General features: G+C 35.0%; 3 protein-coding genes and 1 long non-coding RNA gene across 4 annotated transcripts; 1 reads left to right on the plus strand and 3 right to left on the minus strand.

Annotated features, from left to right (window-relative positions):
- Positions 1-3,860: 3,860 nt before the first annotated feature.
- LOC111506889 (uncharacterized) lies at positions 3,861-12,466 on the minus strand. The gene is made up of 4 exons (XM_023162112.2): positions 12,307-12,466; positions 8,888-9,119; positions 5,438-5,679; positions 3,861-4,119 (listed from the first exon to the last, which is right to left on the minus strand). The coding sequence occupies exons 1-4, from the start codon at positions 12,355-12,357 to the stop codon at positions 3,925-3,927; spliced, it is 720 nt and encodes a 239-aa protein (XP_023017880.2). The 5' UTR covers positions 12,358-12,466; the 3' UTR covers positions 3,861-3,924.
- A 19,418-nt stretch (positions 12,467-31,884) lies between these two features.
- LOC111506888 (uncharacterized) lies at positions 31,885-39,137 on the minus strand. Its single transcript, XM_023162111.2, has 4 exons — positions 38,979-39,137; positions 36,867-37,098; positions 34,210-34,460; positions 31,885-32,130 (listed from the first exon to the last, which is right to left on the minus strand). The coding sequence occupies exons 1-4, from the start codon at positions 39,027-39,029 to the stop codon at positions 31,939-31,941; spliced, it is 726 nt and encodes a 241-aa protein (XP_023017879.2). The 5' UTR covers positions 39,030-39,137; the 3' UTR covers positions 31,885-31,938.
- A 17,589-nt stretch (positions 39,138-56,726) lies between these two features.
- On the plus strand, positions 56,727-60,530 carry LOC141481248 (uncharacterized). The gene is made up of 2 exons (XR_012464826.1): positions 56,727-56,950; positions 57,052-60,530. It is a non-coding gene; the product is annotated as an uncharacterized lncRNA (long non-coding RNA).
- LOC111506887 (uncharacterized) lies at positions 60,399-72,032 on the minus strand. Its single transcript, XM_023162108.2, has 4 exons — positions 71,874-72,032; positions 65,586-65,817; positions 63,067-63,314; positions 60,399-60,637 (listed from the first exon to the last, which is right to left on the minus strand). Exons 1-4 carry the CDS (start codon positions 71,973-71,975, stop codon positions 60,446-60,448), a joined length of 774 nt encoding a protein of 257 aa, XP_023017876.2. The 5' UTR covers positions 71,976-72,032; the 3' UTR covers positions 60,399-60,445.
- Positions 72,033-72,089: the final 57 nt, after the last annotated feature.

Below are 72,089 nucleotides of genomic sequence, written 5' to 3' on the forward strand. Positions count from 1 at the left end.
CAAAGAGGAGGCGTGTGGTAGTTCAGTCGTTAGTGTTTTCAATTCTCAAACCTCAATATCAGCTTTTTTATTTTCATTTTATCATCCCAAAATATTTCAATATTTTCGTCACTAACTGCACAAAAGATCATGAAACAAATGTGTAAACTGGAAGCCTCCTGCTTAATGACAATAAAGAAATTTCTGGAATTCGATTTTTTTCAATGATATCAATTTTTCAGCTGATAATGAATTCATGAGATTTTTGGTAACCAGAAGTGAATAACAAATTGGCAAAACTGAATCACTACATAATATATAACAAAGTCGCGTCCCGTTGTCTGTCCTTATGTATGCTTAAATCTTTAAAACTACGTAACGGATTTTGATGCGGGTTTTCTTAATAGACAGAGTGATTCAAAAAAAAGGTTTATATGTATATAATATGCATAATATAGTAGAAAAACACAGATAATTTTAGAGGATTTTAATGTGATGTCATAAATAGACACCTTAAAAAGATCTACAAAAATGTCCGCGATGGTATATGTCTATCTCTTAGGGATAACCCACAATGAACATTTCTCATCTTTTGCCTTGTTACGAAGCGATTTTGAGTAATACAGCATCAATCCTTATCCAATTAAGTACCTCGAAAATATCGTACATTCAATATAGATTTTTTATTCAGTTGAAAAGTATAATGTGATATAAAAAAAATATGTATGGATTTCACACGTTGGTATGGTAAAAATCTTCATACTACGTTGCAGCAGAAGAATTATCATCAGTCTCACGTATATTGGACGAGTTTAACGATGAGTTGTCATATGGCATAATATTCGATATATAAGATGGAGCAGTGGAATTGTTTGAAAAACGGTCGACGGTCGATTTTCCGTCTGAGTTTCCGCTCCTTGAGCCAATTCTTCTTCCATTATGATTTTGACGATTTTATATTTCACTATTGTTTGGCGTCGATTAGACAGTTTTTTAACGCTTGCAGCATATCCTCGAAAAGTTAAATCTATGCTGTCGCAGTTATTTTTAACATCCGAGTGCCTTTTATTCAAAAAGTGAATAATTTTGTCAACATTAGATGAATTGTTCGAAGCCGAATTTTCTACCTCTTTTCTGTTCTGACCTGAATTATGAATATATGAGATTTGTGCCGATCTTTCTTGTACAGTAGTCCCAGTACTGGCTTCGTTAACGTTTTCTGAACTCTCTGTAGCTTCTTTTTGTGTATTGCTTGCTTCAACTCCTTCATCTACTACTTCAGGACTTTCTGCTATGTCATTAGTAGTAGCAATGTTGGACTCTATTTGCGCAAATTGCAAAAAATGTCTAAAAGCTTCCATGTGCTGTGCCCTTGTCCAGGATTTATAGCGACAAATGGATTTAGCCCCTTGCCCAGTTCTGGTTTTCTCGGAACGTGAGTGCTTTGAGAAACGAACTCTTAAGTTCTTCCAGCATTTTTTTAAGTCCTCGCCTGCAAATAAAACTTTTCCCAATCAACATGTGCCTATTCCCACTTAAAGTGTTTACGATAAATACGTTTGATCGCAGTCGCGATCGCGGTCGCAATCGCGTATATGTGGTCTCCGCTTTATATCGCATGATCATTCGAATATGAGAAACATCTGTTCAAAGTGCGTGCCGCGCGAGCTCATTGTTAACCAAAAACAAGAAGGTCTTGATGATTCTGAGGAGTGTTTGGCCATGTTTGAATATAGGAAACCGGAATTTTGCGTCGATATGTGACAATGAACGAAACATGGATCCATCACTTCACTTCGGAATGGAAATGATTGTAATCTGAGTGGAGAGCAACTGGTGAAATTCATCCAAAGCACCCGAAAGCACGACAGAAGGTGAATACCATAAACAGTGAATATAATGTAATGAATCTGAAGCCGGCCCTGACCGGTTCCCAGTCAGTCAACGCATGACGCATACCGCGAAAACTCCGGATGGGTCCCGAAATCCGCAGAGGGATCCGGAACGTTCGTTGACAATATAAAAACGTCGCTCTTCATCCCGAAGAGTAGTCTGTACCAAGAAAGCGATTCGAGCGGTTAACAAACGGTAAAGATAAATTAAGCGTTAGTTACTGAGTGGTGTAAATAGATTAGTTGTGATAGTGAAGTATTGTTAGAATAAATTTGTTTAAGACAGTTAATCCTTTAATTCGTTACAATAATATACCGTTATTTGAACGTTTGAAGGCCGAAATTGCAAACAATTACCGCATATTGCAAAGAAAAAAAAATGTCTTCCATCAAGACAACGCACCGTGTCACCGGCAAAAAAACTCCGCTCGAATGGAGAGGTTATTGCTGAAACTGAGGCCTATTTTGAAGCAAAAGATGAACCGTTCTACAAAAGTGGTATCTGGTATCTGTAGAGAGAGTGAGTGTAGGCTCACAGCACTTAGGCCACATGTGACCCATTGTACATCCTCCCGAGGAGTTGTCCTCCTAGGTTATCGTCCATCCTGTCCGTTCCAGGAAGGTGAACAGATTACTAGGAGATATCTCCTTAATATTGGCAAGTATAGGCCAAAACTCGCCGAACACACACTCTCTTTGGAAACACGAGGTGTCTCACGATGGCATCCGTGAAGGTTTTGGAAGTTACAGCGATATTCCTGTCGTTGTGCGGCTTCTTCAACCTTCTTGGGGTTCCCAAGAAGATTGAAGTGAGGGAGCTTTCCTGCAGTGACAGCTGGTTTCTTTTCTTTATTCAAGGCGGAGCTCTTGGCGCCTGCCGCAGGAAGTGCCATTGCTGTTGGAAGTGATCTACTATGTCCAGCCTCATTCCAAGCGGTAGATTGGGGTGGTCATTTCTGTTCATCTCCAGCCACCGCCTTAGATTGAGGTGAGCACTTCTGTCTAGCCTCGGGATTGGTTTTTTGTTTTTGTTGTTTCTGTTTTTGTGTTTTTTCTTCATGTGTGTTCCCACGAGTAACACGCGAAGAGTTGGTCACCTCTGGCAGAGCCCCGCATTACATAGGTAGGCTGATTACAATGAGGTTTCACCCAGTTTCTCAAGAGGATCGTTCGTGACCGCATATCACCTGCGGCCATTCAGCTGTCGGCACATTTCCTCACACCTTAGCTTGGGTAGGCTGGTCCACGGTGGCATGTTTTGCAAAGACTTTTGGGGGGTTTTCGTCCCCCTCACCCTAGTTATTTCTGCCACTGACCAGGAGTCCGGCGACCCCGTCCGTAAAGCCACATTGGCTTCCCGGACAGGGCCTCCAGTCCCCTGGTCATTCCCCTATCCGCCACCTGTGGACGCGTCCGATAAGTAGCCCAATCCACGGGCTACAAAAGTGGTATTAAAACATTAGAGCGGCGCTGGAATGATTGTAAGGCACTTCATTGAGATTACGTTGATGAATAAATCCAATTTTAAACAAAAAACGCGTTTTCTTTATTAGGCCTGGGACTTTTCAGCCAACGTAGTACAATGTTATGTAGAATTTCTGTGTGATTCTTGTTTCATTTCATTTAGGACATACGAAAGTGTTCATAATTGATATGCAGTTATTTTGCATAGATTTTTTGCATGTGTCGTATATTTTCCAAAGCGAGGTTTTCCAGTTTCTATTTCTATTGATGGGCTAGTAGGAGTACACAATAAGACAATACATAAATCAATGGTTAAACTGCGACCTCTGGCTGAATCGAAAACAAATACTCTTCTCGAATACCAGAACTGCAACACTCTTCTCGACCAATGAAGTAATCTCATCTTCTGAAAACGCCAACACCAGTTCTGGTATTAGGGGGAAAGTGCTTGTTTCTGAATACAATACTGTTCAAGAAGGTGCATTTTCATCACAACATACGATGGGTTCTCTGAATGAAAAAGGGTTAGTTTGAAAATGGGTCTTTATTGTCATCAATTCATTGGGTATTCATTAAACAGAGTGGATTCTTAGGAAACAATGCAGGCAGAGACACTATTGAGTACTTCGTAACCTTGTTGTACATGCTGTGCCAGGTTGGGAGTGACGCATTTTGGAACAAAATCTTTGGCCACTTTGACAGCGTCTTTAATCGTTTCAACAATTTTCAAAAGGATATCAGCATGGACATTATCGGAGATGACTTTAATCACGTTACCGGCAACCTGTAAAAAAATCAAAAGTGAGTGGGAAGTGAATTGACCAATCATGTATTACGAGTACTGAGAAGATATGTAAAAGTTCATACGATTCTTAAAATGGTCAATAAATCATAATTAGATGATTATAACTTCCTTATACCAGAAAATGTTCTGTCGGGAAGTTTTGTATTGAATGAAATAATATCAACACAAAAAGTCAATCCACCAAAATGCCTATTTTTAACATTAACACGCTTTTATTAGCTTCACCTGTATGTATGTATGTATGTTTGTTTGTTTGTAACTCTGAAGCTCAGAATCTGTGTTTGACAGAATGCTTGATCTATTCGCGGGCAGATGGCGCTGTACGTAACTTCTTTGAAATATCTACATTATTGCTTGATCTATTCGCGGGCAGATGGCTCTGTACATTACCTCCTTGATATAATTCTAACTCGCTTCACATGTACTTCTTCACTTGAAAAAAGTATTTTTTTATTAACACGCGCGCCTGCTGCTTTTTTTTGTAACGCTCCTTTGCGCGCCTTGGGCTTGGTAGAAGATTTTCAGGCTCCCTTTCCGAAATCGGAAAATTTCAATGGTCATTTTTCTAAACAATATACGGCTGATTGATCTCAAAGTTTAGATAAAATAAATATACTTAGTTCAGAAGGACTAAAAAACACGCTTTTATAGCATACGAAACTAAGAAATAAAAAATAAATTCACTCCAGAAAACTTTTAAAGAACATAGAACTAAAAAGTTAAAAATATTGGTTTGATAAGCTTAAAACAATAACGAACGAAAAATGGTAGTATTATTGTGTAAAAGCGTGGGTGCTTCGTGCATTTTTTTTTGTAATTCAACCGCCCGTCGCTTTTTTCACATTAATAATAGTATTTTTCGTCCGTTATTGTTTTGAGCTTATTTAAAACAAATATTTTTAACTTTTCACTTCGATGTTTCAAAAGGGTATTTTTTAGTTTATTAAACTATATTTATTTCAACTTGATACAACTGGCGCCCAAGAATTGGGAGTGCCATAGCGCGAATCTTTTTCTAAAATCAGCAGAAAAAGGTCATACGATGAAAAATCAAAATAAAATTATGGTATTCAAAAATAGAGATCTTGGTCAATAGATTTTTCAGTGTTGATGAGTATTTCATGAAAAGGTGTTTATTTCATTCATATAATTGTTGTGAATATACGTTTTTGAATTATTTGTGACGTTTCATGTATTCATATTCGGATTTGATACTTTTCAATGCTTCTTCTCAACCTATTATTCTATTCTCATATGAATGAACTAAACATGGAAACGAACTGAGAAAATAGCTTACATCCAATGCGCATTCGACTTCTTTTTCTCCAGAACACTTCTGAATTTCATTTGCAGCGGCGAAAACTTTTTCTTTGATGTCATTTATATTAATTTCCAAACCTGATAAATCTTTCAGTACTTGGTTTGCCAATGACAGGTCGCATTTTGTAATTGTATCAATGAAAACAAGTGCAACTTCCTTAGATTGGCTTCTGCTGGCTTCAATGCAGTTGATAACCTTGGCGGTGTTCTGGTCTCCTCCTGAAAAAACATTTGAAAGGATACAATGTAGTACAAAGCATCACGGAATATTTGTTTTACTGTCAAGAGAAAAATTGATTGATAGTTGCTTTTGGGATAGAAGTGTTTCAGAACCTGAGAGAGTGTTCTGTAAAGTTTCCGACCAAACAAAGATACAAGACATTTTTCAGAGTTTTTTCATTTTTTGCTCTGCAAATAATTGTTCAAGAAGGTGGTTTTCTTTTCATTTGACGAAAATCTCTGTCCTCCGAGCGCAATTTTCAGATGAAGGAACAGAAAGAAGTCGCTTGGGACTAGATCTGGTCAGTAAGGCGAATTGCCAAGCAGCTCAAATCGTAATTTGTGGATTTTTGTAATAGCATTCGCTGAGGTGTGAGACGGTACGTTGTCTTGGTGAAACAGGATTTGGTGAACTTTGGCGATGTTTTCGTCGGTAGTTGCAGCTTTTAGACATTTCGAACGTTAAGGTCATGTTTAAATTCAGCTACCCAAAATTTCACTGTCTAAATAAATGACGATGCAGAGTCCCCATACACAGAATCCATCTCATCTTTGATTTGAGTAGGTGTATTGCCTTTCAAAACGGATATTTACTGACAGCTCGATACTCAATTTTGTCCATTTTCATGAAAACACCCACATCGAGTCACTCAAACGACTATTACGTAACAACTGCGCGTCCAGAATGGCTGAAACTTTGGTGAGTAACTGTCGACAGATGAACAGTGAAATGCACTAGTTTTTATTTACAAGTGCTGCTGAAATCATGTTGAGGTCAAGATGTGCTTTTCAATAGAAAAAAGTTTTTAAATTATAAATTATACAGCATAAAGAATACTTAAAATATTGAATAACGAACAAACTACGTCTCTGAAATATCTTCATAATCGAGTTTTCAAGGAGAAACTAGATCACATTATTTTCATCATTTTCCTGAATCACTCATAAATTCTATACTCACTGAAAAGCTTCAAATATCGACAGCTTTATATGCATATTTATTTATGAAACTAGCTGTGCTATTAAAAAAATATTCATTGTTTTCATTTTCAAATCACCGCTTTTATCTAATGGTGTCAGTGTTTTTGAAACAGTCCAAATTGACATTTTCTCGGAAACTCATCTGAAACAAACTTCTGTGCACAATCTTCAAAAATTTCTAAAAATGTGGATTCCGAATTAATTGTTTTTTCCGTTTTTTGTGAGTTCCCAACATTTTTTATGTGTGGGCAGCCAAGATTTTTTCAAAAACTAATCCCTCCTAAAAATATTTTACTTTCAATTCAAACGAAATTCTCACGCCTGGGATTGAATTGAATAATCACATAATTTTTTGTTCAGTTTTATAATTCTAAAGATGAATATCTTATTATTTGAGGTAATCTGTTCATCTTATTTCATCAAACTGATGCTTTCGTACGATGCTGAAACTTTCCAGCACTGATACGGAAAGAAAATCTTTTTTTTTGAAAAACATATTGAAGATTCCTTCTAACATTGAAACAGGTTCATTGGCATATTTTTCAAATGCAATAAAAGGACCGGATCAGTGACTTTGTTAATGTTTTTCCTGTGAAATATTTTAAATATGATTACTATCCGACCGAAAGTTCGGTTTCGGGTTCGGTCGAGTTTCGGCAAAAAACTGGTTTCGGTTAGTTTCAGTTTCGGCGGCAAACCTGCTGAAACTACTACCGAAACTGAAACTGACTTCGGGAGTTCCCGCGCTGTAAATTTTATAAAAGCGACGAAGACATTTTGCCGCGTCCACGTGCCTAATCATGTCGTGAATCACTTTGTGATTTACTTTGTTTATTACATAAATATCAAGTACCTATTGTGATATTAAGTAACAATTTAAATAAGTAATTTTATTTTCGTTGAATAGTAATTTTATGTTTACTATTTTTGAAAGACCATCAATAATATTCAAAAGAAGGATCTACACCTACTCAAATAAATACCTCACCTATTTTAAGTATTTTTAGGATGCAATTAATATATTTTTTTAATAAGGGTTCATTATGTTGATTATCAATAAGTAAAAACATAATCCTTGTAAGGAAGTTTCGGTTTCGGCCGAAACTGAGACCGTTACGTTTTCGGTTTCGGTCGTAAAAACCAGTTCCGGTCGGACACTAAATGTGATTTCAAAGGAAAGAAAATTTGCTGGAAACACCAGTGAAGATGATATTGTGTCATGTAGGTGTATTTCTCCCCTTCATTTACTATAATGTGTAGCAATCCTGCGAATGATTTCTGATTCAAGTCCATAACTAATGTTTGGAATACAAACCGAATAAAAAAAAGTGTTTTTTGCCTAATTCAGTATTCATATAAAAGAATATGTTTCGGAAGTGTTTTTCTTTCGTGTGATTTAATGGTTACATATGGAAGTAGTTGTTTCCGAAGTGCTTTTTTTTAGTTTGTGTCTGAAAGTTACTTTTTTTCAAGAACAAAACACAAGTATTACAATACCGTGTTAGAAAAAGGTAAGACCTCGTTAGTTCTTACCTCGCAAAGGTTTCCCAACTTCTGAGAGTTGTCGTTCGTATGGGGGCGACAGCTGATTAACGGAAAAAAATTTTTTAAACAGATTTTTTCTTTAATCCACAAGCCGCTCTAAGAGCGGTGCCAGTGCGAAAGTAGCGATTCACGTTGGATTCGAATCGCTGGAGATTGAATCCATTTGGAAAAAGTTCATTGCACATAAACGCAGTTCTCCAAATGAAAGAGTTTTCAAACAATGATGTTTGAGGTTTACTGAGTTGAACCAAGTCACTTGAACACTTCTAGTGAAAGTATATATAGAAGAGAGGCATATCTCCAACCTTCCTTTGATGTTCCAGAATATCAAGGTTGCAAGTGATGTTCAAGTCTTCAATGAGGCGGATGGCTCTCTTATGGATGGAATTCAGAGCGGCGGAGCTCTATACATGATTACAATACTCCAAAGCTCTGATATGGGCTTTATGAAGCATCAAAAGTTGCTGAGGTGTGTACAGTTTTCTGGTTCAGAACAGTGTTCTAAGCTTTTGAGAAGCATCCTTTGCGATACCAGCGACATGATTGTGTCAAGACATATTGGTGTCCATTTCAACCCGCAACAAACTCATTGAAGCGGAAAGCGGAATTGTCTGTCTTTGCTTCCGATATATCACTATTGCAATTGTATCATTATTTGAAATTAAATTTTTTTGGAACTTACCTGCCTTGATTTTATCCAATCTTGAGTTCAGTAAATCAAGACTTTTGTCAAGAGCTTTTCCAGCAAAAACGACGATGTCTTTTTGGAATTTATTTGCGTCTTTAACAGCATCATTGATAAGTAATTCAATCTTATTGAAGGCAGCATCAACATCTTTTTTTACTTCAGGTACCAGCCATTTCAGAAAATCGACAAAAGGACCCTTAACTGCAGGTTGAGGATGAGCCTGAGTCTGAAAATACAATAAATCTTGAGTATATATTGTTAGAATGGTGAGTTGCCCGAATTATTAAAAATGAGTACCATTATACCCATGCCTAAAGTTACAAACACTATAAAAGCAAGTGAATTTAGACCTATTAATACCTTACCACCAATAGAGAAAGTTTTAGAAATAGCAGTATATAATCAATTATTACAGTTTATTGACAAAAATCAAATCATGTTTAGCAATCTGGTTTTCGAAAAAAAACATTCTTCCAAAACAGCACTACAGTTATCATTAACTGAATTTACTAATGGAACAGATAAAGGTAAATATGTTGTAGCTGTCTTTTTAGATTTCAAAAGGGCCTTTGAAACGATTGATAGAAGTATTTTGCTTCAGGAGCTGAGAAGATATGGGATTGATGGGATGGTTTATGAATGGATAAGTAATTATTTATCAAATAGGAAACAGAGAGTACGTGTGAACGATTATTTCTCATCACATATAACAAATCACACAGGAGTGCCACAAGGTAGTGTGCTTGGTTCCCTATTATTCATTTTGTATTTGAATGATATTCAATTATTTACAGACTGTGAGTTCATCAACTTATTTGCAGATGATACCTTATTGGCCTGTACTGGAGTAAATTTAGAAGAAACTGTTGGCAGAATGAATGAAGTTCTAGAGGAAGTAGAAAAATATCTTAAAACCAATAAAATGAAACTTAACTTCAAAAAAACAAAATCAATGATAATTACTACTAAATTCGAATAAGTATAATCAAATAAATACGAACAACATAAATATAAAAATTGAAGATGAACGTATAGAAATAGTAACATCACTGAAGTATTTGGGATATCAACTTGATAATTGCTCATCATTCGACGACCACTTCAAATATATTGAAGAAAAGATTGCAAAAAAATTATATTTTTTCTCAACAATCGCCAAAAACTTATCAACAGATACAAAAATTATGGTATATAAATGAATAATCTAACCCCATTTTGACTACTGTGCATCTATTTTATTCTCTTTCAATTTGAACAAAGTGCAACAAATACAAAAATTACAAAATTTAGGAATAAGAATAATTTCAAAATGTAATAGGTATAATACACTAATTTCTACCAAGCTATCTATAATTTCAAAATGTAATAGGTATAATACACCAATTTCTACCAAGCTATCTGCTCTACAATGGCTCTCAGAATCCAAAAGATCATTCTATTGTTCCATAATTTTCATTTAAGCAATATTGAATAAAATGACCCCACCATACTTGCTATCATTCCACATTCATATAAATAGAACAAATACAAGAAATAGTATGAGCAGTTTATTTTTTGAAGGTTTTGTCCAATTCAATGATTTACCTGATTCAATTAAATCTACTCTATCATTAAAGATTTTCAAGTGGGAACTGTTGAAATATATTCATGATGGAAATTGAAAAATTCCTTTTTTGTTCAGTTAAAATTATGTACGTATATTTTATATTGTATTATTATTCATTGTATATCTTATTAAAAACAGATATTGCATGAAGTTACTCAATGAAAGGTCAAAATAAATGAAATTTGCGTTATATATCACCAAAGATTGATAGCTTTTTCTAAATTTTGTAGAAAAATGCATGTTTGATATTTATTTGAATGAAATGTTTTTGAATGAAGCATTGCCCAAACTAAGACATTTGATTATAACTTGTTTCGACTCTTATGTCAAAATATTGATACAAAATCATCTCGTATATATGTTAAAAATTGCATCCAGCAAGAATTTTTTTCGAAAATGTCCAGAAATGACTCCAGTTTTGGATTTGAAAAAAAATGACACATAAGACTAGCCACACACTTGTCTATAACGAAACACACGTCGTTATTTTGTAAACTGTCCAGTGAAAATCTTGGTGAAGAGTTTAATATGTCATGGATTTCCATCAAGTATCAGCTAATTCCATCGCATATTTTTCAAACTAACTATCAATCAGTTTATGAAACTGGCCATCTATAAGCATTGTCTTAATCAATGAATGGATATAGAATTACGTTTATTTTGTTTGTTTCTCAAAACAAGAGCAAAAACTCATGTCGTCCCGATGGAATTCATTTTGAAGCTGATGTTCAAAAATCGTTCAGTATGTGCTTGTAACAAAATAGGTATATTTCTCGCAACTAGATTATTCAGTCAATGAGAAGTTACTAATGAATGTGTAGTAGCCTACAGCCTCTTTGAAAATAATTTTTTTGAGGATTATTTTGAAATTCATTAGTTGTGACTTCCCTTGTCTAATATTATATAAAATGATTTGAAATCCCTAAAGAACCAATACAAATGAGAAATTAAAAACATAAGTTGAAAATTACAATTATATTAAGCAGAAAAAAACCTGAAATAAAATTACAGTAGAATCAAATACAAGGTAAAAATAGAAGAAGAATCAAACAAAAAATAAAAAATAAAAGGAAAAATAGATCAATTGAACAAAAAATAAAAATTAAGAGATTCCAAGCCGTTACTTCACGACGTTTCGATTGTTAGTATGCAAAATCGTCTTCGGGTGATTACAGGGTTTTATTTGTATTTTAATTTTTCATTTGCATTGGTTTTTGCAGGGATTTCAAATCATTTTATATAATATTATACAATGGAAGTCCGAACTGATGAAATTCATCATGAAACATTGTCTATCCCCTTCAAACAATGAATCATTTTGTTGAGGTATCTCTAATAAAAACAAAAGTTTACTTAACTCCTATATAATTGTTTTAATAAAAGACATTTTGAACATTGTTTAAAAAAATGGCAGGACAAAAATACTCCAATGATCACTATGCAGTTTATTACTTTCTATAGTATGAAAACTACGAATCGACTATCATACGTATATTACGAATATTCTACTTGTTTTTTTATTCATCAATGAAAAATCTATCAACTATCAACTGCTTTCATTGATTTCTTCACAGAATAAAGAATAGACAACCAATTGAAAGAGTTCGGAAGGAAAATCTGAATGCAATACATGCAAATATAAGGAAAGAATATGAAAACATCTAATAAACTACTTTTATCCTCAAAAAATCTACTAAATGAGTGGAAACCGAGATTTATGAGAAAAGAAGACCAGTACTTGAAGGTTAGAAATGCAATGATAAAACTATGAGTCATATCTTGATATTGTTATGAAAAAAAAACTTACTTGGGCAACCAGAAGGGTACAAGCAACAACGATGAATTTCAAAGAAACCATTTTGTCTACGGTGCAGAGCAAACCTGAATACAGTGATCCGTTTATTGCTTAATATTTATACCATTCTCTCAAGATGCAAGAGTAATAGGTCAAGTGGAAAATACTTACTCGTTATCACCTGATACATTGTTCTTGCTATTGTAGAATTTTATCACGATAGTCTTTTTTTTCACACCTTATCAATCGAAGATTATAGAACGCTGATGCATGGCAACTTCAAAGACTTATTATTCATTTGCATTGACAGTCAACTGTGATTATTAGTTTTATTCGAATATATCAGATTCAGTGTAATAATATTTGGGCTCAGAAATCACGGGCCTTAGAAAGGAAATGCGTTTTTCTGTTCAAAATTGGCTTCATTCATCAACGTAATCTCCATCAAGAGCCACACAAACATTCTACCATTTCAATACTACTTTTGTAGAACGATTTATCTTTTGCCTCAGAATAGGCCTCAGTTTTATTAATAACCTGTTCATTCAAGCAAATTTCTAACCGATGGGCATTTTTTTGAGGTCTACGAACAGGAAAAAGTCGCAGGAAGCCAGATTTATAGAATACGGTGGATGGGGAAGCAATTCAATTGTTTTGATTAACTTGTGAAACGGTGCGTCGTTTTGATAAAACAAATTATGTTCTTTGCCATATGAGGTCGTTTCTTTCCAATTTCGCTCATATTATACTGTATAATATTCATGATAGTAGGTGAATATTACACCACGCACATCCCAAAATACCTTTCCAGCCGATTGTTGTGCTCTACTCGCCGACAGTTGCTCTCTACTCAGATGACTATCGTTTTGATTCCGAAGTGAAGTGATGAATTCATGTTTCATCTATTGTCACACATCGACGCAAAAATTTCGGTTTGTTATGTTTAAACATGGCCAAACACTGCTCATCAAGACGTTCTTGTTTTTTGGTCAACAGTGAGCTCGCGCGTCACCCACTTTGAATAGAACTTTCTCATAGTCAAATGCTCATGCAATATAAAGCCAACACGTTCTTTTGATATCTTCACAATGTCAGCTAACTCACGCAACTCCACTTTTCGATCATTCAAAACGATTTCAAGTATTTTTTATGTTTTCTGGTGTTACTGCCTCATTTGGTCGTCCACTGCATTCTGCGTTCTGCGATATATCTATCACCACATTTGAAGTCGGCAATCCAACGTTCAATTGTGTTTTCTAATAAAGCGGAATCCTTATAACATTTTTCCATTGCCCTGAAAAACCCTTTCCCGCACACAAAAATTGAAGTACTGTTGGATCTCAATCCCAAACTCAATTTATTGAGTCCTGAATCAAAAAAAATGTGTTTCACCAATATGTCGTTAATTGAAAGAAGTAGACGTGGACATTTTAGAAAATGGAAAACAATAAGCCAAAAATATTTCGAGAATAGCAGATAATATAAAATATTTTTTAATGAAAAATGACTTTATAGTTTTTCCAAATATTCCTCTTGATGATCAATATACTTTTGCATTCGTTCAAACCATTTGTCAAAGCAGTTTTTCCATTCCTCTTCAGACACCTCCAAAACATGGTTTTTGAACGCTTCAACTGCTTCTTTGGCGCTCGTAAATCGTTGACCACGCAGTTTACTTTTGAGTGCCATAACCATTGAGTGAATCAGAACTGTACAAAGTCATCAATTCGATGTTTCGATTGCTCAAAAATTCACCAGTTTGATGTGAGAGCTCGCCGTCTTCGGCGGTTAGTTTAACGAATTTCTCCAAAGACTTCCGGCAAATAAATGGTTGTGTACCACTCAGAATTGACCGTTCTACGTTGCTCAAGCAGAACAGTGGCCACATGACCCATTCGGCTGAAGAAACAGGCGACCATTTGCTTCGCTGTGCTTCTTCCACGAACAACTTTTTTTGGGTTTAGCTCGTCTTGGAATACGGTCGATTGTTGCTTTTTTTACGGCTCATACGCATATATCCAAGATTTGTCACATGTTTCGATTTTATACATTTCTTTTGAAGCACCATGGTCGAACTTTTTGATCATTTCCTCACATCACTTGACGCGAGCCTTTTCTTGAGCGATGGATAAATTGTGGAGTAACCAAAGAAAACACATTTTTTACAAATGAGTGTTCATGCAAAATCGAATGTATTGAAGTGGAACTAATACGCAAGGACTGAGGAGCCTTGGTAGCGGTAGAGGTAGAGGTACCTCCCAATATGTCACATGACAATCTTGTATTTCACGCACTGCATCGATGTTTTTTGCACAACAACCGATTTTGGACGACCTTCACGGCAATTGTCAGCGACCGAACTACGACCACCCTTGAATACACTAAATCAGCGATTTACTGTGGTTTTTGATGGTCCTTCATCGCCATATGAAGAACTGAGTTCATCGACAAATTCTTGTTGAGATAATCCACGTCGAAAGTTGTGGAAAAGAATCTAACAAAAACCTTCTCTTGAAGAGTTTTCGTTGGTTTCCGGGTTTTGCCGTGGTTATCTTTGGATATAATGTCTAAACGTTTCAACTGCAACTGCTGCAGTCATCTTCAGTGGCGCGGTCGAAATACGTGTCAACTGTTGACACGTGTCAACAGTTGACACGTCAAGAAGAGTACTTCGACCAAGCCACCGAAAATGACTGCCGCAGTTGCAGTTAAAACGTTCGGAGATTATAAACAAAGAAGACCACGGCAAAACCCGGAAACCAACCAAAACATTGACCCATCAGTGAAAGTCTACATTCCTACTTTCCTTTTGGAAAACCTATATTTGAAACTAATTAATACAGTTTATTGTATGAAGTTCACTATAGAGGGTTTTACAAAAACCGCGACACGTGTTTCGCTACACAATAGCTTTCTCAAGTGTGAACTGAAAGTTACTTCTAAATTACAACCATTTTATACTTTCACCTATTACCTACTCATATACCTAGTTTCTATTGAATGAATCTACCTCAAAAGGTCAGGTATAATTGAAAGTATCTTAAATATACCTAACTATTTTTACAAGGAAATGAACAGATTCAATACTGGCGAATTATTCAATTCAGTTTAATCTTTCATAAGATATTGAGAGTTTTTGAATTTGTTCATTTCCATACTTTCCAACAGGTTAAGTTTCAAACCTTTCTTCTGGAAATGGAGGGGTTTGTATTCATGGTTGAACTCATGTCCCTCTGTGATTGAATGAGTGGCATATGTGGAATTTATTTTTCCATTCTGGAAACTATATTTGGGTTCTTTTTTGCGGGCTTTGAACGTTATTCCAGTTTGACCTATATAAAACATCGGACATGACCCACATGATAATTTATACATTCCCGATTTTTTTGAAACTGAACTTGTCGTTGTTGGTTTTGAAAGCAATATTTACAACTTTGCTGTGCAGAAAATTTGAAATATTTGTAGTGGGTTGGCCTAAGTAGGTTAAGGTTCTATAACTTTTATCCTCTTCTCTTTGAATTGGGTAAACTTCCTCACGGTGTGTTTGTCACAGATTTACTTCCAATTCAATGAAACTTTTTACTCATCCTGCAAAAGTCTCATAATGGGAAGCCCGCTTATTCTTATTCTGGCAGAGATTTTCATGGACAATTTGGAGAGAAAAAAATACACAGTAAACCACTGGAAAGAAGTTTCATGTATTGGTATAGATATATGAATGATATCCTGGTATGTTTCACAGGAACGAACAGACAGTTGTCTAATTTTTTGAATTTCATCAATTCTCTCCATCCTTCTATCACATTCAAAAAGGAGATTGAAAAGGACGACTCTATACATTTTTTGGACTTGACAATAACAAAAGTTAACAACAAACATGATTTTTCAATTTATCGTAAACCGGCACATACAGATATTATCATTCTTAATTCGTCCACCCACCCATATCAGCACAAAGTAGCAGCTTTTAACGATATGATCCACAAACTGATAGATGTGCCCTTGCCAGAGGCGAATTTCAATAAAGGACTGAACATAATAAAACAAATAGCCGTCATCATTGATTACGATAGCAGTCTAATACAATCCTTATTATCAAAAAAGTTATACAGCCAAGCTTTGAAGGAAGTTTACCCAAATCAATTTTTTTATTTCTTTGCGACAATATGAAATTGTATAAGAACAGTCAGGTAAAACCTTAACCTACTTATCCAACCCACTACAAATATTTCAGATTTTCTGCACAGAAAAGGTGTAAATATTGCTTTTAAAACCAACAACAACTCAGGCATGCACATTAAGACAAACGAAGTTAAAAGTTCAGTTGCAGAAGAATCGGGAGAGTATAAATTATCATGTGGGTCATGTCCAATGTTTTATATAGGTCAAATTGGAAGAACGTTCAAAGCCCGCATAAAGAAACACAAATATAGTTTTCAGAATGGAAAAATAAATTCCACATATGCCACTCATTTAATCATACAGGGACATGAGTTCAACCATGAATACTAGCCCCTCCATTTATAGAAGAAATTTTTTAAACTCAACCTGTTGGGGAGTATGGAAATAAAAAAATTCGAAAACTCTTGAATCTGTTAATTTCCATTTCATAACTTTTAGTTTATGCTTGAGGAAGCTATTGTATAGTGAAACACGTTTAAATATGTTTGTTTAAAATATGTTTTTTCCGTTAACCAGCATTCGCACCCCTACGAACGTCAACCCTCAGAAGTCGAAACTTGTGCGAGCTAAGGACTATCAAAATCTTACTTTTTAACATGTGATTCGTAACACGGGTTGGACTATAGCAAGTGAAAATGGAGCGTTCAGCCTGCGGCTTGGACCATCGACTCACTCATCGGCCGATTGACTGGGTGCACAAAGCACTCACGTCGAACTGCCCGGCTACCGACCGTGTCGCGGTTTTTGTAGAACCCTTTATAGTGAAAAATCAAACAATAAACTGTATTCATTAGTTTTAATATGGATTTTCATCAAGTATCGGCCAGTTCTATTCAAACCTCAATTTGTCATTTTTCAGGATACGAATCCTATTATTTTCCAAAATATAGCTAATCGACCGTCATTACGCTATACCCTGTTCACCCTATTCATTCCATGAATAAACGGAATTATTCTCAGGAACCCCCTTACATGAAAATTTTCCATCTATTTCAACTTAGCTCTGTCAAGTTTTGCAGTAGGTACCTACTATCTGAGTTCATATCTGAAGTGATATTTGTTTTGTTCAAATGGATGTTTACTATCTCTATTACAATATGTTGATAGTTGTTTTTTTCATTTGTTATCATTATTGAATACCTTATATCAATGATAGATGCATTTATATGATAACAACATTTTATTATTCTATCCATATCCATATCTCTATCAGTTTAGAATACAGTAACTGATCACATCATTTCCTACCATATCAGGATAATTTTAGTTAATAATTTCCACCGAAATATTTTTGAATTCACAAGGGCATTATTGTACATCGATTGAATTAACTAATTCACTTTGAATAATTGGTGAAAAATAATTATTTTTTTCATGGAGAAAATTTTGGTAAACATTCGCTCTGTATGAATCTTTCGCTTTTTTTCTCAAAATATTCAATATTTGTTGGTTTGAAGGATCATGTCAAAAATTTGTTGGAAAAAAACCATGAAAACAGTGTTCAATTGATTCAGCTAAAACTGGAATAATATTATTTCGTGAAATGAAATTCCCATGAATGAAAGATTGTATTAACAGAAACACCCGTAACAATTGAAGGTCTCCCCATTTTGGGAATTTCGTCATTTCCAACATATGAAATTCGACAAACTGTTTGTGAATTTTTCAAACATGCTGTCAGGAATTAGAAGTGTTTTCCAATAAAATAAAAATATTTCGATCATATACTTTTCATAATAACATTACGAAAGTTTTGAAATTCCGAGTATATCCAGAGATATCCGGGAAAAACAGAAATTTTGGAAAATTGTTTTTATTTTTTTCTGACTTTATTTTTCAAATAATTCGAAAATAAGTTGCACTTCCATATTGCTACTTTTTCCCTGCTAAATAATGGTGTTTTCAGATTTGCTATCCGACGTTTCGTCTTTCGGCCACCATCATCAACTTTATGGGCGCACATCCCAAAATACCTTTCCAGCCGATTGTTGTGCTTTCGGGCGGTTTGGACGAGCTTCACCAGTTGTTCTCTACTCAGATGACTATCGTTTCGATTCCGAAGTGAAGTGATGAATTCATGTTTCATCTATTGTCACACATCGACAAAAAATTTCGGTTTGTTATGTTTAAACATGGCCAAACACTGCTCATCAAAACGTTCTTGTTTTTTGGTCAACAGTGAGCTCGCGCGTCACCCAATTTATTGAGTCCTGAATCAAAAAAATGTGTTTCAGCAATATGTCGTTAAATGAAAGAAGTAGACGTGGACATTTTAGAAAATGGAAAACAATAAGTCAAAAATATTTCGAGAATAGCAGATAATATAAAATATTTTTCAATCCAAAATGACTTTATAGTTTTTCGAAATATTCCTCTTGATGATCAATATACTTTTGCATTCGTTCAAACCATTTGTCAAAGCAGTTTTTCCATTCCTCTTCAGACACCTCCAAAACATGGTTTTTGAACGCTTCAACTGCTTCTTTGGCGCTCGTAAATCGTTGACCACGCAGTTTACTTTTGAGTGCCATAACCATTGAGTGAATCAGAACTGTACAAAGGAAGTCATCAATTCGATGTTTCGATTGCTCAAAAATTCACCAGTTTGATGTGAGAGCTCGCCGTCTTCGGCGGTTAGTTTAACGAATTTCTTCAAAGACTTCCGGCAAATAAATGGTTGTGTACCACTCAGAATTGACCGTTCTACGTTGCTCAAGCAGAACAGTGGCCACATGACCCATTCGGCTGAAGAAACAGGCGACCATTTGCTTCGCTGTGCTTCTTCCACGAACAACTTTTGTTGGGTTTAGCTCGTCTTGGAATACAGTCGATTGTTGCTTTTTTTACGGCTCATACGCATATATCCAAGATTTGTCACATGTTTCGATTTTATACATTTATTTTGAAGAACCAGGGTCGAACTTTTTGATCATTTCCTCACATCACTTGACGCGAGCCTTTTCTTGAGCGATGGATAAATTGTGGAGTATCCAAAGAGAACACATATTTTTACAACTAAGTGTTCATGCAAATTCGAATGTATTGAAGTGGAAGTAATACGCAAGGACTGAGGAGGTAGAGGTAGAGGTACAGGTACCTCCCAATATGTCACATGACAATCTTGCCTGACTAACAATATGCCCTCAAGAAAGTTCTGAAATTCCGAAAGTTTTGAAATTCCGAGTATATCCGGAGATATCCGGGAAAAACAGAAATTTCGGAAAATTGTTTTCATTTTTTTCTGACTTTATTTTTCAAATAATTCGAAAATAAGGTGCACTTCCACATTGCTACTTTTTCACTGCTGAATAGTGGTGTTTTCAGATTTGCTATCCGACGTTTCGTCTTCCGGCCACCATCATCAACTTTATGGGCGCTACATTGGTTTTTTTCTGTTTTGAATAGAACCAGATTTTATGATGTATCATAAGCAATCATTTCCTTTCGAAAACTAGGAGATATTGAAAAAAATTATTCTTATCATAATAGGCTTTGATTTGACTTTCAATTTGTTACACTCAATGACATTTTGTTATTGTACAAGTCATTTAATTTTTGGCGAAAATGGCTTTCGCGAATGATGAAAAAAGAGATATGATACAAATTTATTACAAATACGATAGAAACAGTGTTAGGATATCGGAAATGTATTTAAACTTGTATCCCGAAAGACGACAACCACATCGAACTATGTTCAAGTTATTGGATCAAAATCTCACCAAGTTTGGTTCGTTTGAAAAGCCAATGAAAAAATACGGAGACAGAATGGAGCGGGAAACTAAAGAAAATTTGATAAGTGAGGTATATATGAGGTAAGATAGACATTGTGTCCTTTTCAATAAAAATCAATTATTTGCAGATAAACATGAACCCGGGAAAATCTACACGTCAAATTTCCTCCGAAATGAATATTTGTCATACAAGTCTGTCTGTTTGAAAATCTGTTTTTCCGTTAATCAGCTGTCGCCCCCATACGAACGACAACTCTCAGAAGTTGAGAAACTTATGCGAGCTAAGGACTAACGTGTGATTCCTAACAAGTGTTTGGAGACATCTCAAAGAAGCGATTTGAAATGTTACAAAATACATATATCTCAAAAATTGCATTCAGGTGATCCACAAAGGCGATTAGAATTTTATAATTGGCTAATAAGAAGATCTGATTTTCCTGTTTTCGTGGAAAATGTAATTTGGACAGATGAAAGCACTTTTACGAATTGTGGAATTTTCAACCGAAATAACGATAAAATTTGCAGCATAGGTTCTACTGAATAGAAAAATATTCCACGAATCTGAAACTTTTTGTTCCTGATTCAATCCATCACTTCCATTTTTTCTACCAAGTCAACCAGGCAACAACTCAATAGTAGGGGAAAAATAGATATGAAGGCAAAAATAGATATAAAGCTCCTATAAATATGAGCATAGACTCATTCGATTCGGAATGAACCCTAGAAGAATGTATTCGAATGAGTTTATAGTGGGTAAAAATGTACGATGGTCATGAACAAAATAATCGAGGAAAAATGAGATATCCAGGTTTTTTGTTAATAACATTTCTCTTAAGGACAAAACACAATCACTACAGAAAAATTCACTACAGAAAAATCCAGGAATTCACATTGGAAGATCTGCGAAGATGAATAAATTTGCATGTGTCTCAAAGTGACACTTATGGAACGCCCTTTTACTTTTTATTGTAACAAATATTCATTCCTCAATTTATTTAAGTAACAATTCATTTGTTTGAATTTAATTGATTCATGCATTTGTTCGACACATTAAAAACGATTGTTCGCAAATTTTGTTCTATTTTAAATGACACTTGATTTAAAATGTTACATGAATTAATTTGTTTGATGAAAAGTTGCGAACAGGTATAATATAGATTCATTGTTTGAAATTTTTGGAAGTACATGTTTGTCATATATACTTCTTTTGTAACTATCGAATAATTTACTACAATTTCTGTGGAACATGAATATAATTGTTTGTTGATAATTATAGCTACATGAATTAAAACGATTGTTGATAATTTTAATTCCGCGCTAGCGTCGAACGGATTCTTGCAGAAGCTGAATTTTTAAATCTGGCAAAATGATAGTCTAGTGATAGTAACACAATATTCCATCCGACCGCAGCGCCGAATAAAAATTATCAACAATCAATTTAATTCATGTATCACCTAAAAGCAACAATCAAAACAATTCATTTTTACAAAATACCAATAGAAAGTAAAACGGCGTGCCACGCCGTTTTACTTTTTTTCAATATTCCTTTGAAATGACCTGAATTATTTTGTTTCTTGAATTTCAGTGATACATGAATTAAATTGTTTGTTGATAATTTGTATTCGGCGCTGCAGTCGAACGGATTATTACCGTACTATGACCAATGACATACATATTATATGCAGTTATGTAGTTCCACAAAAATACGCCCGACGTCAGCGCCGAATAAAAATTATCAACAAACAATTTAATTCATGTATCACTGAAATTCAACAAACAAAATAATTTAATTCTTTTCGAAGGAATATTAATAAAAAGTAAATCGCCGTGGCACGCCGTTTTACTTTCTATTAGTGTTTTGTAAAAATGAATTGTAGTCGCAGTAGTTTGTATTACAGTTTTCTTGGTTGGGGATCTACAAATGTGGACACGTTGTCATTAATAATTTTTCTAATTAGTCTATTAAATTAGGAGAAAGTTGCCCATTTTGTGAGTTACTTAAATGACATTGAAATTTCGGATACATCAGTAAAGTTGTCGATAAAAATAATTTATAGAAACGAGCTGATCAGAAAGTTGTTTATAAAGGGATGCTTAATAATTATAAACCTTCTGGTATATCTCTTGTATGAAGCGCCTAACCCATCTTTTCACGAATGTCAGAATAAAACTGGATCATAAACGATGAAATGAAAATGATTATATATATATATATATATATATATATATATATATATATATATATATATATATATATATATATATATATATATATATATATATATAATTGATAGTGTAACGACCGTATGTATGTATAGAATAGTAGTTTTTCGGGGATTCGGTCTGATTAGAATAAATATTTACTCTTTTTAGCTGCCCGAGCTTTCGCTAATGTTTATTAGCTTTATCGAGGGTTGTGCTATGTGAGAATATTCAATTTGGAAATTTCAATTTTGAAAGAAGTCTTCAACATCAAAATGACAACTTTGTCATTTATAGTTGTCATTTTGATGTTGAAGACTTCTTTCAAAATTGAAATTTCCAAATTGAATATTCTCACATAGCACAGCCCTCGATAAAGCTAATAAACATTAGCGAAAGCTTGGGCAGCTAAAAAGAGTAAATATTTATTCTAATCAGACCGAATCCCCAAAAAACTACTATTCTATATATATATATATATATATATATATTCAATACTCTTCTCGTCACGCATTTCATGATGTTAAGGTTGATTCTTTCACCAGTTGCAAATAGTATACACTTTCCTTACAAAATTACTTGCCAATAACACTTCTTGATTTTTTCTTTAATTAAATAGTAGTTTTAGGAATAACACGTTAAAAGGTAAGACCTCGTTCGTCCTTAGCTCGCACAAGTTTCTCAACTTCTGAGAGTTGTCGTTCGTATGGGAGCGACAGCTGATTAACGGAAAAACAGATTTTAAACAGATTTTTTTTTCATGGTTAAAAAAGCAAAAAATGTAAAATTATTGTTTAATCAAAATATAACAAAAATATTTTATCTCATATCAAGGGCAGGAAGAAAGCTATTTAATTAGGGCTTCAGCTATGCAGTATAGGTATCTGGTGAACCAATTTTCAAGAAAAAATCATATTTGCTGGTATTATATGTTTCAAACACTCTCTCAAGAATGAAGTTCCATCACTTCCCAGCGTTTTCAGGTTTCCTTTTTCTTACGATTTCAGCTCTTATTTCAATAACCAGAACCTAAAACATAAATACAAATTACAGGTAAACTAATACCTAACCTTGTCTTAACAGGTCACAATTATTATTTAATAGTCATATTTAGATTTCATTTCTTGGCTAGAATATGCATTTGAATAAAATTGTGCTATCTCAACATCTACAGTTTTTTTAGAAAATTTTGTTCATTTTCTAAAGTCTTAATGTAATTTCTGTCCTGATAACTGAAAGATTAGTATGGTACTTAATACCAAACTAAAGATTTGCAGATTTAAAAGAAAATCTTACATCTTAGGATTTATTGTGGGATAAAATTATCATTTCCATACCGAAGACTAAGTTTTCAAATGATTAGGCATCTCAAAGGCCACAGTCAATTCGAAGTTTGTTCAAATATTTTGTAAATCTATAAATACCCTCCTTCCTGTTTATAAAAATGCTTTGACATGTATTTATTTTCAGATTGTGTTTGCTTTCATTTTTCACCATAATGCTTCGATTACATTATACATCTTCTAGTTGGAGAATCACGGTACAGTTATGATTGAATGCCACTTGCTTTTTGCCTCGATGCACGCTCTATGCTGCATATTGCTTCTATATAATGATCTCTAAGGCTTCCTGATATGAAAATCCTGTAAAGCTCATGTCTTTCCAAGATAGTTCCTAAACCATACATATTTCTGGGAAATTGTTTTATACTGTGTGAGACAGAACTGTAATAACCATTAATACTCATCAAGATAATCCTAGACCTTACTTTTAGTTGAATTGAATTGAAGGTCTGAAACGACTATCACTGCATTGAATTACACCAGCACCTAAAATAAATAATCTTTAATCTAAGATGTTAGAATGTTATACTTACCTTTGAACAGCAGTGAATCGATAGTGTGCATACTTGAGAGACTACAATTCAACAGAACAAGCGTATATTATAATAGTGATCTTATTGTGTATACACCTATATTCAATATGTTTCAATTTATTCACCAGAATCATTAAACAAACATTTTCAAAAGTTGAGTGGTTCAGAACTTCCTATCTTCTTCTTATATTCATCCGAATTCATCGTCCTTCAACCTTGCTTATTTGGCCTTGGTCATCGAAACGCTATTACCCAAAACTGTTGATGAACTCTTTCTACATACCTATATTCACAAGATTAATTGGATTACAAGGGGATTTGGATCATCCTCACTTTCATGATAACAGCTATAAGTTGCTATTGAAGGTGTTAGTAATTTATAAATGACGGTAGAACTCAAAAATTGTAGTAATAAATAGATTCTATCTGTGTGGATTTTAGAATTAGACTAACATTTTTGTATTTTCAAAATGGTTTTCATATTAGTATCAACGATATCCAATTATCGTACTCAAAAAGTGCGCAAATGAACTCGCACCAGTATTTTGCAGACTTTTCAACCTGTCTTACAAGAAGGGGGTTTTTCCTTCTTGTTGGAAGATTGCTCGCGTTCAGCCAATTTTCGAAAAGAGAAAGAAGAATCTTCCAAATAACTATAGACCAGTCGCTTTGCTATCAATTATATCAAAAATCATGGAGAAGGCCGTAAACCACCATAACCTCAAATATTTGGAAGGCTTCAACATCTTGAGCGATCATCAATATGGAATTCGGATATAATGATGTCAGGACAGACAATTCCGCTCTCTGCTTCGATGAGTTTGTTGGGGGTTAAAATGGACACCAATATGTCTTGGCACAATTATGTAGCTAGAATGTAAAGGCTGCTTCTCAAAATATTGGAACAGTGTTTCGAACCAGAAAACTGAACACACCTCAGCAACTATGATGCTTTATATAGCTCAGATCAGACCTTCGTTGGAGTATTGTTCTCATGTATGGAGCTCCGCCCCTAAGCACACCCTCTGAAGCTGCTGGACTCCATTCAGAAAAGAGCCATCCAACTGATTGGAGACGCGAACATCACTTGGAACCTTGGTAGTCTGGAATATCAAAGAAAGGTTGGAGATTTGTCTCTCCTCTATAGACACTTTCACGAGAAGTGTACAAGTAACTTAGCACACTTGATTCCACCAAGAGCGGTACATACCAGAAATACGCGGCAGACTGTGGCTGCTCATCGTTTTGACGTTCAACTCAGTACACCTCGATCTTTACTGTTCAAGAACTCTTTCATTTGAGGAGTGGCATGTATGTGGAACAAACTTCCTGAGATTGTTTTTACAAATGGATTTGATCTCCAGCGATTCAAATTCAATGTGAATATTGTGAATCGCTACTTTCGCACAGTGTGCAATGTGTTTCTCAACTGTCGCATAACATTTGCCATCTATATACAATCAAACAAGACACTAACCACAGAATAGTAACACTAACGACAAATTGATGACATTTTACAAACACCAACCAAGAAAATTGTAAGAGGAACTAGTGTCACCATAATCCGTTCGATGTATCACTGAAATGCAACAAACAAATTAATTCAATTCTTTCCAAAGGAATAATAATAAAAAGTAAAACGGCGTGGCACGCCATTTTGCTTTTTATTAATATTCATTTGAAATGCACTGAATTATTTTGTTTGTTGAATTTCAGTGATACATGAATTAAATTGATTGTTGATCATTTTTATTCGGCGCTGACGTCGGACGTATTTTTATGGAACTATTCAACTGCATATATGTATGGCGTTGGTCATGGTACGGTAATAATCCGTTCGACAGCAGCGACGAATAAAAATGATCAACAATCAATTTATTTCATGTATCACCTAAATTCAACAGTCAAAACAATTCATTTTTACAAAATACCAATAGAAAGTAAAACGGCGTACTAAGCCGTTTTACTCTTTATTCAAATTCCTTTGAAATGATCTGAATTATTTTGTTTGTTGAATTTCAGTGATATATGAATTATATTGATTGTTGATAATTTTTATTCGGCGCCACGGTTGAACGGCATTTTGTCGTACTATAAATGAACTAGCATGTTGCCTTATGTAACATTTAAGGTTCTTGATAAATCCGCTCAATACCAGCGCCGAATTAAAATTATCAACAATCTTTTAAATGTATCTTTCAAATACAACAAACTTTTTAAATCATCAAAAAATTCCATTCTTTGTCACAAATTAGCTTTTTAAAAAGATTGATGAAATAAAATGATACTTGCTTGAGAATGTTTTGCACAAAAGTTGTAACTAAATTTTAAATTGAATGCATTAAAGTGAATGTTGGAAATATTCAACAATTTCAATAAAATTGAAATATAACAATCTTTATTACCTATATTACCTATATTTTCAGACAAACGAAAGTTTATTTTTATTACTAACAATGTTTCATGGGAAATCTTTGAGAGTCATTCAAATATATACAGTGAAATTTTATTCCCAAACTTACTTTTAGAAAGTGAATTTAAAGTTTCATTATAGTTCAACAGTCATATGAATAACTAACATTTTATTCAAAGGTCAAAATTATATACTGAATTGAAACGTTTGTTGAATTTACTCGAATAATACATTCCATTGATTGTTGAATAAAAATGTTTGTTCATTGCTGAGTTGAACTAAATGTATATAGGTTATTTTTCAGCATAATATATAGTAAATTGGCGTTCCATTTTCCAATACTATGAAACAATATTTTTCTTCGGAATCAATAAAAGCTTCAAGTTATTTCATTGGTCTTTTTTATTCAAATAACAATTTCATTCATGTAACATTTTAAATCAAGTGTCATTTAACATAGAACAAAATTTGCGAACAATCGTTTTTAATGTGTCGAACAAATGCATGAATCAATTGAATTCAAACAAATAAATTGTTAGTTGAATAAATTGAGGAATGAATATTTGTGACAATAAAAACTAAAACAGCGTTCCATAGACACTGCAATATGAAGATGTAGATAACGTTGTATGATATCTATGATAACGTTTGTTTGAAGGTGATTGACAATGTTTCATGATGAATTTCGCTAGTTCGGAAATTCCTGAAACACTTAAAAAAGAAGAATTAAAAATGAATAGCTGAAAACAACAATTCTATTAGGCAAAATAAACCTGAAATGAAATAATAGTGAAATAAAATACAAGTGAAAATAGAACAATTGAATGAATAGAAGTAAAGAAATGAAAAAAGGAAATAAAAATAAAAAGTTGAGCTATTCCAAGTCACATTAGTTCACGACGTTTCGATTATTAGTATTTACAATCGTCTTCGGGTGATGACTGGACTGATTCCTCCGAGAGATGACTATTTATAGGTGGTTCGAGTACTTTCACTTATCCCCGCTTTCCATTTTCCGCTTCACTGGTTCCGTGGGAGATAACCGTTTGGCGGGAGTTGGCCAGGGATTTCAAATCATTTCATATAGTAGACAATGGAAGTCCGAACTAGTGAAATTCATCTATGATAACGATTCGAAAATAATTTGTACATTGGCTGACAGTTTGAGCATTTACTTGCCTCTTAAAATCAGTTTTAAAGTGAAAACAAGACCAATTTTTACATTTTTGTCAAACGTATTGTTAATAAGTCAATGCTCCTTGATTTTCAGAGTTCTTTCCTTTCCTCTATAATGTCTTGTAGTACATTTTCGATCGAAAACTCAATATAATCCATCACTATTATCCTGTTTGAGTTTACATTATCACGTAAGCTCCAGAGCACTTCTGAATTTCATTTGCAGCTGCGAAAGCCTTATTCTTTGTCCTAGATATCAGTTTCCATATCAACAATGTCATGCAGATGGTAGATGCTGATACAACCCGGTATCGCCCGTGAGATACCATCGCAATGGCTTAGGCAGTGTGCAGTTGCTTTTGGGGAAACGTTTCGTTGCTGTGCTTTGTTTCCGGCTTCAAGAGTGAAAAATGTGTGATGGTGCTCTTAGAGTCAAAATCCTCCGGAGGTAAAGTAGCTCTCCAATCGGATCTGATTCAAGCTGATTCAAGGGCATCATCCTGCAGAAGTTATTCGGGAACCCTTATTTCTGACAGTCAGCAAAGTCTTTCTAACATCAGTCCATAGGGAACCTGATAACTGCAGTTACTAAGAGGCCCACTATCAACTTCAAAATAGATTTCTGCATCATCAGAGGACTCAACTCAAATATGAACTAGGTGCACCAACATCTGCAATCAAATATCCACATATTTTTGCCCTCACAGAAACCAAATTCAGTACTTCAACAAACCTCGTCAATTTTCTTTATCCCGATTCAGAATTGGTTCAAAATAATATCACAGAAGATCACCAAATTCATATGCTGCGTTTTGACCACCTAGCGATAGACAATATCTTCACTGTTATCTTCACTTGCAAACACCATTGACTTTTTGCAAATCAATTATCCCAGTGCCAAAATTTCCATATTCGGTGACTTCAATGTTCACAATATCGAATGGCTAAAATTTTCAAATATTAACAACGAACAAGGTCGCGAAGTTGAGGCTTTTGCAATACGCAGCGGACTTACTCAGATAATAAATGAGCCAACCAGGATTCCTGACCTTGATGGAGAATATGCTAGTCTTTTGGATCTATACTCAACAACCAATCTAGAAATTTACAGAGTCACCGTAAGGTCTCCATTGGGAACTTCTGACCACAAACCGACGAATGTTGGGGAACAATCTAAGCCGCGCAAAGTATTGCATTACAGATCAGCTGAATGGGAGGATCTTCAAGACCATTTCCGAAATTTCCTCTGACTAGATGAACTCACAATAAGCGGATAGTTCAATTGTAACAACAGCCACAGTAAGTGAGTGTACTGGAGATCAGCTACTATGTATTGTTATAAAGTTTTGTCGATTTGAAGATTGTTGCAGATATAAATCATCATATAGGAATTAGTTTGATGCTCCAATTGATACCAATCCTGAAATTTCCTGCTTTTATGGATTTGTGCACTGAACTCTACTGAAGGAAATTTTGTGTCTTATAATTTTCTTTTGGAAACCTACTATTGAGTGAATGAACCCTCTAATATTGAGGTTAGGCAAAAACAAACAATGAAAATAACTAATCTTTCATTTCCTTTGGTGTGTTGTATGCTACGATTCGAATGGTATAATTTTTAGGGTTCCAGTTTTGGATTTTCCATTTTCTTGTACTCACCACAGATCACTTTCAATCTATTGCTCGACGATAGATTTTCTGGGTGAAACAAGAAAACTCCTGCCGAGCTGAGATCCGAAGTCTATTTTTATACAATATTGCAAGAAAGATACGTCCGGTAAGCGAGTATTTCTCCATTGTTTATCTATAATTTCTACCGCTGGGATTGCTGCTACGATACTGCAAAAACCAAGTCATACCAGGGCAGGTACTTCCTTAATCAAAAAAAATGTTTTATCACATAAATAAATGAGACCATATTTTCTTATGTCATAATTATAAGAGTTTTATTTTGTGAGCCAAATATAGCTATATTTGGAGATTCATATATGAATGATATATTTTGAGATTAATACAAATATCCACCAGAGTTATCAACTTGTATTGGTTAAATGATATTTAGTAAATCAATTCTTTCTATTGGACATTAAGTATTGATTATTTATGATCGATTGTTATTTATAATTATCGATTATATTTCTTTTCCGTTTAAGTGAGTTTCTTGGCGACACAAAACCGTATTAAACGGGTGGCGCCTCTTTATTTTATATAACATTTCTTTTCTTTAGAGTTCCCACGCCCACACCACTCAGTGAATAGTTTGGTTTTGGTCAAGAAACAATTATTCAGCATAATGTCAGATATTTATAGAATCATTTTCATCTCATTGTAGATGTAGGTTCATATTGAAATAACAGTAACCTAGCATTGGAATTGCCCCCTTAATACGTGTGTGGCATTAGCGTTTGCTGACCTGTTGTCCTCACCACACGTGACGATCCAATTCAAAAAGGAGAGAGAAACATTGACGAAAAATCGCTCAACTGTAATATATAGTAATAAGCAGAAAAGAGGCAGAAAATTGAATTTTCTGAAATAATGAACAGCATCAATGTAACGGGTGATTTTTTTAAGAGGTAGGGGATAGCCTCGGAATCGATAGAACGATCAATATGATTTAATGTTTAAAGATGATTTCATGCAAATGTTATCCGCGGCTCCGCTTTAGATGGCCCATGCGCAAGGTCCAATTTTGGCACACTCTCTCTAACATATCGACCGGTATTTCACGTATAAATGCTCCAATATTGGCTTCCAGAGCGTCAGTCATTGCTGGTTTATCTCTGTAGACATGAGTCTTAACATGACCCCACAAGAAATAATCCAAAGGCGTTAAATCACACCATCTAGGCGGCCAATTGACGGGCCCCAAACGTGAGAAATGGGAAATTGTTATGCATGCCGTGTGGCATGTGGCACCGTCTTGTTGAAACCACATATCAGGCATGTCCAATTCTTTCATTTTGGGCAACAAAAAGTCGTCAATCATCACACGCTAGCGCTCGCCATTCACAGTAACGTTCCGGCCATTGCCGTCTTTGAAGAAGTACGGCTCGATAATGCCACCGACTCATAATCTACATCAAACAGTGACTTTTTCGGGATGCATCGGTAGCTCTTGCAACGCTTGTGGATGGTCTTCATTCCAGATGCGGCAATTTTGCTTGTCGTTAACACAATTTTTCTTTGCCATCGCCCATTCACCAAATGTTAGACGTTATGAGAGGTCGTGTGGCTTCAATTCTTGCACCAGCTGTATCTCATAAGGTTTTACACCCATCCTTCCGCAAAATTTTCCACGTAGTGGAGTAACAGAGGCCCAATTGATGAGAACGGCGGCGTATCGACAATTCACGGTCATCACGAACACTTGCGAATACAGCCGCAATATTTTCTCCGATCCTCACTCTACGTATGCGTGTTGGTGGTTTAATGTCCATTAATGTGAACTGGGTTCGAAATTTAGTCACAAGCTTCCGAATAGCTCCCTCAGTAGGCCGACGAAACTGCCCATAAATTGAAAGGTGCACGATGCATTTTCTTCACCAAGCATGCATTTTGATAATAAAATTTAATAATTTGCAAGCGTTGTTCATTCGTAAGTCGATTCATGGTTAAATTATAGATCAAACTGAACAAGTTTGACAATGACACTAGACACGATTCACGCGTGATCTCTCAAAAACAGTGTTGCCAAAAAGATACCAGCAAAAAATCACTCATTATGTAGTACAAAATTCTTTATCGGTCAGCATGTACCGCAGTAGAGTGAATATTCATTGAGATATGGAGCTACAAAAACACATAACATCAAAAAGGACAAAACTTTTGAAACAACCTAACAGTTGAATATTTCATTCAATTAGATAGTGCTAGCTGGAATTCCCAATATTTTTCTCCGATACGTGACATTGCTGAAACTTAGTAAACTTTGTCTAGTTTCCAATATCGCATATATGCTCCATCTAGTTAACAATGCCATAATCTGAATTTTTTCATCAAAAACATCATTTTCGAATAGGTATTTATTATCACTCAGAGATTATACAGTTTCAGGTGATGATTTAGGATGTCATACAAGCAGCAATGCTGTTGATAATTACAAAACGTTGGTCTTGAAATATTTCCCAGTTAGGAACCAGGCATTTTGGATACACTTCTTTTGCCAAGTCCTTAATTTTTGATATCAATCCACGTAAGTCGTTTATAACATTATCCTTGTTATTGGAGATAACTGCATCGATGTTTTTGATAATCTGAAAAATGAGAGGTTATAAAATACTGTTCATGGGACATTTTCTTCAATTTATCAAAATATGAAGTTAAAAACTTATCAAATATATCGATGATACGATATATAAATTGCATGAAACCATTCAATTTTGTACTTTTTCGTCGGGAACTGAACCAACTCCATTATTTTTCAAATCTCTTTCTTTTTCTTCTCCGTTCATCATTGTTTTTATATGAAGGACATCGAATATACGAAATTTATATGGAATATTCATCCCATCTCCATTGTACCCGTGGGTTGGGCTACCTATCGGGTGCGTCCCCAGGTGGCGGATAGGGGAACGGCCAGGGGGCTGGAGGCCCTGTCCGGGAAGCCAATGTGGCCTTACGGACGGGGTCACCGGATTCCTGGTCAATGGCAGAAATAAGTACGGTGAGGGGATCTGAAACTCCCGAAAAGCCTTTGTAAAACATGCCTAAGGTGTAGGGAATTGTGCCGACAGCTGGATGGCCACAGAGTGGTATGCGATTACGAACGATCCCCTTGGGGAACTGGGCGAAACCTCACCAGAGGTGACCAACACTTCTCTTGTTACTCGTGGGAACACACATGAATGAAACGAACACAAAAACAGGAACAACAAAAACAAAAACCAATCCCGAGGCTGGACAGAAGTGCTCACCACAATCTGAGGCGGTGGCTGGGGATGCACAGAAATGTCCACTCCAATCTACCGTTTGGAATGAGGCTGGACATAGCAAATCATCTCGTGATGTAATACAAAGACCAAGGCGTAAGCGCATTTGCGGCGCCGAGGCCAAAAGGAGAAAGAGAACGAAGGAGGCAGAAGGGACAGCAACTATAAGTGCACCCGCCTCTTTCACCACTCCATCTACAACAGCAAGGACATTTCCTGTGGCGGGCGCCAAGAGCTCCACCTAGAATAAAGGCAAGGAATCGGCTGCTCCTGTAGGAAAGCTCCCTCACTTCTGCACCTCCACGGAGGGAACCCCAAGACGGTTGAAGAAGCCGCGCAACGACAGTAATGTCGCTGCACCTTCCGAAATTTTCACGGAGGCCACTGTGAGGTTGTCAAAGAGAGTGTGTTTTCGGCAACTCTTGGCCTACACCTGCCAATATAAAGGAGATGTCTCCTAGAGATCTGCCCATGTCAATGGACAATGGATGTACAATGGGTCACATGTGGGCCTAAATGCTGTGGGTCTACACTCACCCTCCCTACTTTACAGATACAGAGATGCTCCATTGTCATACCTTTGCAAAAATAATTCACAAAAATATCATTCGGTATATTTTGAAGACCATCATTACCATCAAATTCATATTGCTTCATAATTTTCGCAGAATAGATGTATCACATAATACAGTTGAAAAAAATATGAATAATTTTTCTGGTTGAAAGGAATGTAAGCCTGAATTTAAAAAAAAATGAAAAAATATTTTTGAGGGATCCTCTATATGCCTGTATAGGTATCAAATGTGCCCTGATAGTTCAAAGAGTCTATGTCACTCGGTTTTTTTCAGTTATTATGATTTTTATTCACCTGCTGAGAAGAAAATTGTTCCTTCAGATGATTTAACTGAGAAGTGGTGTAATAACTATGTTTGTTCAAATTGAGTTCAATTTCATTGTGAACTATCTTTTTTAAATTTTCATTTTGATGTCTGAAAAACGCTCATTTATTTTCCATTTTACGAATAATGGAAAACAAGCAATTAGTTTGAACATCATATTTGATTTGGCATTTTGAATTTTAAAAATTTTTGAAATTTCAAGTACTGATTCGTCTGAAAAAACTACTGATTTGTGTCCTTTCACCCCACCTAAAAGAATTCCTATACCCAGCCGCATATTATGAAAAAAATCGGTCGTTCCTTAGTGCGACTCTGTATAAGCAGCCTTGTCTGGGAGATAATGTGCACGATGCATGATATGTTTTGGAGCACTCTGTTGCTTAGATGGACAATTCTGTTCACAACAAAATCTATTCATTTCAGAGTTCCATTTGTTAAATTTCTACTGAGTGTTTTAAAACCGAAACTTGTTTCTACTACAATTAAACTTATAATATATACTTACGTCAGCTCCGCATTTGATTTCATCAGCCCAATTGCTTCCATCACACTCTTGAATTTTGTCTACTGCTGCAAATAATTCAGATTTAATTTTCTGAATTTTGGGTGACAAATCAACGATAGATTGCAGTACTTCTTGTGCCAACGAGAGATCACATTTCGTACTTCTGTCAACTAAGCCAACAACATTGTTTTTAGCTTGATCTCTGCTGTTCTGGATACAAGTGATGACCTTGACCGTATTTCCGTCTCCTCCTGAAATTAATAATTGAAAACGTGAATTAAAATAATATGAAATGACAACGAACGCGATTATTGAAAAATGAACTTTGCTTAGTAAATCAGAAACTCTTAGAATATTGGTGTCGGACAAAACTAACCACGGTACAGCAGTGTCGCGTGTTCAGACGGAGTAGAGATTAGGCGCCTACTCCCAAGTTCAGGTTTCAGATTGTCCCCAAAGAAAATATTAGATTTTTTCAGAAATCGAATATCGCAGTATTACTTTTTTTTTCAATTTTTGAATGTGAATAGAAAAGTTGAATAATGAAATAATTAGTGCTCGAGAAATTTCCCAAGCTGTGAAGCTTGCATGCTCATCGAAAACTTTTGAGTTAGGTATACATCATTCTGAACGTTCAACTCCAAACTCTAATATTTGTAATTTTAAATGAAGTTTGCCGAGGTCAAGTCGCACTACAGCTTACTTTGGGACTCCACCTTCACTGACAAAAATTCAGAAATACAGATATAGATTCTAATGAAAAGGACAAATAATTAACATTGATATAATTTGGCTACCAACACTTGATTGCTCCCAGATTAGAGCAATCAAATACTGTAGTTAGTATATACTTTGAGGACAACTGGAACAGTCTCCTACAAAATAAATGTTTCCACTTAAATTGTCTTCGTCCAAAATTAGGTACTACGAGTCTGCTTTCGAGCACAAAGATTATTATTTTAACAATTTAACTATAGATTAGGCAAGGTAGAACATATTGATTGTAAAATTGTTTGGTATGGAACGGTTCATGTGCTAGAGACTCGTTTCTTATTTCGAAATATATATTTTTCTAGATGGTTTTCAGGCGAAAACATGTGAAACTGATGTACATTTACCATTTTCAGAATATCTTCTTGCTATGAATGACTTAGAAGGGCTCAATAATTCCAAAATTCAATTCAGAAAAAAACTATGATATTACAGTAAATTATTGTAGGCTGTCTTTATTTCATTTTACTTCAAATCAGTTGTTCACACATCGACAATACTCCTTGAAAATATTGATTATCAAGTATCAATCTTGAAATAAACTACTAGTTACATCAGAGTCGGTATATCTTTATGTAGGTAATGTTATCGATAATATATTAATACAAATGAGAATCAGGAAACTTTTCGATAATTCAGTTGATGATTAGATTATCTATAGTTAAGGCCGTCCTAAACAAGATGTAGATCTTTTATTTTCGAAATTCGAAATGAAATATGCTTACAAAGAAGCACTTTTTGACGTAACAGGATATTTGTCCCAACTTCCGGATTTTTCGAAAAGACATCAACGTTTGATTTTTGTATAAACCTCCTATATATCATAACATTTTTTCAAATCTATATAATTTTCAGAATCCGATGATACGCCTTCGTTGATATTTGAATCATGGATATCATGGATTAGAACATGGTTCTGTCAGATGGCCTATAAGATCACCCGACTTAAGCCCTTTAGACCTCTGCAAGGTCCTCGCAGGATAGCAGGGAAGTTGTTATGAGACAATGAAACAACTTTTGGAGTTTCGATGAACTGTTGTTGGTTAGTTACCGAATACATTGTGGAATAACAGTAATAAGTTGAAAATATCCATTTATGAGTACATTCATTGTGGCAAATTCCGCAAAAATAGTTAACCAAATGAAGAATTAACGGGGGGTGTATCATAAGGCTTAACTCCGTTCTTCAAGACGCTTGAATAAATTATCGTAGGTACGGGATATCGTTTCGAATACAACTGGTGATCAGTGAATGCATTTTGCCGACCTTTCCTATTGAGCTGCATTTACACTTTTTTTCTTATTGCAACTGTTATTAATGCGATCTCCAACAATGTATTCAGTAACTGACTCACAATAACAGTTCATAGAAACATCCACAGTTGTTTCATTATTCTATAGCAACTTTCCCGATAACCCGCGAGGATCGTGAAAAGGTCTAAATGGCTTAAGTCTGGTGATCTTGCTGGCCAGCTGACATAACCATCTGTGTCAATCCATAATTCGAATATCAGCTATGGAGTATTATCGGATTCATGAAATTAGGTGCATTTAAAGAAATCAATAGTATACAGGGCTTTTCATTTAAAAATTATCAAACTTTGATGTCATTTCCAGAAAAACCGGAAGATGGAAAAAGTACCATCTTGTGAGCATATTCAATATTTTAAATGTTGTGAAAATTATTCGAGAAATGATGGTGTACAATGAATCTGTGTCTCCCGATACACCGGTTGACTAGCGGAATTTCGAATTTGAAATGTTGCAAAATTCAGGAATGACTACGTCTAATATGGAAAAAATTACAGGATTTCAATTCAGAACGTCATCAATTTTTCTATAACAATATTATTTCGTTGAGAAGTTATAGAGCTTATGGAACTTACGAGCTTTGATTTTATCCAACCTTGAGTTCACCAAATCAAGTACTTTGTCAACACCATTGCTAGCAACGCTGACGATTTCTTGTTGGAATTGGATCGAATCAGAAATAGCGGAATTAAGAAGTTCGTCAAGCTTTGAGAGAACCTTATCAATACTTTTCTCTCCGTTCAGTAAGAGCTCCTTGATGAAGTCGAAAATGGGACCATTGACAGTAGCTTGAGGATAGGCCTGGGTCTGAAAAAAAATTATTGAAACATACATGAATATGAGTACTAGAGGTCCCTTCTTTCGAACTTCATGGTGCGAGAGTAAAAAAAATTGTATGATAGCTTTGGTGTGGTATGACCATATTAATTGAACGTGGACAATACTTTCTTCAACAAAGTTTCTATTAATAGCAGAAGTGTTCATGCAGTAATTTTAATTTCAAATTCTAATTCATTTCTTAATGAATTGATCCTTTCGATTCTACTGATGAAGCTTCTTCAGAAATGTTCTTTTGCAAAAATGGTTTTTGAGCTGAAAAAACCCAAGTGGCTGGGATATGCAGTGGTTATTGTATAGGACCATGTGTTTGGAGAGAGAAGTGGGGATTTCAAAAATAATTTTTACTTCAAGGAATTCCCGTTGTATCGCAAAAATTCTTTTTGATGCATAGTATCTGCGTACTACTTCTGAATCAATGGTGATTCATTCATTTCCTCTCAAAGTTATAGATCAAAATTTAAAAATCTGCAAATAACCTTTTCTCATTGAACGACTAAAGTTCTTGAGATTATGAGTGAGAAGTCATGTTGGTTTTTCCTATATTTGAAAAGATGTTTCTTCAGAATCACTACGTCTCAAATACACTTTCAGAAGTTTCAAATTGTTTATTTTTACTACCGTAAGAATGAAAAATTCTGTAGAATTTAATTTCATAGTATAATATTTACTCTGACTTTGGTGGATATTGATATCATTTTCACGGTAAGATAAACACATTTGTTAATTACGATGCACCCAATACCATAATCACCATTTCAGTATACAGATAGTATGTATTGCAAGAGAAAAATACATACATACATACCTGCTGTCAGTAAGAAAAGTATTATTACTGAGTAAAAATATTTTCAAATTTCTGATATACGAAAATAATCACAAGACCAATTTCTTCAAAATATATCATTTGAAGAGAAGCATATTTCAAAAAATAATTTTTGTCCTCTTGCTTCTTCTGTTTATGATGCTCGCAAGATAATGAATGATGGTATACGTTTTTTACTGCTTTTTTGAAAGTTTCTGAGTCTGAATTCAATAAAATCACGATAATGAAATCGAAATTCAAACAAATATTATCATTAGATTATGAATTGAATCTTCAAATATTGTTAAATTTCGATTTGTACTCAAAATTTCATTGAATCGACTATTAAACCCGTAATTTTGTCAAATTTTCACTCTGATCTTAAAATTTCATTAAATTCTGACTTCAAACTCCGAACAAATTCCGAATTTCTGAATTACATGGAATTTCGACTTTGACGTCAGAATTCAACTGAATATTGAGTTCTCATATCTTGCACATTTTGCGAAAGGGCATCTAAAAGATTTTCTGAAATGAATTCATAAGGGAGAAACTTAATTAATTTATGTGCCCAAGTTTGTTATAATTATAATTATTTTCCATATGGCATATCTGTTTAAATCTGTTTAAAATGTGTTTCTCTGTTAACCAGCTGCTCGTACCCCTATGAACGACTACCCTCAGAAGTATAAACTTGTGCGAGCTGAGGATTAACGAGGTCTCACCTTTTAACGCGTGATTTCTAAAATCGATTGATATTGAGATACAATTTCAAAAGCTTTGTTACTGAACAATTACTATGAGCAAATGAAACTATAACACTGAACAAAAACTATGAACTATGAAAACAACCACTGTTCATAAGAAACTAAATATTTCCTAGAATTGAAGTAATATATTGAAAATATTGAAAAACAAGGAACCCAAGAAGAAATCAATTCATATATAAACCGAATATTGAATAAATAAATTCTTATGAGGCTAATTCATAGTATTATTTCGTTCAAAGAGATGAAGCAATTGATTTCATAGATGAAATTCTTACCTGGGCCACCAGTAGGGTGCAAGCAAAAATCAGCACTTTGATTGAAACCATTCTGCTTGTAATACAGAGTTCGAATGTGATGATCTATTTTTCGTGAAATATTTATATCATTTTGTATGTATCATGGGTCAAGTGGAAAACATTTCAGTGATATAATTGATTTATCTATTTGAAGTATTTGCACCTGATGGAAAATTGGAAAGACGTGACATACTTTTTAATAATTTTTATCTAGTACTTGTTTTAAACCCATCAATTACCAAATAACACGCATAATTGAACTCGTGATATCGAAAATATTTTGTTCAATTCATCTGTAGTTTTACATTTAGAAAAATGTGTTTCATAGATGAATTGACTAGAATTGTTGGGAATTATTAAAATGTTGAAAAACTCGTTTTCAAACCAAAAAAAAACTAACAATTTATTTAAGTATTACTTCTACATAATCAATGACTTTTCTCTGGTACAGTCAAGACATTATCAATTGGGCAAAGTACACCAGATTGTACACCAAATATTCGTCATGGAATTGAATCATGTATAGATTAGTATACAATAAATGTATACACAATATTTTGTAACACTATATTGTGTAGCAATCCTGCGAATGATATCTGATTCAATTCCATAACGAATGTTTGGGGTACAAAGTGAAAAATTGTATAATTCCGTGTTCATATGGAAGTATTTGTTTAGTCATTATTTTTTCTTTCTCATAATTGAATATTTATATGAAATTACTTGTTTTGATAGGGATTGTTCTTTCAGTTTAAGTATGAAAGTTACTTCTTTGCATGATCTGCACATCTTTGTAGAAAGTTCATTCTAAAATAATTGCATATTTCCTTTTTTAGGAAGATTCCCACATTTTTTTATAAAGCCGAAGAATTAAAAAGCTAAAACTTTTCTTTCCCAAAAAAAATGTAGTAAGTACCTATTATATATTTGACAATGTAACATAAAAATATGGAAGTTTTTTTTGAGGGAACTTGCTGACTGTCAAATGTTCATGTTTCATCAACAATATTGTCACCTTCAGTGGTGGTCTCTCTCATCGATTCGGCTTTTATCTCCTCAATCGTCGCAAAACTACTTCCTTTCATAGGTATCTTCAATCTTGGGAATAGAAAAGAGTCGCAGGAGGGCAAATCTGGTGAATACGTTGGCTGAAGCATAATTACGATGTTGTTTTTGGTAGATAATTATGAACAAGCAATAATGAGTGGACAGGTGTATTATCGTTATGCAAAAGCCATGACTTGTTTTTCAACAATTCCGGATGTTTTCTTCGTATTGCTTCTCGGAAGTGGTGCAAAACTTGAATCAATTGTTGGTAACGATTCATATAAATCATGAATGATCAGACCGGTTACTTGATGAAAATCATCAACACCTTCCACGATAATAATTATGATCATAGATAATTCATGTTCAAAAAGACTGAATGGATACTGAATGGAGATCAAATGTAGAGTTTCAACCCAATTTTGAAATATTATTTTTTAATCACTTATCTTTATTCATCTATATAATAACTACATAGAATCAACAATTTCCTATAAGTATTTGAAAGAAAATTATTTATTTGAAAAATCTATCTAAACAATTAGACTATATCATGAACCAACTACTTCTTCTAAGTGTGCTTACAAACCCTGTTGAATCTTTTTGCTGCTCCAGGTTGTTGTACAATAAACCACAATAAATCCATTGCCAAAAATTTGCGTCATTTTCATTTTTGAATACTGCATGAAAAATCTCTCTTGAATCACCACTGCTTACACTGGCTAAATTTCTTATTTATTTTTTCCTTTCAACATTTCCATGTATCTTTCGAAATTCCGCGATCTCGCAACCGATCCATTTCATTGCATTTCAAACATAAATTGGAGTCACTGATTCCATGTCCCACAGTTTTTGAACCCACCGCATATACTTCGTTTATTGCATTTTGACGAAATTGTACGGTTTCCAATGACTTTCCATACCGTACACCAATTTATATTTGTGAATTTCCTTTCTATCAAAGGTTTAATTATATCCTTTTTGGAATAATTTTGATAAATATTTTTGTGATCCTTTAATATTTTTGTCCGATACCCAGTCAACTTCATGAATAAATTCATGATATTTTTCACGAGAATTTTGTATTTGAATATTTGTGTCATTTTGAAACATAACGTTTTTTAATGAAAATGAGGTACATTAAGTTTTTATTTTCACTTTTTATACCGAAGGAAAGATTTAATTTCAATGAGACAGATTGCGACCAGCAATGGTTATTAATTTAATAGTAATTTGCCATTTTATCAGTTCGGACTTCTATTGTCTAATATAATATACATTGATTTGAATTCTCTGAAAGAAATTAAAAAGATTAACCGAAAAATAACAATTTTGTTAAACAAAAAACTGAAATTACAAAGAAATAACTCACAAGCAACAACCAAGAAAAAATAATAAAGAAACTGAAAAGTTAATACAAGCTGAAAATTGAATAATATTATTTTTATACAATAAATTAAAAGATTCCAAAGCATGTTACGTCACGAAGTTTCGATTGTTAGTATCTTCAATCGTCTTCGGGTTATAACTGGACTTATTCCTCCGAGATCTGACTATTTATAGGTCATTCGAGTGCTCTCACCTATCCCCTCTTTCCTATCTCCGCTCTATTGGTTTTAGCGAGAGATGACCGTTTGGCGGGAATTGATCGTTTTCCGCTTGATTAGAGGTTTCCATATGTTACGTATCTCTACGCTAGCTTGGCTAAATGCGTTGTTGGATAACATATACGCGGCTTCTGTGAATTTTCTCCTAAACCGGTGTTCCTCCTTGTGGATGATTTCAGCTTGAGCCCACTTGATGTTATGTTGATGAGTCCAAACATGCTCTGCTATTCCGAATTTGCTGGTTTCTCCTCGTTGTGTGTCTTTCTTGTGCTCAGCAATGCGAACTTTCAATGGCCTCTTAGTTTCACCGATATATGATACTCCGCATTCGCAGGGTATCCGATACATGCAATTCTTGGAATCGCAGTTCGTGTTTGGTGGCCTGGTTTTCGTGAGGCTGCTACGTATAGTGTTCCCAGATCTGAAACAGGTCCTGATAATATACTTGGACCCAATTCTTCTTATCCTTTCCAATAATCCTCTGATGTAGGGAAGTACAAGTACTGGCTGTGGAGGCTTCTCTTCCTTATGGAGCTCTTGCTGTCTTCAGCTATAGCCTGTTCTACCATCACTCTGTAGGTCATTTTTGATGATGCCTGGTTCCTTTTCGAAACCTTTAATTTATATTAGAGCCTGAAAGCACGGTCTAGTAGAGTATTGATAATGATTAGTCGCTGGATGGTGGTTGGAATTCTGGTTCAGATACTATCCTGTGTGACTGGGTTTTCAATATACACATGTTTCCCTCTTCGCCAATACGTCTGAGAAAAGCGGTTCGTTGTAGACTTCTTTCTCCATTGTGAAAGTGATGGAAGGACTCACGCTGTTGATGTGCTTCAGGAAGATGTCTAGTTCTGCATTCCCATGGTTCCATATTATGAAGGTGTCGTCTACGTATCTGAATCAGACTCGGGGCTTCTTGTTAATAAAAAACTATATAGTCAAGTCCTGAACGAAATTTACCCGATTCAAGAGATGGGGAAAGAAATCACTGAAAGGAGCGGGTTGCATTAACCAAGTAATTTTGATTCCGTTCGTCTGTATTATTCGTGTGCCTCCTGCATTAGCTTATCCACACAATTTCATGTAATCGGTGTGAAGTTCCTTCAAATATCGTCATCGCCATGGTTATCAGAATTGGAAAATGTTTATGAAAAAACCAGGACAGAACTATCGATACGAGTAATCGATGCTAATATTTTCATGAACTTACAAGCGGTCTTCTACAAGCCGTTCGTGAAAGATTTCCATGGATTCATGAATTAGTCCACCGTGTCTGAGGGACTGATTATGGTAAGTAAAATCTAATAGCCGTGACTTCACTAGTCAGCGAGCTTTCGGGAACAATTTAGTGTTTGTTTATAAGCGAACCGTCTGATAAAATATGTTTAAGCTCAATGAAGGGGTGTCCTTGAGGCTGCAGAATACAAGACAAACGTATAACATCTGTTTCTGTTTTTCCGTTAATCAGCTGTCACCCCTATACGAACGACAACTCTCAAAAGTTGAGAAACTTGTGCGAGCTAAGGACTAACGAGGTCTCACCTTTTAACGTGTGATTCTCAACATAGCTGACATGATTACTTGTTTGTATATCGGGAGCTTGATGCCCGTATTCGTCGTTTTTTCTGTAAAGTGAAGCTTGCGCAAGCCCGCTTGAAACTCAATCCAAGCTTGAATGTTTGTGGTATGCACCTAAGAACAATAAACGTAGTTTAGCGATGCGCCAAAATTACTTGGAAACGTTGTATCTTTTCGTGGATAATTACTGTTCACTGAATGTTAGATGAATTTAATAAATATAGTTTTAAAAAACTAAAAAACACGCTTTTGAAGAACAACAAACTAAAAAGTTAAACATATTTTTTTTTAATGAGCTTGAAACAATAACGAACGAAAAATGGTAGTATTATTGTGAATAAAGCGACGGGCGCTTGATATAAAAAAAAATATGGCACAAAGCGCCCACGCTTTTTTCACAATAATACTTGTATTTTTCGTTCGTTATTGTTGTATGCTTATTTCAAAAAAATATTTTCAACTTTTCAGTTCAATGTTCTTTGAAAGCGTGTTTTTCAGTTTTTTAAAACTATATTTATTTTTTACTTTTCAGTTTCATATGTTATAAAAGCGTGTTTTTTAGTTTTTTCAAATTATATTTATTTTTCACTTTTCAGTCCGATTTATTGTCGAAAATATATTTTTTTAAGTTCTAGTCACTGGTCACTAGTCAAACAACATAATAAAGTTTGAGGTCTTAAATTTTATAGTAATACTGAGATATAGTAAGTCTCCAACAGATGGCGGACAGTTGTAAAATTCGTTTCGAAGTAAAGAGAAAATTTGCAGTAATAATTTCAAAAAATTTTAAGTTTCTTTCAAAATTTTAATGGACTAAAAATATTTTTTCAGTGAATAATTTTATTTTTCAAATCAATCTTTTGATTTTATATGTATGTCAAGCACCTTAACTTTAATTTTTGATTTTTTAAAATATTTATGTAACTGAATTTTTTAGGTGTTCAATTTAACATAAAGTTTTCATTGTTTAAATCCATATTCTGGTTTGTTTTCAAATAATAGAATCAGATTTTGAAATGTATCTTCCGTTTAGTTCAAAACTTTTTTCTGTACTAAATCACGGATAATTAAAAATATTTAAATATCTGAATATTTCGTCTGTAGTACAAAATTTCGCTAACACTTATAATTATTGAAGTATGTTTTTTATTTTGATTTTCTTTTGAACATGCTATCAAGGAGGTTAAGTACAGCGCCATCTGCCCGCGAATAGATCAAGCAATGATTGATTCTGACGTACATCTGCTCAAAAATAGATAAAAAAATATCAAGAAGGTCACAACATCTGCCCGCAAATAGATCAAGCAATAATGCCGATAATTCTGAAGATACAGATCCCAAGCTTGAGAGTTACAAGCAAATAATTATACATACAAACATACATACATATAGGTGAAGCTGATATGAAGCAATAGATCAAGCAATAATGCCGATAATTCTGTCGATACAGATCCCGAGTTCGAGAGTTACAAGCAAATAATCCTGCATACAAACAAATATACATACATACATACAGGTGGAGCTAATATAAAGCGTGTAAAATAAAAATTGGGGTTTCCATTGTTTACTTTTATCTTGTTGTCAAAAAGTATCAGAATCAGACAAAAGAACATACTTACCAGTGAATTTTCATATCTATTACTAGCAAAATGAATGAAATAGTAAGAGTTCCATCAACGGAGAATCGATTTTCATTATTCAATCAAAGCCCCCTGTATTCCAAACTTAGATCTATAGAGAGAGAAATGTTCTACCCAGGACTATCTGCAGGACTACTCAGCTCTGCTGAACAATAATAATACTATAAAAACACCAATAAATTTGCTCTTTTACATGTGGTCAGTTATATCTCATGTAATTGTATTGAAGAAAAGTAAAAACAATTGAATGTAATTTTTACAAATCGTTTTTGAATTCTAAAGCATCTTCTATGCGCTCCAGCACAGTCCTAATCTTCTATAAAAGGCAATAGGTATATCATCAATCTCCACGAAATAGTTGGGCCTCCTAAAAATTCTTCGTGAAAATCCGAAATCAATGATGTGTTAGATGTCAGCATGATTTCATCTTCTAGTTCCATGCCTTTACATAAAAAGCCACCGAGTTTGGGCGCAAAACTGAAGCGTTAAGCGAGCTTACCCCTTAAGCTTCGCTCACTGGTATACTGCGAATTCGGGCATGAGTTCGGAATTTCATGTAATGAGAGGGTAGTATGCATTTCCAGGAGGAAGGTTAAAAAATTAACCACCTGAAACATAATTGATTCAAACGTTCCTAATGAAAGTTTAGATTAGATTTTTTGAGATACCAGATAATTATACTAAGTCCCCCTAGAATAATGATTATGTTATATTCCTCAACCTGTTTGTTTTATTTGTTTTCACAAGTTAATCAAATCAGTTTATTATTTCACGTAGTTAAATTCAGTGTAACTGATTATTTGGTTGGGCCGTAGGATGTAGCTAATATTTCCAGTGTATAAAACAGATAGGGTAGAAAGGGGTAATGGGGATCATTATTGAAATGAATAAATGAAATTGAACTAAATTTTGATTGCAACCGCCTCATAACAAAATCTACTTAATTGGCTATCATTTGAGATCAGTAATCATCAGTTGAATAATCATCTTTGGTGATTATATGTAGAAGTAAAAAAAAATTACCTATTTTGATTCCCATTGCTCTGAGGTAAAGATAATTGTGGTCACCTTGTGAACAATGAGGATCATACAAAAATCTAGCACAAATCGCATACATAACCCTTGGCAGACTCCCACCCCGTACAATCTGCGTGAGCCCATAAACCACATGAGGTACACCTGTACCCAATATCATTATTCCCTGCGTCATCAGCATCATCTAGCTCATTGTCTTAACATAAATCATCAGTAGCCACGTCTGAAACAGATGTTTCATAAGATTCATGGAGAACCTTCCTCTTCACTCTTTCGGTTCGGTTTTCCTTTTCCCTTATCCTTGGCTGGGCAGACAGTTTCATTTTTCTTGTTCTCTTTTTCTTGTTTTCTTTTTCTTTCAAGTTTTCTTTTTCTATCAAGTTTTCTTTTATTGGCGTGGATGTTAAAATTTTGGCTAGTATTATGTGTATTGCTTTTCTCTGCCAACTTAATTAATTTCGACATAATATCAAGACTAGAGACTGGTGGAGCAACTTGTTTTGATGTGCCAGGTACTGGCGAATATACTGGACCAGGTGCTGGTGAAACACTTTCCACTTATGGGCCAGGGGCTAGATAATCAACGGCGCTAAAAGTTCTTGGTGCAGTGAATTAACTTGCATTGATGTGCAGGTCTAAATCCCGACCCTCCTTTACTAATGGGACGCAATGTTATTGAATCACTTGCCCAATAAGGATGCTACTTCGTAAGGTGTGATTTTTTCTGCGAGGTGACTTCTCATGTATAAAAGGCACTCTTTTTTATATGCCCCTTCAAATGGTCCAAAAAACGAAACGTCGAAACCTTAACGGCTTTTTCTATAGAAAACCCATCTTCTTCAATAAGTTTCAACGCTTTATTCAAAGTATCACTTGACCAGTAAGTTTTTGTGGTAGTTGTAACTCGTAGTTTCGGCATCTAAAAGCAGAATAACAAAATTATAGTATGCCTTTACATTGCGGGAAATCGTGATCAGTAGCGGGCAATGGAGGTCACCCGTTCCTCATTACCCACATAAGCAATACTCGGGATTTGAGTATGAAATCGTTACAATGAATGTACGAGTAAAAGCGTAAAAAAGTCATATGCTAGTAGATCAATAATTAGAATACTTACCGTTCATTTTGCGTCCATAAAAATTTTCATCGGTGAGTCGTAAAAACAAAACACACCTGTCATTCCCTTGACCGTCGCAATACTGGGGCGGCGCGCTCGCAGCGTTAACAGGGGGGCAGAGCGGGGCGGGGACGGCAGTAAACGCGTACCTAGCGTTTATAGTTTTGGAGATATATTGGTGACTATCATTACCCGCTGATTCCCATTACCCGGTCTTCCCATTTAACTCAGGAGTGATTTATAGTTCTTGTTGGAAGTAGAGAAACTATAACAGAACTTTTGCGAAACATGATCGCGGTTTTGTAAACTCTTCATAGTGAAAATCACAATGAAATACATCTCTTGAAACGTCTCAGTTTTATAAGAACCCTATCAACCGTTCAGTACTAGAAGGTTCAATTCAAAAATAAATAAATATGGCAAAACAAGATACTGATTTTTCTGAAACGTCACTGCATTATATAAAACATAACATCAGGTGAAAAAAATTTTTTATTCATTGGAGGTCATCTCTAGCAATATCGAGAATATCCTGCAATCGTGATTTTGAATGATCGAAACGAATCATGTGAAAACACTTGAATATGTTAATTTCATACCAAGGATAAACGATGCATATTTTATTATCAGTTCTGATTTCAGATTGTATGAGGATGCAAATATATCTGCTGTCGCTAGGCGAATAATTATTTCATCAGATTTCCATGCTTTTATAATTGAATCGTTCTTAATATCGATTCTCTAGCAAAATATTTGAAAATGTTCATGAAAAAATTGATTCAGTTTGTTCGAGAAACTATGCTATACAGTTGACAGAAAGAACAAATACTATTGTAATATGTCCTGAAGTTTCACAAATAACGGACAGAAATGCTAAAATTTCTCTTGTCATCAGTGTATAGTGTGGGTCATATTGGACATTTTTAAAGGGAATCTCTTGTTCTCAAACTAGATAGATGAGCACTGATGGCTGTGTTTGGAAGTCAAATTTTATGACTAACTCAGTAGTGAAAACCGCATATTGATATGCGATAATGATTATTTCATTGACTCTGTAAATTCTCTAATCAATGATTCTGAACCTGCTGGTGAACATCATCACGATATAAAAACAAACTCTTTTTTTCTTCATCCTTTAGACGAAACTGAACTTCTTGATATCATCAACTCCATATCGTCTAAGAACTCTAGTGCCTTTGATAAATTACCAATCATCAACTAATCATTGAACCACTTACATACCTACTTAATCACTCTTTCCTTGAGGGTTCATTTCCCTCGTGTCTTAAACATCCTATTGTTGTTCCTGTTCACAAGAAAAATGATAAGCACTTAATCTCCAATTACAGAGGTATTGCATTGCTGTCTTCATTTTCAAGAATTTTCGAAAAATCCTATCTCATCAGACTTGTATCCTTCTGTAAAAAGTATAACCTACTCGCAAAGAGCCAATATGGATTCCAATCTGGTTTATCCACCCAAGATGCTACTCTTTCTCTGGTCAATCATGTTTCATCCAAATTTGAAAATGGTAAACAAATCGATCAGTATTCTATTTTATTTGTCACGTGCATTTGATACCATCAACCATCAACTTCTCCTCGATGAACTTTATGATACTGAAATTCGCGGCCAAAGTCTAAAATGGATTAAGACTTATCTGACTGGCAGATCACAATCTGTCAAGGTTAAGCTCAAATCTGGAATATATCATTCTGAAAATCGTAACATATCAACAGGTGTTCCCCAAAGTAGTGTCCTACTCTCTTTCTCTTATTCGTCAACGACATCTCTAATATTATTCAACAACATTGTACTGTACAGTTTGCTAAAATGATACGTCCTTCTTATTGAGTTCTTCCTGTGAAGGGTTATCTGACCAGGCTGATATTGCAGTTGCTAATATGCTTAATTACTGCGCCAGAAACGGCCTCATACTAAATAGCAATAAATCTAATACCATTGTTTTCTCGCTTAGAGAAATGGACTGCAGTATATTAGTTAGAGCTAATACTAAATCTATTGTGCAGAAAAAATCAGTCAGTCAGTCAGTCAGTCAGTCAATTATCATGGTATGATCATATTGACTCTATTTCTATAAAATTATCCAAGTATTGTTTCGTCATTTGGAATCTCAGAAATTCTGTCCCTATAAATATTTTATTAAGTTACTACTATGCCTATGTTCATTCAAGTCTAAATTATTGCTTAGTCTGCTACGGTAACAGCAGCAAATTGAATGATCTAAGAACCATGTGTTTTAAAAAATATGGTGATTCTTGTAAGCAGTTATTTACTGAGTTACACATTTTACCTATGAGATATCAATGTATATTTTAAATTATGTCACTTACATTAAGAATCATTACCATGAGTTCCAGCAAAGGGATACTATCCGCATAGCTGCATAGCTGCTTATGAAATAGCGGCCATTCCTGGAGATTTCCGTCAAAATATGGAAAGTTCTTTTCCATCAACTGTCCCTCCTGGAACTTATCTGTTTCAACTGGATTACTTATACATGGAGTAGCTTGAGTAACGTTTCTTAAAACATTAGTGATAGTTTCACAGAGTAATTGTATATCTTTGTTATTATTGGAGTTATCAGTTTCCGGAACAATAAGAGTGTCTGTTTGACCTAATCCATCTGGAATGTCATTTATCCATTTTACTACTTCCTCGTGTTTTGATATTTCACTCAGGTTTGTTCGTGAATCTACATGAAAGTTGGTTTCATCAATACTTTTTAACTCTGCATTTTGGAGGTCTTGCATTTTTAGAAGCCGTAAATTGTTCTCCATATGCCGTTTTTTCTCTTGTAGCTCATACTCGATTCGTCTGCTCTCTTGTTGTAATTCTTGTCTTCGTTTTTCCATTTCAATTGCATTTCTCTTTCTTTCCAAACTTGCAATACTATGCTTGGATTTGTTTGTTGGTCTAGTCGTGGTAGAACGTATCTCCGTAGATTTAGTCGATTTCTTGGAGACTTTGTCACTTTCTATCACGACTTGATTAGGGTCAGGCATTACCATATTTTTCCTGGATTTTGAAGACTCAGTTGTTAGTATTTTTTCAGATGCGCTTATGAGGGGATTAATCACTGCTGTTGTGCTGTTGCGGAACACCGAATCTCTGTGGCCAAATATAATCCATTGATAGGCTTCTGTTCAAACCAGTGGTGCGTCTTTGGCTTAATTTTCGTTCTTCCTTCATTTCGCGATCACGTCGGGGTCACCAATGTTATTTCGTATCAAACTTTCGTGCCAAAAAAATATTCACTTTTCATTGTCAATAAAATAATTGTCCTGACGGAAAGTGGATATTTTTTTGGCACGAAAGTTTGATACCAAATAACACTGGGAGACATCTCCTTTATATCGGCAGGTTTAGGCCAAGACTTGCCGAACACACACTCTCTTATTGACGATAACTCCGGGCACTCGCACAGGACATGCCTGATAGTCTCATCTTCCTGTTCACACATCCTGCATAGAGGTGTGTCCACTAGCCCCATATTATGGAGGTGTTTCCTTGGTTGACAGTGACCAGTCAGAAATCCAAACGTTAAGCGTAGATTTTTCCTGGTCATTGCCAGATATTTATTCGGCGCCAGCTTCCCAGGGTCGCCCAAGGTGATCCTGGCAAGATTACATCCTTTGGTTTCGTCCCATCTCTTTAAGTATTTAGCATGGGTGTAACATTTGACTAGTTCCGCAATTGTCCAAGTCATCAGGCCGTAGGTGCCACTGGGTCCTAAAATTCTCAGTCCAGTCGTTTTTTTGGCTGAAGAGTCGGCAATGCGATTACCTTCTCTTCTGTCGTGCCCTTTAACCCACCTCAGGATAATGTTATTATCTACCGAGGCTTTCGCTAAATCTTGGTGACACTCTAGTACTAGCCCTGAGGTTATACGTTGTCTGTTCAAGGCTAATAGGGCTTGCCTGCTGTCAGTGCAGATTATGTTTTTGCCAGAAAATCTTTTCCTGGCTGGCTCATCGGTGTAAAACCGTTGTCCCGAACGTCTCAAGTTGTCGTAGAGGATCCGCACTTTTCATCACACGTGACAATACGATTCAAAAAAAATCTTTTCGGTTGTGCAAAAGAAAAGAAGAACAGACCTTGAAACATGACAGTTTATGTCGTTTGTTCAAAACGTTTGACCTTTCCAATACGATTGAAGTCATCAAATACCGCATGGGAGTTGTCGACCAGTTCTTTCGCCATCGTATGCACTGTTTGTGATGGGTCAGCTTCGACCAAGGTCCTGGTTTACTGTAGGTCGACCCCTTTGGGACTTATCTTCGTGGCTGAAATCTCCGAAAAGAAATTTCGAAAACCAACGTCGAACAGTGCGTTCATTAATAGAGGAGAGTGACCAAATATGGAATACCATTTTGTTTTTTACACATAATTTTTCCAAACGTTACAAATAAAAAATATGCTATAGTCATTAATAATGATCATATATTTATGCTTTATTTTGTAACAAGTTTTGGTTACATTGACTAATTTTAAATGAAATTTAAATAAAAAACTAAATAATGATAAAGGTATCTAAATATGGAATAGGTACCCCATATATGGAATACTATAAAAACTATGAAATTTTAGCTTTGACTTAAACGATATTTTTCGAAAACATTGGTATAACATAGATAGGAACACAAATTATTTGCAAAAATCCCAAATCCAATCAATATGTGCCCAGCATACCACAGAAAATACACTCCGAATCTTCTGGAGCTGTATCAAGGCATCGGGCTCACTGTCTATATCAAACAGCATCATCTCCTCATCATCATTTGAATCTGATTAGGCCTAATCTTTTCTCTTAGGTTTTTTTCCTTTTGCTTTCTCCTCGTTCTTTGTTTTGATTTTTTTCTTTGGACATTTCTATTTTTTTTCTTCTTTCTTCTTAATTTTTTCTATGCAACAGGTGTTTTTTTCCTCTAATATGAGGTTTCATTTTTTTGTTTGGTACTGGACTGATGTCATATGGAGAAACAAGTCCTAAACTACAGCGAGAAATTCCGGAAGTTCAGGGCACAGGTTCAATATTTGTATCTTGTCTGGATGTAGAAACTTCAGTTGAAGGCTTACCATAATCAGGTGTATCAAAATTTACACCACAAGAAAAGTAATGTAATGGCAATTATAAAACAGGGGAGGCGTGTTAAGATGATTTTCTCGTTTGAATAAAAAAAATTTTCATTCAGAGAAAACGATTTTGTGTAGCTCTTTCGGTTTCAGGACTCCCCTATGGGTCGTTCATGAATCTCCGCTTTCGCCACTCAAAACATCACATTTTCTTCTAAATAACCAATGTACTATTATCTGCTGAATAACATTTTTCGATCACTGATTTCGTTGTCTTGTTTTTGCTTTTATTGGTAATAATGACTTTGTAACACCCGGGAAATTCCACGCAAATTCAATTTGTCGCGAAGTTTGATATATCAAACCTATTGTATTCAATATACGATATTTCATAGATGACAGATATAGATAAAATTCATCATTAGAGATCAATCGATCCAAGGTTCGTAAAAAACAATGGAAATAGAAAAACCAATTGAAATATTTCAATAGTAATTTACATAAAAATGATAAACTCAAAATAATTTCAACTTATTCAATTTTCTTCATTCAGCAATGAAATTGATAAAATAAAACAATAGTCTGTACTACAAACTAGATGACTGAGTATATATCAGCTGATAATCTTTACGAATAAAATTCGGCCTAAACATTTTTTCATATAAATGTTCATATCGACTAACACCAAGGGGTTCAAGAACTTAAGGAACCTCTGCAGTGGGTACAGCTCTTTTAATGAGATCATCGATGAAATTATTTCTTGGAAATTTGACAAAACGAAATTTACAACTTAGATCAGGATGACCATTTTCTTCTACAGTGGATCCACAACTGCATTCATGACTAACACAAATTGAAGAACCTAACCGAAGACCGAAATTCTAAAAGATTCATCATCGAAGAGGGTAGGTATCTAAAGAAGCCAGAAGAAGAGCATTTAGTCAGGCACTAGACTCTTTGGACAGTTTTGAGTCTAGCCATTGGAATATGGGAACGTTTAACTGAATCAGGAAGCTGATTTTGAACCAAATCAGTCATTGGATATTTCCAGGCTTTCTTGATGAAGAAAAGAGAATTACACTTTTATGTTTAACTAACGTTACTGCTGTTTCGTCCTATGAGGACATTTCCAAACTTATACATTAAATTAACAATGGTTCATTACATTAGCCTTTTATACAGGGTGTAACTCAATAAGTGTAAAACATTTAAAGAGGTGATTCCTCATCGAAAAAAAAAGGATCTTCCTTATAAAGAAACTTCATTGGAGCATCCCTTGTTAAGATACAGCCCCTTAAAGGGGGTACATAAAATTTGTATAACAATTTTTTTCACGAGCACTGAAAAAGTTACGATATTGAAAGTGACCTGACGTTTTGTACTACCAAAAAGACACTTAGCCAGTAATTTATTTGGTTTACCCCAAATACGAAACTAATCTATCTAGTAGATCGCTATTAGCGATAGTGACAATTGAATTGGTATGACGCTGTCAGTTTGTGAATTTTCGAAATTGAATTAATACTAATTGTGTGTTGTTGTTCTGTTCTCAATTTGTTACTTTAATAATTCACTTGTTATTAAAATGGCATACACAAATGAGGAAATGGCTGTTATGCATTACGTTTACGGTTTGTCGCAAAGAAATGGTTTAGAAGCTTCTAGAAGATATGCTGAAATGTATCCTTAATGGCAGCATCCTTCACATAGAATATTTGCTCGACTTCATCAACGATTACGAGAATATGGTTCATTCGACAAAAGAACACAGGATTGTGGTCGCCATCGAAAAGTACGAACACCACAGCTTGAGGAAGCAGTACTTGATTTTATTGAAGAACAACCTACTACCAGTACTAGAAAGATTGTTTTCCAGCTAAATGTTGATCATATGACATTATTTCGAATTTTAAACTCTTATACCCTTACCATCTGCAACGAGTACAGGCATTGTTACCGCGAGACTTTCCGAGCCGTCTTGAATTTGGAATTGGATGCTGAAAATGATTAGAAGAAATTATGACTTTCTGAAGACGATAGAATTCACAGACGAATGTAGTTTTTCTCGGGACAAGATTATTAATTTTCATAATTACCACATATGGACTGATGAAAACCTTCACGCTATTGTTGAAACTCACCATCAAGAACAGCTTTCTCTTAACGTGTGGCTCGAAGTTATTAGGGATGATTAAATTGGGCCTCATTTTCTACCTCCTCGATCAAATGGTGAGGCATACGTTTAATTTTTAAGGGAAGTGCATCCAGTACTGCTGGAGGAAGTTCCTTTGGGCGTCAGAAGGGATATGTTTTTCATGCATGAAGAGGCTTCCGCCCAGTTTAGTCAAGTAGCACTTCAGCATTCAACTGAAACATATGCAAATCAGTGGACAGGTCGAGGAGGACCACAGAACTGGCCCGCTCGCTCTCCAGATCTCAATCCTCTCGATTTCTCTATTTGGGGCCATTTACAGCTTTTGGTTTATCGTACTCCTGTTCACGATGTAGAGGACTTAAGAAACCGCATCATCGATGCGTGCAGGGTAATCAGAGAGACTCCAGGAATATTTTAGCGAATACGTGGCTCAATGCGCCGACGTCTAGACGAATGCGTAATGTCTGAAGGTAGACATATTGAACATTTACTACGATTTCTACATGTTGTGTGTTTTGTTTTATAATAAATTAGTTTTGTTTATTACCTTTTAATCGTTTAATGCAAGTACTAACTACAAAATAACAATAAATCCAGTTCGCATTTATGACGATGTATCTTTGTAGTTGTTACTAAAATAATTTTTTGCTGCGAACTGGTTTATTTTGGGCAAAAAACCCAAGAGACATTTTTTGTTCATATTGAAACAGGCTATCGGAAATAAATGTTTATATGGTAAACAAATTATAAGACAAAAAGTTACATTGGAAATAAACTTTAGGGGTTGCGTTTTTCACCCCTTACAATCATGGGGTAAACCAAATAAATTTCTGGCTAAGTGTCTTTTCAGTAGTGTCTTTTTAGTGCTTGTGAAAAAAATTGTTATACAAATTTTATGTACCCCCTTCAAGCGGCTGTATCTTAACAAGGGATGCTCCAATGAAATTTCTTTATATGAAAGATCCTATCTTTTTTTCGATGAGGAATCACCTCCTCAAATGTTTTACACTTATTCAGTTACACCCTGTATAGCACTCCTGTAGGTACTTGGCTTGATTGAGCCTGAATTTACAATTTACAATGCGGATGTGCTAATTTGAAAACCGGTGAGTAAACTAAATCGATTCGATCATTGAACTGGTTGCACCCGCAATATTTATGCTTGTTAATTTCCAAGGACTCTAAATAATTCACTTTGTAATCCTTCCTTGCATAGTGCAAAATTTCCGTATCGTTTAGATTCGGGATCTTGTGGTTGCAAGCCAAAGAATGGTTTGAAAACGTCGAATAATTTTTTCTCAATATGAAGGTCCTTTCATATTCAGCATACTGTTTTTGGAAATTTCGACCACATTATCCCACATAAACACTATCACACTCCGGATACTTAAGCTTATATAAGCTCCAGATTTCTCCAACTTGTCCACCTTTTCTTTGACATTGAAAAGGAAATCAGATAACCTGAATGCCACTTCCACATTGTTTTTTCTGAAGAAACCCGCAATTATCTCTGTTGTCTTCCCAAAATATGTTAGAGTTACCCATTTATTGATTTCTGGTTGTTTGACCTGAAGTTATATTAATCTGTAAATGAATTTACGGCTTTGTTGACCTGAGGTTATATTAATCTGTAAATGAATTTACGGCTTTGTTTTTTGTTAGATCAAGCCAAAGTAGACCATATCACTTCCTTTGAAGTTTCAACAGCTTTTGATGTGTGCCTAAATCAAAGCTACCCACAGTTCAACAACACATTTCATTAACCCTTAGTCCACTTTTAGCAAACATATTTAATGAACAACTCGGAGACCACCATAGCAAATTCCGAAACATATTCATTTTCGGTACAGATATGTAGACGATATTCTCGTCTGTTTCAGAGTTACTACACGACAGCTGAACCAATTTATGACATTCATGAATATTCTCAATAGCAACATTCAGTTCACACTCGAAACAGAGATAGAGGAACAGATAAATTTCTTAAACCTTACTATTACACACAATCAGAATAAATTTGAGTTCAATGTTTTCAGAAAACCTAGCTATACAGACATTACCATCCCAAACGATTCTTTCCATCCAGACAGTCATAAATTAGCAGACTACAATTCAATGTTGCACAGAGCATTCTCACTGCCTATGTCTGCTAACAATCTAGGTAGGGAAATTGATATAATTACACAGATAGGTCATGATAATGATTTCAACGCAGATACTATCCAGAAGTTAGTAAAAAAACAAAGCAGTAAATTTGTTTACGTTATCCGTAAAATTTTAGAAAAACTCCTAAAAGGTGAGCAACCAGGAATACATTTCAATTATCTTTCATATCACATACGAGAGCTGCTGCCATCATCGATGAAACGAGGAAACCTTTTGTTTGTAGCGATAGGAACTATCGAGTACAAAAAAGGGATTGGAAAGTTTTTTTTTAATTCAGAAAATGGCTCGAATGTCTTGAACGCTGAATTCTGTCGATTGTATATTTTACGCTTTAGGCGGTTTTAATTGATCAGTGTTCCTTTCGACAGTGATATTTGGTTGAATAATTCGTCGGTTTAGATTATCAACTGTCGATTTGTCTCTACGGAGGATTTTAGATATCAGTCCTTTTTTTGGTGGAAAAGGAAGTCAACGTCTCGTGATTATTAGGGAATCGGTAATCGGAGGTGAGTTCTTATAATTTCACTAAGTTGAATAGGTTTCCTATATTTCATACAGCTCAAATTTCTATAATAAAATCACTACAATCATAAATATGATTTTCTAGGCGTTTAACCCCATATATTGAAATCATCTCGAGGGAATAAAAATTACTCGGAGGAGAATATATTCGCTGGTCGCAATACCGTTATATTCATGGTCGCCTCGTAAGGATATAATAAGGAAAGTAAACACCCGTTCCAGGAAGTGCAGTGCTCCGTACAATCCAGAAATCTGGCTAAGTAGCGCATAGCGGAATTTGTTCTTGATCATTTATTTTGCTTTCCGTAACTTCCACGGGCCAATATCTACATTTAGTAATCATCAACTGGGAACTTCTTTCAGCGAATATTGTTTAAATGTTTTCTGTCATTAGTATTAGTTATGTAAGTTTTGTGTAATGTCTTTATAGGGGACTGGACGAAGAACTAGGTTACAATACAGATCTCATCCACTCCTCTTCTTCCCTCTCATGAGAGTGTTCTAAGTGCACAAACCCCCCCCCTCCCCCAGCCAATTTAAATCTTGTTTTATTCATTATATATTTATAGATAAGCCAGTATATAATATATTTATATTAAATTGATACCGTAGTCTGCCAAAGTTCATTATCAATTGGTTACTTTTTAGAGTAGATCTTATAGATTCAATTTCTCTAATTTCTTTATTTTGAGTCAGGATTGAATATTTGAATCTATTGGCGCCCGTTAAAGTGACACCTAGTATTTCAGAAACTCACCCCTCTCTCCCTGTTTAGGCTAGCTGTGAGCATAATCCTTTACTTCACCTTGTTTACGTAACCATTTGGTAAAGTTATTTTTTTGTACAGTTCAAAGCAGATAAATTACGTAACAAATTCACTTACAGAAATGTAAAGACATAACATAAAGAAATGAGTAACTCTAACATATTTTGGAAAAAAACAGAAATTATTGCGGGTTTTTCAGAAAAAACAATGTGGAATTGGCATTCAGACCACATGCTTCATGCATCTAATTTGCTTTTCAATGCCAAAGTTGGAGAAATCTGGAGTTTATAAGCTTGAGTGTCCGAAGTATAATAGTTTTTATGTGGGACAATCTGGTCGAAATTTCCAAAAACTATATGCTGAACATGAAAGGTCCTTCAGGACTAGAAAAAAATGATTCGACATTTTCAAACCATTCCTTGGCATGCAACCACAAGTTTCCGAATCTAAAAGATACGGAAATTCTGCACTATGCAAGAAAGCGTTACAAACCTAATTATTTAGAATCCTTGGCAATTCACAAGCATATCCATTTATTTTTATCATCCAAGTAATACGCATCAGATATTTCAGACAAAGATTTTGATAAAATAGAGTTCAACGAATGACGAGAGGTATTATAAGAGGAAAAACAGGTGACAGTGAGAGGGACGAGGCTGATTGAATACCTAAACCAACAGAGTTAACTAGGACAGTAGCTTCAAATTTATTGTTGGTAATTTTTTGTAAAGATTGGCGTTAGGTGAAATCGAATTCTTGCAACTCTTTTTGGCACATCTAAGTGGGACTGCATCTCAAGGTATACAATAATTTGGGGATTGGCAAACATTATTTTGAGGGAAAATATGCTATTTGGGAAGTAAGACTGTTGAGACGAGATGTCAATGGAATTAGAGACTCTGTTTTCTGTATGAGGCAATCTGATGAAGACTCTACAGAAGGAGGAGCTCCCAATAACGACTATTGTTCTTTGGGGGCGATTTTGTGGATAAATTATCGTGAATGGATTTGTGAGCATCTGAAGAAGAGCAAACATTTCACATTTGTCGAAATTTAATTCAAGTCCAATTTCATTATAGAGGTGAATAATTTTTGAAATTCCTGGAAGACAATATTTATTTCACCACCAATTGAAACATCGTCTAGGTACCAATGATTGAAATTGGTATTGAAAGGCATTGTCAGTTCATTGAAAGTGAGGCAGAAAAGAGCAAGACCTAGAGAATCGCCTTATTGAACTCCTCTCTGAAATAGGATGGTATTTTTTCAAAGTTAAAAATGTTGAATTTCGATAACATCGGTTGATGAAAGGAAAAAGGCTAGGAATAATTTTGTAGCTTATTCGCAAAATGATTTTTCTTTGAACCATGTTGAAGCCGTTTTTATAATCTAGTTCAACAAAAATATAAGATGTATGTTCAATTGCTTCGCATCCCCTGGAGTTCCAAATCCAAATTGAACAGGAAGAAATAAATTTCCTAAAAAAGCAGAAACATCTATACATGATAATTTGTCCAGTAGGCGAAACAAAACCAGAACTTTATGATGTCAAGTCTTGTAAATGTGAAGATCTGAGGTAGACTATTCCCCCTGCGGAACATTTGCGAAATAATCTGATCGCTCTTAAGATTTGTTTTTCGTCAACTTGGAATAAAGTACTGTTTGTGTCAGGTATTGGTTCTTGACAGACGTCAGCAGGATGTTGAGCTTGAAGTTCAGTTAATGTGAGATCATCAAAATCTGCAAAACTGTCCGTTGAAGTCAAAATACGGATAGCCGAAGTGAGATCGGCATCCGAAACTTAATTCAATAGAGATTTTCAGAAATTCGTTTGTGAATGAACCTTTCTGAACAGGCATTGGAAATGTTATTATTGATGAGTGAAGTGAGATACTTTTTTCGATTTTCTTTAGGTGGTGAAAAACAAAACAAAGCAAATAATCCCGGTGATCTAACGAATTGCTTTGAATTCATTAATCGATGGGTTTGCTCAAAGCTTCTGCGGCACATATTCTTGTTTCTTTCGAATTCTCTTCAATATGTGAGAATTGAATTTGTATAGAGAAATTCTATCATTATTAGTTTTGGTAGAAATTGCACCAGATTTGGATTCAACATTCGGACTCAGTGCACAGGTTTGGATGAAAGGGGAAAACGTTGTTGAGACTCAGATTTATGAATTCTTGAAGAATTGGTTCTCAAACCTTTTGTTTTCAATTTCTTATTGCAAGATTGACAAAACGTACATCATGACTGCTGGATGAAGGATACTTTTCGTTTCGAGTGTAGTACATTGCTTCATCATTGCTTCTCCCACTTATATAAAATGTTCAACAAATTTCTTAGATGGTTTTGACAGCATCTCACAAAAGATATATGATATACGTACTGTTTGGTGATAGGGATTTGCACCGTGGAGAAACACGGACTCAGGAATTGAAGCAAAATTGGTTTTTACCGAAGTGCAAAAAAACTTGAGAAGTCACTGAATTGGGAACCTTATTGGTTTTACTACAAAGTCATACGTAAGTTTTTGAAAAATATATTTTCTCAACTCAATTTTGGTAATTTTATGTCCAATTACCTTACAAACAGTAAGCCACTCTTTATCAATTCGTACTTCAAAGGGATGGAATACCGAGATTCTTCAAATTGAAAAATAAACGTCTTATTAAAACTGCTCTTTATTATTGTATTCAGTGATGAGTGGGTTTTAGTGAATTATGCAATAAGCAACGCTGTCGACTACTTTGATGAATTCTTCTTTAGCTGCCGGCACATTGGAAACGACGCATGTTGGATGAGCTGCTCTTACAAATTTCACAGCTTCGGAAAGTGCATCAGCCATTTTCGCTAAGACCTCACGTGGTGTTTGCAGGACAACGCTAAGGGAATTCTTGAGAACCTATGAAAATTAAAAAAAATCATCAAATGAAACTATTGAAAATTTCCGAGTTACCTAAAAAATATTTTTTTTTATTTCTTTCACTTGGGTAAATGATTCCAGCGCATGAATATTTTCCCATTTGTTTCTACAATATCACGTCTGGGGTTTTAGATATAATGAATTTTTAAATTAACAGAAATTAAATTTTAATTTGCCACTAGTATTTCTATTCAATATAGATATCTATTGTCCCTAAACGTCATTATTCACATATTACAAATGATATTTTTTACAAAGAGTAGGATATTTTTAAAAAATCGTCCCACATCTAACCTTAATATTTCAAATGTGTACATTTCAGATCCATACATCCTGTACATTTTTGTCATTATTTATAATTTTCACAAGAGTGAATACCAATCGAACGACTGATGATATTTCTCTAAAGTATATTTCAAGTTGACCTGCCTCAATCGATGCACAAAAGTTTTGATGAATAATGACTTTATTTCTCCATCCGAAACCGCTTCCACTTGCATGTCAAAAATCTACATTATTCTTTCATTTTTCCAATCGGGAAGCAGGTTCAATTGCTATCAAACTTGTGATGCACTATTTTAAACCTTTGGGGTTAGGTTAGGTCCAAAGTGAATGGGTCTATTCGACCTTCCATCGCAACCCGCAAGTGTTTATTACGGCTCACACCTATTCACACTCGACCAAACAAACCCAACTTCTTAAAGGAGCCGATTAGTTTGCATGGTGAGTGGTCTTCCAGGTCAGATGGTAAAAGTACGGCTCTGTCGAACTCTAAAAACCTGATTCGGTCCCCAGCGGGGCAGGCACAAAGTAGAGAGTCACAGTCTCTGCATATGACGAATCAAATGACAGTGATCTGTAAGAAAGACATCGTAGCCCATCCCAACTGTTTTTTATCAAGCTTCGGAGGATGAATAAACGCCTTGGAGTGAGCCAATCCTGGAAGATTCTGCCAGAGGTCCATACATATTCTTGTCATCCAGATGTTCAGTCTTTGTTTGGCAAAGCCTAAAGCGATTCCAATGACTGGTTCTAGCCCGATGAAGCTGCTTGCAAGGAAATCATTAGCCATTATGGCCAGGAATCCACACCAGAAAAAATTTGTTAAGTCTTCCTATCGAAAAGAGTCGATTTAGACGTTGCACGGTAGAAACCAAGAGCTGCCAACGCTGCTTGTCTGTCCGAGAATATTTTTATTGACTTGAGTTGAGGTTGGATCCTTCCAATCTCTCCGCACACAATTCGAGAGCGTGAATTTCCGCTTGAAATACAGTCGCATGGGTTCCTGAGTCTGTGACTAAAAACACCTGCACCAGAATCGGTAAACCAACAACTTTCTGCACTTTTCCATTTCCAGAATGCTGTAACTTCCAGTGTCTACCAACAGTCTGTTAAACTGCATTGAATTGATTTGTGCAATTGGCAATGTGCAAAACTCCATGGCCGCTGACGATGTGGTACTGATGGTACCACTGATGGCCAGACAAGAGAGCTTGGCATGGACCGTTTTCTGTAAAGCCTTCGGCCACCAGGTAATTGCACCATAAGTGATCAATGGTCTGAAAATCATGACATAAATCCAATGGATTTGTTTGGGACCTAAACCACAAGTTTTACCACAAATCCTTCGACATATCCATAGGGAGAGTCTGACTTTGTGTAAAACGCTTTCCAAGTGAGCGTTACAGGTAGGTTTTTCATCAAGGAGTTCTATCCCAACACCAAACCGGTATTTTCAACACCTCGAAACATGTTTCGATCACCAAGTGATCGTCTTCAAAAGGAAGATTATTCTTCCTCTTGAAGATGATCACTAGTTGACTGAAACACGTGTCAAAGTGTTAAAAATAACAATTTGGGGTTGGAATATAGAACTCTAGTAATATTTTTCGCTATCATATTGTTTTACAATTATTTTCGATGGAACTTTATTATTGTGAGACAACAATGAGTTTATTTTCGTCCGTATAGGACGAAACTGCAGTAACGTTAATTACAAATAAAAGTGGTAAGAAACATAGAAAGTTTCATTTCTCTTTTCTTCATTATGATTTCCTATCACGCAGTAACGTCTACATCTATCAACTTATAATAGTGAGTACTGTCAGTAGCTGATCAAGAATATATTGCAGCTTTCTGTAATTGATGAAACGATTCATAACCAAACAAATGATGTGTTGTCAGTATCACAGAAAGACAGTTGCTGAATTTTGCATCTACATTTTTTCAGTCATATAGTCATTGAAACATTCATAAACAAATATGCTTTACCTCCATTAACATTATGTTTTATATTTCCCGCCAAAAAGTCTTTTCTAATTGATTGATTTATCTCAATGATTTTTTTATTCCATTCGAAAGTTATATTTTTTTTACAAAAATATAATCAGGAATCTGTTGATACTTACCCCAATTGCGCATTGGACTTGTTCTGAGTCACTTCCGGCGCAATACTGAATTCCGTCCGCGGCCTTGAATAAATCGGATTTCAAGTTTTGCACATAAGGTCCTAGGTCAGCGACGGATTTCAACAATGGCTCCATCAGAGGGATTCCGCATTTTGTAACGCTACCAAGGAAGTTGAGGGCGGCGATTTTTCCTGGGTTTCTGCCACTCTCCATACAGTCGATGAGTTTGGCGGTATTTTTGTCTCCAGCTGGAAAATAGAGTAGAGACAATTGAAGAGTGCATTATTGAATATATACCTGGAATTCGAATAGAATGATTGCAACGATTCTCATATCAGAATGAATATTTATCTCGTTTAACCACATGACTACCTACTTTTATCTATCTACAATTAAACATATTCCTTCATAACGCTGTCTATAGCTGAATATTTCATTTTCAGGAAGTCTCCAATTAAAATACATAGGTCAAGATGCATACTCTTCATGAAGTTTTATGGGTTTTGGGTTGTGTTTAAACACACGATTTTTCACTTATCCTTTTCAGTTGTCTGTTTGTATTAAAAGTGCACTGTACTTTTTTGCTACTTCCACCGCTTCAGAATGGTTCAAAAACAAATATTTTTTCCAAAATCGCTCCGAGAATTCAATGGACATAAAATCATGTTTCAAAAAGCCATAAATAAGCATTGCTTTCCGAAAAAAAAGCATCTTAAATTCAACCTTATTCTTTATATGTATGATAATATAAAATATCTCAGAAATATGTTGTTTTCAGTGTTTGCATTTTCTTCTGCTACAATGAGTATTTTCTGTAAACAATATTTGAATTTCAACTGAATCCATAATTACCCATAAATTCAATCAAAATAACACATTTATTTCGAAAGCTACCGTAAATATATGAAATTATTCGTATTTTTGTTTTTGCCGTCACCCGAATGATTAAATTCTGTGTGCCACTGTCGGTGGAGGGGAAGAGTTACAGTCTATCGCAGGTCTTCCCTCTCCCTGTGACTCCTGCGAATCTGGCGACTTCAACACAATCTGTGATGTGGCTTATGAGCAATGTCGGAGTACAGCGGGACGCGCATGGGGTCTTTTACCTCTTGTGGTCACCTGGATCTACACTGCAATACTAAGACCTATGTTGATTGCATGGGGACCGAAAGTTCTACAAGCAACGACCATCCAAAAATTATATCAAATAGAGCGAATGACTTGTTTAAACATCACAGGAGCCATGAAAACAACACCAACCGCGGCAATGTAATTAATTACGGGTCTGGACCCTCTGGACCTGTACGTTGAGGAGGTTGCGTTAATGGCCATGGTACGATTGCGCACGGCTGGTGTTAACCTCGAAGTAGGAATGGGTCAATTGAGGCTGGGCCTATGGCGAGAAGCACTTACTGCGCAACCTCTGCTGCAGGCAACTAGTGATGCAATTGAACCCAGGTTTCTGTTTAATAAACCCTACAAAATACAAATAAAACAGAACACAGAGTCAGATGCTATAAATGCAATAGGTATATATACAGACGGCACAAAAACCAAAGAAGATTCAGGATATGGAGTGTACTCCAGATCACTAAGCCTAAGGATTAAGTAGGGAATGGAAAAAAATACCAGCGTGATCCAAACAGAACTGGCTGGTATCGCCACGAAAAAAATAACCAGGACAGGAATTTCTGTCGAAAATATAATAATCTGCACTGACAGCAGACAAGCCCTATTAGCCCTGAACAGACACGTGTAACCTCAGGGCTAGTACTAGAGTGCCACCAAGATTTAGCCAAAGCCTCAGTAGATAATAACATTATCCTGAGGTGAGTTAAAGGGCACGACAGGAGTTGAGTTAATCGCATTGCCGACTCTTTAGCCAGGAAGTTTTAGGAACCAGTGGCACCTACGGCGCCATAGAAATATCTGCCGATGACCAGGAAAAATCAACGCTCAACACTAGGATTCCTAACTAGCCACTGTCAACTAAGGAAACACCTTCATAATATGGGGCTAGTGGACACACCTCTATGCAGGATGTGCGAACAGAGCGATGAAACTGTCAGGCATGTCCAATGCGAGTGTCCGGAGTTATCGTCAACAAGAGAGTGTGTGTTCGGCAAGTCTTGGCCTACACCTGTCGATATGAAGGAGATGTCTCCTAATGACCTGTCCACCTTTCTGGAAAGGACAGGATGGACGATGACCTAGGAGGATAACTCCTAGAGAGAATGTACAATGGGTCACATGTGGCTTACACTCACCCTCCATACTCTACAGATACAGAACACAATCTGTGTCATAGATATTAAGTTATTGAGTCAATATATTATTTCTCTTTCCATTTGAATGAAAACGAAATTATAGTATAGCACAGTAAATAGTGTAAATGTGAGATGAGAAAAATATAATCAATTATTTGTGAAATTATATATTATAATCGCAGAGATGAACGGTATCAGACTATGTCCCTGAGATACTATTACCGAGAGTTAGAGATTGTTTTTGAAACTTACCCTTCTTGACATTGTCCAATCTTGCGTTAAAACGCTCTAAAAGGCTATCAAGACGAGAGCTTGCAAGTTGAATGATGTCCTGTTGGAATTTTTGTGGGTCTGTAATGGCGTCTGTAACCAGTTTGTTAGCTATGTCGAGAATTTCTGTGAAACGTTTTTCTAGCCTGAGTGTGAGTCGCTTGAGAAGGTCGACAACTACATTATTCAGTCGGGGTTGGGGACTCGCCTGGGCCTGTAAAACGATTGATATATTCATTCAGTGGTTTACGTTAGAGTTAGAGCATTGTCCCGATCTTGTTCGTGCGGGTTGGATAAATTCGAAGTCAGCATTTTGGAATAGAGCGGAGTGTTTTCTAATGACATGCTGATATTTACGGAGGTTATTTTTGAGTCCAATTCGAAAATTGTTGCTGTGCAACATACATTTTTATTAACCAGTTCCGTGGTCCAATGATTTCTCTGAAGGAATGTTGATTGGGTAACAGGATCAATTTTTTTGAAATAATAATAATATTACCATTTTAAAAACCATCAGACATACAAGACATGAATTCGGTTGTAGGTTGTTGCAATGTTTTTCATTTTTTTTGGTATGTATCTAATAGATATGTCTGATGGTTTTTAAAATAGACAAAATTGATCCTGTTACCCAACCAAACTTTCATCAGACACATTTTTATTTTTATCATTGCCGTCCGTGGGGATTTCCAATTGGTTTTTAAGAGGAAAGAGTCATACCATTCAATCTGGAGTGAAATAATTCAAGTTTATATTACTGAGAAAAGCATAGTCTATAATGAGACTTCTGAGTTTGCAAATATGCATTATATATGCTAATGCCATTATAACTGAGGGTGTTTTCCCAAGTTGTTGGAAGAACGGTGTGATTATTCCTTTAGCTAAGTGCAAGTCTCCTTTGGATTTCTCTGACCTGAGGCCTATCACCATCCTACCTTGTCTTTCAAAAGTTGTTGAGATGATCATGAAGGACCAAATTTGCAGCTTCATAAATGATCACCAAATCATCATACCCGTGCAGTCCGGTTTCAGACCTCAACACAGCACAACCGCAGCTTTACTTTCCATCACCGAGGACCTTTTCAAAGCTGTCGATGAAAGTAAATTAACTTGTTTGATACTTCTGGACTACAGTAAAGCCTTCGACACTCTTGACTTTGACATTCTGAGCGATAAACTCAGCTTCTTCGGTTTTTCTTCAAATGCGCTGTCTCTGGTTAGAAATTACTTATCGAACCGAACTCAAAGAGTTTTGGTGAACAATATCAGCTCAGAGACTCTGCCCGTAACTGAAAGTGTTCCTCAAGGATCCATCCTTAATCCTTTAGTATTCAGCTTTTATATTTGTGTTATCCATCAGTCGGTAGAAAAATGAAATATTTCTCATTACGCAGATGATACTCAACTGTACTTTTTTTTTCAATTCCCTGTTATTGATGCCGCTCAAAACCTCATTGATCGTGATCTACAGACCATCTTTGATATTTCATCAGCTCATAAATTGAAGTTAAACTCCAAAATGTCGGTAGTAATGATCTTTGGACCAAAAAGATTGCGAGATAAAGCTAAAAATAGTCTTCATATTCATATAAATGGTGACGTTTTGCCTTTCGTAACTGAAGCAAAGAACTTAGGCCTGTGGTTTGATTATGAACTGCGGTTTGCAAAACACGTTAGCCATTTGAGTCAAACGTCTTACGACATCTTAAGGCAACTGTTTCCAAATAGAAACTTACTCACCAAACCATTCAAACTGAAATTATGTCAGGCGCTAATCATTTCGAAAGTTTCACATTGCGATAGCATTTATGACCCTTCAATCTGATTCCCTTCGTCTTCAACGAATCCAAAACAGTTGCCTTCGTTTTTCTTCTGGCGTTCAAAAATATGACCACATGTCACCAATAAATTCTATAATCCCCTGCCAGTGAATTCAGATCCTACACGTTGGTCAGGCTGGTCATTCCTGAACACAGGTCTCCTGTTTTTACTCGCTCTACAATCTCCTGCCCAGTGAATACAGATCATAAACGTTGAAAAAATTGAAAAAAAAGACTCGAAGAGCATTTATTTGAGTAGTTCACTTTCCTCATGCTGACCGTGACTCATGCGTTTACACGAAAGATTTGGTGACTGAAGAATAATCATTTTTTGAAACTGTATGTATGTACCTAATTTTCTTTTATTCATTTCAATTTTTTTTCTTCAAGGTTGAGTTTAAAAACAGCTTTGCTGACACTCCGTCCATTCACCTCAATATTTTTTGTATATTCTGTATGTTCCTACTTCAGGTCAATAAAGACGTTTTATCATTATTATTATTTATTATTATATGACAGACTGTATGAACAACCTATATGATATTTTAGTGGATTTACTGATGTTTTTCTGGTACAGGTAGGCAGTTGAGCAAGTTTGTCGAATTTGTTAATTCCATTCACCCATCAGTTGAATTCACCACTGAAATAATGGTGAATGCTTCAATAGATTTTGTAGACGTTACTATTACTAATATTAATAATAATCATGAATGCAATTATCCACGAACTATCTCGTACGGATATCCTGTTTTGGACATGGCTTACCAACAAAAAATAATTGAGGCAAATTTATTAAAAACATAAAAGCAAAACAGTGTCGAATAGATCAGGATAAGTTGACCAAACACCGGCCAAACGGGGAGAACCTTTTTATGAAGAATAAAAGAACATAGGAGTAGTTTTTCTAATGTGAAGACCAATTCCACATTTGCAAATCATCTTTCGATAGAGGAACACGAGTTCAATCATGACTATGAAGTCATCAGCTTCAAAATCAGTGGATTCGACAATTGTAAAAATGAAACTTATTGGTCACATAAAAGTGAATCCATTTTCTTCTGAATCTGATTTTTAATGTGGAAATTGTTAATTAGTTTATTACAAGTTCATTTAATGAGTTGTTGAAATTTCCCTCTACGATATTCACATTTCAATTAGTTTTTACCTGAACTCAATTAAAATTATTATTCACTGAATAGGTTGGAGTTCATATTATTCGAATTGATATTATATACAGCAAAAAATCTTCGTTTATTGAGTTTATTGAGGCTTAGAATGAAGAAAAAATCCATCGAAGCTGATATTATCAGCTTGTGTGTGGTGACATATTATTATGGTGTGATGTTGACGAACCAAATGTAATACAGTCGAATTAATGGAAAAGAAAACAAGGGTAAACATGAGATCATAGGTTAACCAGAAGAATGTGTTTTCAACTAGCTTGAAAGTTTCAGATATAGCTTAATTATAAAAAGAGCACTAGACGAAAGTTGGAACAAAAATGGCTTAAGAAAAGTGTGAACAATATAATTTTTTTCCAAGGAAATAATACTAAATAATAATACCAAAAATTTCATAAAAATAAAATTACTATTCAGGTCATCATAACGATGAAATTGAGAGTATTCAGCAGAATATACGAATTGTAACTTTAATTTGTTGTGAAGTAAGGTTAATTGGTACAAATGAATCGTTTCAAACGTTATATTTACGTCATAAATTGATCATGAAATATGGGGCAAGCGCGATCATCAAAATCAGGAAAGTATAACTTGTGTTGATATGATAATGGCATGCCTCACATTTCCACAGAAAAATCTGACAGAACGAGTGAGTGAAAGAAATTATTTTAAATAGCCCTAACTTAATATTAATCATAGTGTGTATTTTTTATATCGACTAATCGATGTGTTAAAATTCTTGATCTTGAAGTCAGCCAAAATTCCAGCTTCTTCTTGAACAGATATAATGAGTTTAGTTGTTTCATTTCATTTGGTAGATCGTTGTATATCTTTGGTTCAAAAAACATGCTAGATCTCTGGGCTATAGTTTTAGTCACATGTGGAACTGAAATGGTGAAGTTTTTTGACCTTGTGGAGTAGGAATAATCTAGAAATATTTTGCTCCAATTTTTTTCTGGTCAACAGCAAGTGTCAAATGAAATATTTGTTTTACATCTAATATATTGTCAAGCTTGTAGAGGTCATCTGATGGGTGCGTAATTGGTTTTCTGAATATTATTTTCAAAATCCATTTTTGAATTAATTCAACATTCTTTATAATGTTATTATATGCCCTTCCCCAAGCTATTATGCCATATCTCAGTTGGGATTCCACTAATGCGCAATATGACATCAAGAGATGTTTTTCTTCAAAAATGTTTCTTTAATATTTGAATTTAGACAATAGGCTTCTAATTTTTCTAACTTCTAATGTGTAAGTTTTATTTTAGATGATTGTCTTTCATTACACTGAGTTACTCTATTTCTGTAGCTTGTGTGATTTGGTAAGTTTTTGTTATTCATTGAAAAGGCTAAATATTTTGTTTTAGAAAAATTTATAGTTAATAGTTTGAAATTGAGCCAGTAACTGCTGTGTCGTCTGCATAGCTTATAATTGTCCCATCAGTGTGGAGATTAAACAGATTATTAAGATATACTGTGAAAAGAATTGGACCAAGTATGGTGCCTTGAGGTACCCCAAACTTCATCACTTCATATTTACTTAAAGTATTACCTACTTTGACACACTGCTTTCTCTCACTCAAGTAACTTTTGATGAGAGTTGAACACGTTCCACGAATACCTAAATCTTCTAGAGTGTTCAGGAGTTTATTATGACTGACAGTATCGAACGCCTTGGCCACATCAACGAATATGCAGAGGCACGGTTTACTACTATCAAAGGATTTATAAACTTGTGTAGTTAATTCCTTTATCGCATCCTGGCCTCTCTAAATCCAAACTGTCTAGATGAGAGGATATTATATTTTTCAAAAAAATCTGTTAACCTTCAAAATATATTCTAGAATTTTAGTTATACCAGTGATTAGACGGATCGGTTTATAATTTATGCATTTAAATTTTTCCCTGTTTTTAAAAATGGGTTTAATAACTGTCGTCTCTAAAGATTTAGGCCAATATCCTGTCGTTAGTATTTTATTGATGAGCAGTGTTAGTGGCTCTAATATATTCTTCAATATGCTGCAGAACTTCCACTGATATTTCATCTATTTCTGTTGCTTTGTGTTTTTTTAAGTTGTTAATTATTTCTTCAACTTCATCTATATTTGCTTCTGTTAAATATATTGAGCTTTGGTTAACATTTCTGAGCTCTTTATAATTCCGAGGAGTTTCTATTTTGAGCACTAGGTCCCCAGCAATTTTAGTATAATGCTCTAAAAAATTTCCGCAATCTCTATAGGGTTAGTTGTGGTTTTGTTTTCCCCATTTCCAATTTCTGTTACTTCCGTGCTTTTGGATGGTTTAGTAGAGCAAGCAGCATTTACTGTTTTCCATAGTAGTTTTGCACTGTTTTTGTTTTTATCGATCTCTTTCTTATAATAATCAGCCTTAGATTTCTTCAACAATGTATTCAATTCATTTCTATACGTTTTGAATTGTCTCAATAGAGAATGATTTTCTTTATCAAGTTACCATTGATTGAATAACATATTCCTTCTGGCGACAGAGTTTACTAGAGCTGAGGTTATCCAAGGTTTTCTCGTTTTTTGTATTTTATTTGTCACCTCTTTCGTACTAGCATTCAATATTTCTTTTATTTTTTTTTCTGAATAGATCAGTTGCTGATTCTACGTCCTCGGTTGTATAGAAGTTGTAACACTTTTCACATTTCGTTAATATTTTGAGTTTGTGATAGTCAACTATTTTCTTAGTGTCGAATATCTGTCCATAATCTGTCCATAATCTCAATAAATCGAAACTTTTGCAAAAAATACAGAAAAACATCAATTTGAAATGCAATAAAATTTCATTATATTCACATTCAATCAATTTCAGTGCTTAATGAATTATTCGTTTCATGTAATATACTTTTGTACAACTATATCTAAAATATTTACTCAAGTTGTTATAGTTTATGTGGAAGAATCTGTCTCAGGACATAACAATATCCATCTATTTTCCCTTCTCAGTTGAAGTTATGGTGAATGACGAATCCTCATCATTTTTATTGAATATCGGCTCGTCAAAATCATAAACCAAATACAAGAGACTGACATTATTAGTAGGTGACTGAGAATCGGAGGAGAGTTGAATAGAATATTAAATAAAATAACAAAATAGAATGGACAAAAAATTTTCAGATGCAGAAAATACTCGGGAAATTGAAGACAACTGCTCGAATTTATATGTGAATATTATTTTCCCACACACTCTCATAAAGGAATGTATCAATCAATAAAAAGGGTTCATCATAAACAAAAACTCACCTGGGCAACCAGGAGGACACAAGCAACTGCCAAGAATTTCAGAGAAACCATTTTGCGTACAGTACAGAAAGCGGGCCTGATACTACGATTAGTGCTTTTCATCACATATTTATAACAATTTTCGTTACGTGATAGTTATATAGGTCAAGTGGAAAGCTCTCCATTTTCAATTCGCAGTACCATTGTTCTGCTATCATCAATATCTGTCAAAATTGC

Source organism: Leptinotarsa decemlineata, unplaced genomic scaffold, assembly GCF_025532065.1.
Source record: "Leptinotarsa decemlineata unplaced genomic scaffold, Ldec_3_MD MMD2_tig00000133_RagTag_RagTag, whole genome shotgun sequence".
In the NCBI taxonomy this organism is placed as follows: domain Eukaryota; kingdom Metazoa; phylum Arthropoda; class Insecta; order Coleoptera; family Chrysomelidae; genus Leptinotarsa; species Leptinotarsa decemlineata.

Excerpts from the sequence above, each read along its gene's own strand:
- LOC111506888 (XM_023162111.2), bottom strand. The coding sequence starts at position 39,029 with ATGGTTTCAATCAAAGTGCTGATTTTTGCTTGCACCCTACTGGTGGCC. Across the intron at positions 37,099-38,978 it reads GCACCCTACTGGTGGCCCAG|ACCCAGGCCTATCCTCAAGC; the intron begins GTAAGAATTTCA and ends ATTTTTTTTCAG. Across the intron at positions 32,131-34,209 it reads AAATCAAATGCGGAGCTGAC|ATTATCAAAAACATCGATGC; the intron begins GTAAGTATATAT and ends CTCATTTTTCAG.
- LOC111506887 (XM_023162108.2), bottom strand. The coding sequence starts at position 71,975 with ATGAAAAGCACTAATCGTAGTATCAGGCCCGCTTTCTGTACTGTACGC. Across the intron at positions 63,315-65,585 it reads ATTGGACAATGTCAAGAAGG|CTGGAGACAAAAATACCGCC; the intron begins GTAAGTTTCAAA and ends TCTATTTTCCAG. Across the intron at positions 60,638-63,066 it reads AAGTCCAATGCGCAATTGGG|GTTCTCAAGAATTCCCTTAG; the intron begins GTAAGTATCAAC and ends TAATTTTCATAG.
- LOC111506889 (XM_023162112.2), bottom strand. The coding sequence starts at position 12,357 with ATGGTTTCTTTGAAATTCATCGTTGTTGCTTGTACCCTTCTGGTTGCC. Across the intron at positions 5,680-8,887 it reads ATTGGATAAAATCAAGGCAG|GAGGAGACCAGAACACCGCC; the intron begins GTAAGTTCCAAA and ends ATGTTTTTTCAG. Across the intron at positions 4,120-5,437 it reads AAGTCGAATGCGCATTGGAT|GTTGCCGGTAACGTGATTAA; the intron begins GTAAGCTATTTT and ends ATTTTTTTACAG.